Raw genomic sequence first — 72,089 nt, 5'->3', positions numbered from 1 at the left:
GTTTATGCCATGTGTTGAGGGGGAGTTTTGGATAGAAAAATTCCAAATTGAGCGCTTTCTCATTCCCTTTTTGGTGAAATTTAGATATGGAAATTCAAAACAATATTGAATTTTTCATATTACGCGAACTTGAAGACCGAAGTGACCTCGAGTATTTGAAGTTTATGAAATGATTCGATTGGAAATTCGGAAGTGATTTCGATTCATGATGGGTTTGGACTTATTGAAAATTTTTGGGGTGCGTTTTTATGCTCAACTTTCGGGTGATTATTTGGAGATTGAGAAACTTCTATATGTGTCATGTTTGAGGCTCGGTTCGTGAAGTTGCTTGAGTTTTGAAGATTTGAAGCGAGTCATCCATTCCTAACTTTGAGGGGGAGAATGTTGGGTATAAATTTATTCATGTATGACTTTGTAAATGGTTTGACTTTTGTAGACCTACTTGCATCTGCTAAAGTAGCCTTGTGACATTAGAGATAGAGAGAGATAGAGACATGAAAACACCTCTATATAAGGTGGGTTCATACCACTTATAGAGGTGTGCTTGAGAGATGTAACATTGAGAGTGTTAGTGTGTGTGTGTGTTAATTATGTAGGTTTAGATTTAGATCCTTTTTTGTAAACACCTTTCATAATCGAATGCATCTCTTAAACACTCAAATCATTGTGTTCATTGTGTGTTCTTTAATTCCGCATGCCAAATTAATGCTCATAATTCACATTAAGTAAAAAAGGGCAGTGTAATGCGTGCAATCAGCCAAGCTCAATGAAGTGTTTCCCAAGTTACCCATACTTATGTATTTTGATTGATTGATATGCGAATTGCATTCTAGATTAGGGATAAGAATACCTTCAGGAATCATATGATAGAATTTTCTGATTTGTGTGATGCCTTATAGTTCAATAGCACTTGATGTCATGCATTACTTGGAATTGATATCAAATAAGTTATTTTATATGTGTATGTTTTCAAAGTTGTATATGATTAGGATTGTATAGCCCTAGAATGATCGGTTTAGCCTCATTTCCTGTTCCTTGTTTAGTTGTGGACTTAGGGTAGAATCTTCATTCGACGATCTATGTGATACTATTTGTATACAACTTGTATACATAGGGAAACCAACAATGTTGATTAAGGTTCTTGGTACTGCTAGTGGTGAGGGTTGAGAGTTCCTAGAAGAGTCTAGCATATGTATGTTGTGCAACATATGTTTGTTTTTGGTTGTAGTGTGGTAACTTAAAAGAATCAGGATTTACCTCAAGGAAGGTACAGGTATGTGTGGAAGGTAGTATTGGGCCTGTACTACTGGAACCATAGGACTTGTACTTGAGACAAGGGTAGATCTGGGGATTCTAAGTGTACATGTGTGTTGCGAGTTTCCCTCGAGTGTTTGATGATTGTTTATATCTTTATGTTTCAGTTTAAGGATGGTGGTCACTCATTCGGGATTGGGAGGTACTGATTTTAGCTCTGGTTTGGTTTCAGGTTTTGGATTTGGCTCAGAACCAATTGATGAGAGTATATGTGAGCTTATTGCAGCCGAGGTTACTCACGACATTCTTGATGCTACCCCCGTGATTTTCGGTACCATCAAGGAGAGGATTTTGGAGCTCATGGATGAGCGCCTTAGGATCTTTCGAGCAGATATTGATGCTGGGTAGATTGGGGCATGAGCTCCCTCATTTCGGGGTTTAAGGCATGTGGAGCTCCTGAGTTCTTTAGGGCTAACAGCCCTATCGCTAGCCGTCGTTGGATCGTTGACATAGAGACTGCCAAGCAGAAGAGCTTTTTCCATGAGAGGGCAAAGGTGGGATTTTCATCCTACTTGTTGAGTGACAAAGCACAAGACTGGTAGGAAAAGGTTACCCAATATGTTGGGACAACGACGGTGGCAGTGATGACCTAGTAGGACTTTGTGTAGAGATTTGAGAGGGAGTTTGCACATGATATCGAGGTGTAGCAGCTGACGAGGGAGTTCCATGACCTTCACCAGACCACCGAGATTGTGGCGGTGATCACCGCCAAGTTCCGTGAGAGGGCTTTGTTGGTTCTGCAGTACGTTGTGGATGAGGAGGTGAAGAAGAAGACGTATCATGACATGTTAAGAGACTACATCAAGGAGTTTGCGAGTTTCGCACCCTGAATGATATGATTGAGAGGGCCTGTGAGCAAGAGAGTGAGTCGGAGCTTTGGACAAAGTGCAAGACAGAGCAGGTGCATACAATGGTGGCCCAGAGCAAGAAGCCCAAGGTTTCTGATTTGCATTCTTGGGGCATGCAGGACCGGGGCCGCTATGTCAAGTGTGGCTAGCACCATAACGGGGCATGTCAGTCAGCGGGTTCGGGATGTTAAGGTGTGGGTTGACTGATCATATAAGTAGGGATTGCCCCGGAGCACATCGATTTGTTTCCATTGCAATCAAACCAGCCATAAAAAGGTTGATTTCCCGAGATTGACAAGGGGAGTTATGGCGGCGCCAACGCCATCCACGTTAAGGATCACTGATGGCCGCCAAGGCTAGGCGGGGATCCCTGTGGCTAAGAGCAGGGCATTACAACTGACCAGCGGTGAGGCCCGTGTAACACCAGATATGGTTACAGGTATGTATCTTATCTATACCTTTTATTGCTTTATTTATTTCATGCGTATATTCTTGCTTGATTCTGTATAGGGATTTTTTTTGTCAATGGCATGTCTACCCATGTTTTGTTTGATTCGAGGGCTACCCAATCCTTTGTATCTCTTGCACTCAGAAAGAATTTTTATGATGCTCCCGAGACTTTGGATTTTCCTCTAGAGGTAGAGATTGTGGATGGCTGTACCATGAGTGCTTCGAGGGTGTTCCTTGGGTGTGTCCTAAACATGTTTAGTAAGAGGTTCTCTATTAAATTGGTTTCCTTCCCTTGAGAGGATTGAAGGTTATCATCAGGATGGATTGGTTGGGATCCAGTAGGGTCGTGATTGATTGTGAGCGGTAGATGGTGAGAGTTAGAACCCCAAGTAGGGGAGAACTGGTTATTACTGGTGAGAGAGCTTCACATGGTCCATCTCTCTGTTCAGTTGCAAGGGCCAGGAGATATCTGAAATAGGGTTGTTCTGGGTTCTTAGCCTTTGTTTTTGACACGCGAGTTAAGGATACGACGGAGTCGATTAGGGTACCCAATATGTGGGATTTTTCCTGATGTTTTCCCTGAGGATTTGCCTGGAGTGCCTCCTGAGAGTCGGGTTGAGTTCCGGATTGATTTGGTGCCAGATGTGGCTCTGATAGCCAAGGCGTCCTATCGCCTAACACCACCAGAGATGCAGGAGTTGTCTATGCAACTGCGAGAGCTGCTAGACAAGGGTTTTATTCATCCGAGCATCTCTTCGTGGGGAGCACCGATCTATAACTTGTCCTCAAGTTTAATTAGATCATAGGCAAATTGTTTGATTTTGTAAGTTGGAATTTTTTGATCTAATTGTTTTTGGTGAAATCCATAACTTGTCCTCAAGTTATGGAAAGTGAAAAGTCTCATTTTTAAATGTTATCTTAAATGGTTTTAAGTATTCCATAACTTGTCCTCAAGTTATGGAACTTGAAGAGTCTTTTACATAAATATTTTATGAACTCCATAACTTGTCCTCAAGTTATGGATTGTTAAGAGACTTTTCATAAAACCTATATTAAACTTATAAGTTATGAATTCCAAAAGTTTTTGTATAGTTCAAAACTTGCCCTCAAGTTTTGGAATTTATAAATGTAAAGTCCCACTTTGAAACATTTAGTTCCAAACCCTAAAATTTTAAAAGATTAAAATTCAACCCTTATACTATTATAATATTATAGGTTTAATATTTATATATATGTATAAAAGTAAAGTCAGTCTTACCGTTAGTAGGCCTCATTCACGAAGTCGGTCTATAAGGGGTATAAGGTTACTACCTATAAAATGGCAGTTTAATGGGTGTCAACTCTCACCCACTGCTTCCTTAACTGGTGGAGGGTCGTTAGCCGAACGGGTTTGACAAGACATTTAAATTCTCATTAAAAATATAATGAAATACTAAGTAACTAAACACTTATAAATTCTCAATCTTAGTAACTTAGGAAAATATGAATTTGGTGCTAACCCATGAAATTGCACTTTGCACCTTGTTAAGTCTTTAGTGGAGCATGTGTGGTTAACCGACACACTAATCTGGGACTGACAATGCGTGGAAAAGGGTAGCTTGATGTTAATCATAGATTAATGGAGCGTGTGTGGTTAACCGGCACATTGATTAGGTGGTTGTAGCATTGGGTGTACCAAGCTAATTTTTTCACACCTTGTTTGTGATTCTCGGCATCCCAGTCACAAGCTTGAAGGGCACAATCGAGATTTAAACATGTCATTGAAAGGTTCAATGAATCTCAAAGCAACTAGGAATTTTAATCCATTTAAAAATTAATACCCAATTTCGTTTTTCATGGTGGAAATTGGTAAATCGTCATTTACCTACCTTCAAATATTTTGCATTCGGATTACGACATCCCTATTCCGAATTGTAAAATATTGTGTTGGGTCCTAGCCTTAATATTTCATTTAGGTGTTATATTAAGGACTTAAATCAACTAAGTTGAATTTCTCTCATTATAGATGTCTAGTTCAGACAACTATGGTCTTCCCAAATCTTTTGGAACAAGCTTTCCACATGAAGATGATGTTCCAGAATATCATGCTTCACTTCCTCCACCTCCTCCAATTATTCTCCCTAACCTACAATTTCGAAGACTTGAAAAATTCAAGATCACTCAAGCCCTATTGGATAGCAAACACGAGGATGGAAAGTCTGTGTGTGCATATGTCTTGGATATGAAGTCACACATTGACAAGCTGAGAATGTTGGGTGTCGTGTTCCCAAGGAAGTTGGCTATAGACTGGGTTCTTTAGTCACTTCCCGAATCATATTGTGAGTTTTTTAAATACTACTATGTGACAGATCACGGCATGACCCTTATTGATCTTACTTTTGCTATCTGCTGATTGCTATTGAATCAACAATGATTTGGCGCAATGGTCAAGCAAATTTGACTGGAAGATTTGCCTCTCAAGCTGATATGGGCGATGACATGGATATCCCATAAATGATTTCTTCTCCTAAAGGAAAGCATTGGCCATGATCAAAAGTTTTGATCATAAGGGAAAGGCCAAATCTGAGATTGTTCCATCTGCCATTCCCAATGAGCCTGTTTGTTTCTATTGCCAAGGAAAGGGACATTGGAATCGAAGCTGCCCTGACTACCTGAGAACTTTAGTTAGATTGTATGGTTCTGCTTCAGGTAAGTCTACTATCTAACTCTATTAAGTTCCTAATTGTTGATTCTTAATACATGATGTGACAAGGTTGCATTTTGATGTTTGTAGGATCAAAGAAAGGAAATGAAGCTTAAAGGAAGAATATGTTGAATCTGGTCGCAAAGATGGATTTCAATCGCATGGTTCGATGATTGGATTTTTTGAGATGCTGCTTAAGAGTTATGATAGATTTCTTAGAAATTTGTAATAACATAGTTTTCATTTGTAATCGCATTGTAAGGAAAAGTTTTCCACATTTTATAAATAAAGAAAATTTTGTTTTTATTTTATTATGTCTCATTGCAATGACATTTGTAAAAATTGATGTTTTTATGTTAGCAATATGAATTTGATTCTTTCGTTTGTGGTAGTGTCAAAATTTACCAAATAAGGAAATATTCTCATCACCCAAGTTCCAATTGGATAGAAACTTGGAATCACACAACTTGTATTGTATGATGAATGAGAATTTTCGTCTTTTGGAAATTAAGACTAATTCCTTGTTGACATGAATATGTGAGTCAAGTGAAGTACGAGGGGATCAGATACACTGGGTGTGCACTAGTCAGGTCCATCACAAAGAACGATAAGACTATTCGTCATGATTTACTAAATTTTAGTAAATATGGTTATGCTTACAAGTTTAAGTATAATTCTGAACATTGGAAACTTTTCAATGTATGGCAGAACGAATGAGAATAATCAAATTAGGCAGAACGATAAAAGTTTCTCCAATCTGAAAAGATGGGAGAGTACTTTAGTATCGTGTTTTATGATCATCTTAATGATTATGAAAACTTTATCACAATTGATCCTCTAAGGTCATCTTAGTGCATTTCTATGGCTAAGAAGAGGAATTGTGAATTTTTAGAATGGTTAAATAAAAAGGTGAATCATACTTCGTTCCAAATCAAGTGTGAAAGTTATACTCCAAGATTGAGCCTTGAGTGACATAATCTTAAGAAGGTTTATAACACTCATAAAATGTAGAGTAATTTGAAATTGGTAAGTTGTGTGTTTTGGATAAAACAAAGACCAACTAAAGCCAATGATGTGAAGTGTTAGTCTTTATTAGAATCCACGTTAACTCTTGAATATTTGTTTGTCAATGAATGGTTTTTGACAAAGTGAATCTTATATGTCAAGAGGTCAGTGGGAGTCTTAAAATATCTTGAAAGTTTCAAGAACTAATCAAGAGTAACCTTATTGTTAAACACTAGAACACAACTTGAGGTTTGTAACCTATCGTGTTGACTTATTCTTGTTTATGTGCTCATTCCAATAAAGTTGACTATGCATGTGAGTTCTATGAGTTCTCAGTTGTTTGCATAACAACTTGGAAGCAATGGTAGGTCGTTGTGCTGCCAAGTGGAAAGAAATTAAGATTGAACAAGTTCAGTCCATATGAGTTTGGATTTGTCACTAACCTTGTCTTGTGATTATGGTTTTGATAGATTCACATGGATAGGAACACATAAAAATCTAAGTGTCATAAGGTTTCTCTCCACTTCATAAAAATGGTTATGAGGAAACGATTTCATTAAGTAAATTTTAAAGAGATAACAATTGTGATATTTTCATTCTCAAATTCGATTATGATTACGGCATCCCTCTTCATAGTTCGAATTGTGAGAAATGACAAAGGTCTAAATATTTGAGACTTATTGTTGTAAGCTCTGAAATTGTTTAGACACACATGTGAATTATCTAAGGAAGGATGTGTGATTTTGAGAAGCTTAGATAACGTCTTATCAAAACATCTCGTATCAGAAATCTGAACTTTGGTAATGAAAGTCAATAAGTATTGATTTCTAGAAGTCTAGCTGATTTCTGGGTACATGTCAAAGCTTGTGGGAGCATAAGTGTTATGCTAATAAGATAATAATTATTGTGCTAGTGGAAGCATAATTATTATGGTAAGTGTTGCAAGTTAGCAATGTTAATTATAGAAAACAAAAGGTTTCAAATCGCAAAGTTGTAGGGTTTGAAAAGCTGTTTTGCTATAATTAAGAGAGAGGAATTTATACTTTATTTCAAAATCTAAAAGCTTAGATTGAGTTTTTAATCAAATTTAGTCAAATATATATTAATGTTATGTTGGAATGGTTCAACATAAGGAAATTCTATATATGGAAATGTTAATTGTGTTCTCAAAATTTGATTATGATTACGGCATCCCTCTTCATAATTTGAATTGTAAGAACATGGAAAATAAAAACATTATAGTAGAAGACTGATCAAGTATCATGTCTTTATGTTAGACATTATGAATCATATCCCAAGTGCTTCAGGTATAGAATCGATTGCATATGCTATAATATTTTTGTGTTCTAATTTTCCAAGTGTATAGGGCATTAAGAGGGAAAAAGGAATAGAACTAGATATGACTAAAGTGCTTAAAAAACTGCTAAGGACAATCTAAGGTTCACCAATGATTGGTCTCTTAAGGACAATTGAAAGTATAGTAATGGATGGAACATATTGACATTATTATGAATATACATGATTATATTAGTAATGAGTTGTCATATGGAAAATATGGAATGTTTCCATATTGGGAGTCAGAGATTAAGAATATATGAGAAATTTAGGAACTTTTATACAGGAAGGATGTTCAAAGGAATGTACTTTAAATTTGAGACTTCGTTTCCAGGGAATTGATCTCCATTGGAATACTTTGTAATGTTTGTTGCCAAGTCTCTGTGACTTTTGTGCATACACTACTAGAAAAACAGTCTTTTACGACGCTCATTGCGCGTCGTAAAACGCTTAGACGACGCGCAAATGCGCGTCAAGGAAGGCCCTGTCATAACGAGAGACGATGCGCTTTTGCGTGTCCTCTATAGACGACGCACATTTACAACGCGCATTTATGACACGCAATGCGTATCATTAAAGCCGTTGTTAAGAAAGGCCATGTCATAAATGAAGATGACACACATTTTTGCATATCGTAATTTTAAATTTAAAAAAAAATTATTTTATAGATTTACTAGTTTTCAAATTGAATTTGCATTTAATGTCTCATAATAGAAATAAAATATTATATACAAAAAATACAATCCATTGCATAAAATTTAATGTCATACAATTCTATTTCTTACAATATATAAATTTGCATCTAATCCACTATGTACATCAAATTCCAAATAAGTAAAGTTGCATCTTGTCTTTCATAATTCTTTAAGACTAATGCTCCAAGCAACTGATTATATGGATAAGCAGTTGTACATTGGCCCATCTCATTCAATAATGACTTAGTCAAATTCAACTCCAAGTCTTTACTACATCTTGCTGATAATGTTGTAAGATTTGAATCAAGTGGCTTCATATTCCTTTCTTCCATCAACTTTACCTGATGCACAAAGTACACAGAAAAAAAAACATTGTAGAGGAAGAGGTAATTTGGGAAAATGTGAGGGGTATAATATAATAAGAATGCAAATACTTAATACCACTTTCATGCCATCATGGAAACCTGTTGTGCAAACTTTCCATTTAGGCAGAAAGGGTAGATATAGGACTCTTACCAACTTGCTCTTGTACAAAACCTAACATTAAAGAACAGAAAATTAAGATGATATAACAATTTTAAAATAACAAAAGTTAAAACACTATGAAAAGAGAGAACTTACAATTTCCTGCATCTTGTTTCTATAAAACTCGGTCTTTTGTCTAGCTTCAAGTATCTATTTTTCAAGTTCACCAACCATTTTATCCGCCTTTATTGCCTCCTGTAACTTTGAATTCAATGAACTTTGTTCCTCATTGCTAAAGGCAATGGTATGATTGTTCCTCATTGCTAACGTTTCCTATCTCTTCCTACAAGCATCAAATTGAGCAAATAAAAAAACTACATCAGCAAAAGGCATGTTTTCAAGAAACTGCATACTTTGAGTTTGACTTAGTTTGACCTGAGGCTGAGATGGATCATCATCTTGAAGAAAAGTGTTTGAAGCTTTTGGAGGTCCAGCAATTTGATCCTGATCAGCAGCAGCCAATTTCTGGAAAAAAGACTAGTGATGAGGTTCATGGTTTGCTATGTTGAAGCTCAATCGTGCTCCATCTTGTGCTCTTGTGAATATATATTAGACAGAAATTGATCCTTCACATCAATAACTATGTCATTTTCATTAGGAGGAGGAGGTTGAGCATAGACATCAGCAGTATGGTTAGTTTTTAACTGTGATATGCTTTCTGCTGCTGCTTGTTTGTCATTGATCACCTCAGTGTTGGTTTCATGGCCAGATTTAAGGATCTAATGGTGTTGGTTATCATTACTTTCCTATTTTGTTGTTGAGATGGGATCTTCAACAGATTCTGAAATGAAATCAGAACGTGGGTGGTTATTTCAGTGAAAGATGGCCTGAGCATGGGGTTTGGTGCCCAACAATGCTCCATTAGTCTTCTCCATTCCCCATCATAATCCCTTGGAATAGGGGGTCTCAACGTATTGCTCACAATGCCTCCTGCAACACACAAAACAAAACAAAACAAATGGGTAGCACGAGCAAGGGCATTTTCGGCAACATTCGTATTTTTTCTAGTTTCCATGCACAAAACATTACGTATCCAGTACTCGTGATAATTTGCACAAGCAATTAGACATCTTTCATATAGTTTGATTACTTTGTTCAAGTGATCACATCCTTCAATGATATCAAGGTAGTTATGCCAGTTTTCAAGCTGTATAACATTAAGTGGCCTAAGATGATAATATGGTCTCCTAATGGCTGTTTCAAAATCTATGATTTTAGAATTGTAATCCTTAGTTTTTTTATAAAGCTCTTCTCTAAGGGAAATATAGGCTTCCAACTCTTTAGCTTCTGTTAATCCATCATTTGGATGGATCTCACCCTTACTTTCTTGATTCTTGAATTCCCCTTTTGCCTTTGCTGCAGCTTCAAATTCTTCAGCTGTTCTCAGTTCTGATAAAGGGAGACTAGCAACTAATTCCCTAAAGCTGTCAAAAGTAAGAAAAAAAAGAATGAAAAGACGTGGCTTGACTAATTAAAGAAATATTGTATTGAAAAAACATATATCAATCCTCGCCTGTTGAAATACCGATCCAACTGCTGATTAGGAATCTCCAATATCCGTGTGTAAATCATGGAAAGATTTGACCATTTCTGTAGTAACAAGCTAGACCATACTATTTTAAATGTAAGGGTAGTTACGAAATAAAAAGTCCAAATGATTCATAATTTAAGGGTAGAAATTGTAACATAAATTAGGATAGGAATATCTAATAGACGCATACAAGAAAGTTGGAAGCCTAGTTCCTGTATCAAGCTCTCGATTAAGTTGCAATAATGGAGAATTAGATGTTAATATAAAGCACAAGTTTTTGAAATCCATAATTTGAATCAGAGTTAATCTTCTTATGAAATTAATCAAAATGCGACATAATCAAGAGCTGATTTGAATCGGAGTCAATCTTCTTATCTAATCTATTCATTCAGCTATTTAGTATTAGAATGTTTGCTATATAGTTTAAGACATGACGACATGACATGACACGCATTTTATAATATGATTGATATGTATTAGACTAGTATAGGTGTCCATATCAAAAAAACGTTGTGGGATAGGATTCTGAGTCACTCCTAATCTCCTATTTATTCAAAAGACATAAATGCCCTCGTAATCCTTATTGAACAAAAATATACTTAGAAAGCCTATCTAATCCCATCCAATCCTGTCCAACCTATTACGTTAAAGTCCTATGTAACAAAACGCAGCCTTAAGGATGTGAAATCAATTAATTCACATATGTATACAAGGGTCAAAAACTCAAACCAGCCACCAATGACAGAGACAATCCATAAGGTAAAAATGACATGCATGCCCACAAGTTGTTTTTGTAGTTAAAAGTAGCATAAAATTCATCCACATTAATGATAAGAAGCCTCAAAAGTTGGTAGATAGATACATACACTCATAAATCTCTTTAGATACTTCCCTGTAGTCATTTGCCTCAAGTATAAGCACCCCTGGTTGATCTGATCTTTCAGCAAGAGAGCAACACAATCACACAGTTCTTGTGACAGTCTAATGTTAGGGAAGTTTGGAGGAGACCTATTAAAAGAAAAAGCATTCATATATTCATGTACAAGATTTTTGTACTTGATTAAAATAGCTACTCACTTGTTAACGAAGGAAGAAAGATTAGACCACATGACCAATATCGCAAGAGCAAGTATTAGAAAGTGACAAAAAAATGGAACAAGATGATAGCCTATCCTCACAAAGAGAAGCCATATGACAATTGCAGAGACCAAAATGGCACCAAACATTTTCTTTTGTCGCCAGAGTAAAATATTAGCAACTGAAAATAGAGACTTAAGCCGATCAAGATATCTCAAATTCTGAATTGAATCCATTACATATTTTCATGATTTATATCAAGAAATTCCATTGTCATATGTAAAAGAAATTCCATTGTCATCGACAAGAGGTTAAAGATATGATTTGATCTAAAACTAAAATAAGATTAAGGAGATTTACTTTTTCCAGAACCGAGAGCAGCGTGCAGAGGTTTCCGTCAACCAAAGAGGTGGCGTTTTCCCCCTTGAAGTCCAAAAACAATAATGGTGCCCTAAGGTTCCCGATGTCAATGGCACAACTCCGATTTAGCCTCCTGTTGGTGTTGCTGTTAGTGTTGCTTTCCTTGAGATTCCTGGGATCGGTGTATCATCTTCTCAATAGATTGACTCATTTCATTGAGTAGCTCTTTCATGGCTCTCGAGAGGTCCTTCATATGTTTATCTTTAGCACAATTTTGTTATTGATATACATTTACACAACCCTAAACCTTTGATAGCTTTTTTGGTAGTTTTGTGTTGTCTATAGCTACCGTCGACTTCTTCGGACGTTGCAGATAGCACTCGTGTAGTAATACCCTAAATCACCGGCTCTCTAAGAGTAAGAAAAAGGAGTGCGATTTTGATGGAACCCTAGCTTTCTGTCGATTCTTTCAAGGTTGAAGCAATAAATGAGAAAGAGTTAATTAGGTCATGGAAAAGAGAAGGGGTTTTCAGCTGGTAGAAGATGAGAAGAAGGTGGGGGGATTTAATTTTTGGGATCTAATAGGCGGGTGAAATCCCGCCTTAAAAACGTGTGTTTCATTAAAAATTATAAAACTACATACTTAGACGACGCACATTTTATGAAAGGCGCCCTCCGCATTTCCTTTTTTTCCTTTTCTGACACTAATTTTAGGGCACGCACAAATGGGTGTCCTCTATCCTTTAAATTTTGCAAAACTGACACTATTTTTTAGGGCACACACAAATGCGCGTCCTTTATCAGCGAGTGTCATTGTTTGCGCGTCATTAAAGGGTTGTTTTCTAGTAGTGATACTCATTACAAGAGGATCATTGCATATAAGTTTAGAATCTAACAGATTACAGTAAATGGCAAAAATTTGATATTCTTACATTTACGGTAAGGATTTGGAATTGTGAAATGAGCATCATTGAAATGTTGTCAATTGATCTATTTCACAAATTAAGGATCATAAATAAACATATCGTGCATGCTTGGAGCGTGGGACAACTATTCTTTTAATTCAAGTATTAAGTTGATTATACAAAACATTATACAATGAATAATGATTAATCAATATGGTACTTAAAAGTTTTGGGGCCATATAGGATTAGTATTATTATTGTGTTTCACTTTGCATGTTTTGACTTCCCAAATAACTGGTTCATTCAAACCATCCACAATCGATCAAACTTTGGAAGTAGGTATTGAGGCAAGACTATCATGAATGAGTTTGTAGCTTGTCTAGGTGTTTTAGACATAGCTGCAATATTCGTGAGTACTCCTGGAATAAGATTCGAGTATTGGATTTAACCCACGCTCATCTGAATCACTTCATGGATTTTATCACGAGTGATTTTGAGACGATAATATCTTATATTCTTGAAACCTAGACATGTGAGTTGTAGTTTACAAGTCAGTTGCACATTGACATATATCAACGCACCAGTAAATTGGTGTTATAAAATGTATTGTTGTATGTAATTTGGTGAGCATGTACAAGCAAACATTTGGGTCAAAGTTTATCTATTCCTTTTACCCTTAAGGGGATAAAAACAATATATGTGGGCCCCTCGATGATTTAGTTATGACAACCCTAATTGCTTGGCCAAGCCTGGGCTGATTTGATTTGTTCAATTAGTTAGTCGTCATAAATCGGAAATCAGGAAACAACTGATGGACAGAGAGAATGATTATAATCCATTTCTCGGTCCATATTATATTTAGAATGGAGGAATATATGATCCCTTATCTAATGGACACGTCATTGACTAGGTCAGAGTTCGATAACGACTTGTAAGAGCTACGATTGCTAGTCGGGTTGTGGAGCCATACTTGCAATAATAGTTATTAGACTTATCCAAGTGGGAGAGTGTTGGATTAGGTGTATAAGCCCATAAAAATAATTGGTATGTAATTGACCCGAGAGTAGCATGGTCGATTTGGGTTGCATATCACTAGGACAATTTGATAGGATGGACTTTTGAGAAGAGGTTATTTATGATTTGTTAATATATTATAAGTTCTAATATATTAACATGAAATCATATTATTTAATTATTATTGATCAATAAATAATTTGGAATTAATTGTGTGATCAAAAGAGACTAATTAAATATATGGGTATTGATTTGGTAAATCATTCATTCTTATGGTGTGGGCCAATGGTCCATGATTCTTTAGGTTGCGCTAAACCAATGTTGCAACCCATGGATGATGCATGGGGGTTTAAACCCATGGAGCCTAAGGAATATGGAAGTTCATGCACATTAAGATTTACATGGTGTAACCCTAATCTTGCCACACTATATAAGAAACCCCTTAGCCTCCAAAATTGGCAACTAGATACACTAGTGATCCTTGGAGTTCCATGAGCTGATTTTGGTGCAAGAAGTACTCTCTCAAAAGTCTCATTTGTTCTAGGTGTGTTGTGATTCCATTTGAGGTGCAACATTTGGGGCACTAAGTTCTTAAAGGCCAAACTTAAGAAGTTCTACAAGCTACAACAAAGAGGTAACTCTACAACTCAATTCCATGTTGTTTATATCAACTGTATGCTAGTTGTAGGCTTAATGCTTTGGAAACAATATTGCATGTATAATTAGATAAAACATAGATCCAAAGCATTTAGGGTTGTATGTGCACCATAGGATGTTGTTGTTGGAATAGTGTCTAAGGCTGTAACTATATTCGGTTGTGCATGGTCCTTTTGGGTTGCCTTCACCATAGCAACTTGATAGGATGATTTATTAAGAGAGAATAAATATTATTAATATATTATGGGAATAATATAATGAATAATATATTTGTTATTTGATTAATATAAGTCATAGAATTAATTAGAATTAATTTGGTGACTTAAAGAGATTAATTAAATAAAGGGGTATAAACTGTCAATTGTTTGATAGTTAAGCTTTAAACTGTAAATCCATTTGGATAAGCTATGGACGAATTCTAAGAGGATTAGGATAGCTAAAATCGTCCATTAGAGTTATCTAGGAATGGATTTGGATAGCCTTAAGAGAAGATTATCTGATAGGGACTTATCTGTAATCATTAAGGAATCTACAAGTATAAATAGACCCCATGACATAGGGAATTCGACACTTCTGATTAAGCAAGAGAACTCTGGTCGAAATTCCTCCCCTCTCCTCTCTCCCAAATCATCCTCCTTGCTTTGGTGTTTGTAAGCCATTAGAGGAGTGACATTTGTGACTCTAGAAGCTCCAAGACCTCAAGATCAACAAGGAACTCAAAGGTATGATTCTAGATCTGTTTTAATGTTCTTGTTTAACCTAATTAGTAATTAGAAGTCTTGGATTCAAAGCATGTTTATTAGAAAGCCTAGATCCAAGCATTAGGGTTTTGCATGCGCACATAGGAAAGTTCTTATGGCTAAAACCCATCAGTGGTATCAGAGACTAGCTTGGTTTTTTGTAAATTGTTGCTTGATTAACTGAAACAAACCTGCAAAATTCGAATTTTTGGTTTCTGAGTCATGGACTCGGCGAGTCTCAAAGTGGACTCGGCGAGTAGGCCTGACTCGGCGAGTCCATTTGTGCACTCGGCGAGTCCAGGCGTCAGGAATGGCCAGATTCGGGATTTCTTTGTGTTTATCTTATCTTAACTTACCATAAACTAATTAGATCAACAATAATTCGTTTTTCTGATAAATATAACTATTATCTTGATCTAATTAAAGGTAATTATCAACTAATTAAATATTTAATTTCCTTATATGATAATTAATTAATTATTTTAATTATTTTGGTAATTATCTTAAAAGAAATCTTGAATAAATCAAATATAGATAATTAGGATATTAATTGTTAATTGGAATTATTTGTTATTTGATCCTCCATGTTTTAAATGTTTAAAAACCTACCCTCATGTTTTGAAATTTACTTTTGTGATTAAAAGTTTTAATTTAGACAACTTAAATTTCAAACCCTAGATTTTAAAAGTTTTAAAATACAACCCTATACTAATATGATATTACTAGAATAATATATATATGTATAACTAAATGCTAGTCTTACCGTTAGTAGGCCTCATTCACGAAGCCGATCTATAAGGTGGGTATAAGGTTGCGGCCTATAAAATGGCGCTTAATGGGTGTACACTCACACCCACCACTTGCTTGATTGGTGGAGGGTCGTTAGCCGAACGGGTAGGATAGGGCAACCTCATCCTCTCATTAAAAGTATAATAAGAAATACAAGTAACTACAAAATTTCCCAATCCTAGTTACTTTAGGAAAAGTGAATTGATGCAATCCCATGAAATTACACTTTGCACCTTGCTAAGATGTTAGTGGAGCGTGTGTGGTTTACCGGCACACTAATTGGTTCTAAGCGAAGGTGGCAAAGGGTGATTCGTTGTTTATCATAGTTCGATGGAGCGTGTGTGGTTTACCGACACATTGAATAGGTGATTGTTACAATGAAGGCGCCATGTGAATTTGCATGGTAATTCACACCCGCTTTGTGATCCTCGGCATCCCAGTCACAAACAAGAGGGGCATATCGAGATTTAAACATGCCATTGAATAGTTTCAATGAATCTCATCCCAACCTAGGAATTCTCAAAAACACTTAGGACTAATAGTTTAAGTTTCGTGATGGAGAATTAGTGAATCGTCATTCACTTACCTTCAATTTATTTGCATGTTAGATTACGGCATCCCTTTTCTAGTATGTAAATGTTATTGTTGGATCCTAGCCCTAATTTTCTTATTGGGTGATAATTAGGGATTCTCATTCTAATCTATCTTTGTCCTTTTCTAATTGTAGATGTCAAACGCAAACAACGCTGCTGCTAGTTCTTTCACGTTGATGAGCCTTTGCCAAAAGGTCACCTTCGATGGAACGAACTTTAGCGAATGGATAAGATACATTCGCACCATTGCTCGCTATGAGGATAAGGAGTATGTCCTCGATGAGAAGCTCGAGAAAATCAACCCCGAAATTGCTACTCCCGCCGAAATCACCGCCTTTGAAACTCATGAGCGAGATGCAACGAAGGTACATTGCATCATGATCGCCACCATGAACTCCGAATTCCAAAAGTCCTACGAGGACATGTACCCGTACGAGATGCATCAAGACTTATTGGAGAGGTATCACCAAAACGCGAGACAAGAGAGGTACGAGATTTTCACTAACATGATTTCCGCGAAGATGGGTCATGGAGAATCTCTTACCGTGCACTTGCAAAAGATGCAAAGGTATGTTGACCGCCTCCGCAAGTTAAATGTTGACTTCGGTGAAGACTTGGCGATCGACATGGTGCTTCACTCTTTGCCTCCAATGTACAATCAATTTAGGATGACCTACCACATGAACAAAGAAGAGGTCACCCTAAGCAAGCTCCAAGGTCTCTTGAGGGTTGCTGAGAGCAACTTTAAAGACAAGTCTGTTGCACCTACTCCCAATCCGCCCGCTGCTCCTGTCTTGGCTATTGGACAAGGGAAAGGAAAGAAGAGGAAAGCTTCATCGAAGAACTATCGCAAGGTGAAAGCCCGAGATGGTGGCTCTTCTAGTGGGACCAAAGTTGATCCCGCCAAGCCCTGCTCTAACCCGAAGGAGGCAGAGTGTCACCACTGCCACAAGATAGGACATTGGAAGAGAAGCTGCCCGGATTACCTGCAAGCAATCAAAGAAGGAAAGATCAAGCCATCTTTCGCAGGGACTAAGAAGAAGTAGGGATGTGGAGCAAGGAAGGATCAATCTAATCATGGGGAACAGAAGATCATCGCCTGTAACCAAGATTGGAGTGTATTCCTTAGTGCTTAGGAATAGTTTAGTTTTAGATTTGGACAATTGTTGCTATTCGCCAGAAATGGCAAGAAACATCATTTCATTTCATGGTTTATTTAGACAAGGATTTAGATTTTCTTTTAATAATGAGAATGGTTCTATTTTGGCTTATCTAAATGGTGTCTTTTACTTTGAAGCTATACCATGTAATGGAATATATGAAACTGTTATGATTGTTGATGACTTTGGAAATGATGTTTTGAATATTGATTCTTCCACTAGTATGGATAAAGCTTCCTTGTGGCATTGCCGTCTTGGACATGTCAACAAGAAACGCATAGCCCAACTCCAAAAGGATGGGGTGTTGGAGTCATTCGACCTTAGGGAAGATGACACATGCGAGTCTTGTTTGCTTGGAAAGATGACTAAGTCGCCCTTCACAAGTACTTGTGAAAAGGGGGAGGGTCTATTGGACCTAATACATACCGATGTATGTGGACCATTTAGATCAACCACGAAGGATGGGAACCGCTTCTATGTGACTTTTACCGATGACTATAGCAGATATGGGTATATCTACTTAATCAAGCAAAAGTCAGACACCTTTGAAAAGTTCAAAGAGTTCAAGAATGAAGTGGAGAATCAACTGGGCAGGAAAATCAAGATGCTTCGATCCGATCGAGGAGGAGAGTACCTAAGTCTTGAATTCCACGATTATCTCAAGGAGTGTGGAATAGTTTCGCAATTGACGCCTCCTAGGACACCGCAGTTGAATGGTGTGGCAGAAAGGCGTAATCGAACCTTATTGGATATGGTTCGCTTTATGATGAGTCGTGCTTCACTACCAATCTCTTTTTGGGGGTATGCCTTAGAGACTGCCGCCCATATCCTTAACCGAGTCCCTACTAAGAAGGTTGCCAAAACACCTCACGAGATGTGGACAGGGAAAGCTCCCTCGTTGGCACATATCAAGGTTTGGGGTTGCAAGGCTTTCGTAAGACGAGATACTCACGACAAGCTTGAACCTCGAAGTGGGCGATGTATTTTCATCGGCTACCCGCAGACATCCTTTGGATATCTCTTCTATAGACCGAAGGACAATGTTGTCTTCGTTGCGAGGAGAGGAGTTTTCCGAGAGCGAGAACTCATAAGCCAAGGAGACAGTGGGAGGCAAATCGAACTTGAAGAGATTCAAGAGTCGATGGATGAAGGAACCTCTACCGCTGGCACTCAACCCGAGGAGGAAACTCCGGTTGAACCAATTGACGAATCCTTACCTCTTAGACGTTCCGATAGAGTTAGAGTTCATCCCCAGTTCTATGGCTTTCATATTACTACCGAAGGGGACACATATATTAGTGATGGTACACTAGTAAATCTTGATGAACCTAATAGCTACAAGGAAGCCATGGCAGGCCCGGAGTCTGTAAAGTGGAAAGAGGCAATGGATAGCGAGATCCAATCCATGTATGATAACCAAGTTTGGAATTTGGTTGATTACGTGCCCGGACGTAAGACCGTTGGGTGCAAATGGATCTTCAAGAAGAAGACCGACATGGATGGGAACGTACACACATATAAAGCGCGATTGGTCGCGAAGGGCTTTACTCAAACTCCCGGAGTTGACTATGATGAGACCTTCTCACCAGTTGCGAAGATTAAATCTATTAGAGTGATGTTAGCAATTGCCGCATTTCATGATTATGAGATTTGGCAAATGGATGTCAAGACCGCTTTCCTTAACGGAAAGTTGGCTGAGGATGTTTACATGGCTCAGCCAGAGGGGTTTGTGGATCCGAAGCATCCGGATAGAGTGTGTAAGCTTGAGAAGTCCATTTATGGACTTAAGCAAGCATCTCGCAGATGGAATCTTTGTTTCGATGAGAAAGTCAAAGAGTTTGGATTTGTACGAAGCGAAGACGAATCTTGTGTATATGTCAAAGCCAGTGGGAATATAGTAAGCTTCCTCGTTCTATATGTCGATGACATATTACTCATAGGAAACGACATCCCGACTCTGCAGGAAGTTAAGTCCTGGCTCGGGAAGTGCTTCGCTATGAAGGACCTCGGAGAAGCCTCTTACATTTTGGGAATAAGGATAATAAGAGAAAGAAGTAAGAGACTAATTGGACTTAGTCAGAATACTTACTTAGAGAAGGTACTAAAACGTTTTAGTATGGAAAACTCAAAGAAGGGAGAACTACCGATACAAAGTAATGCCAAATTGAGTAAGACTCAAAGTCCGAGTACCGAAGCTGAGATAGCAGAAATGAGCCAAATACCATATGCTTCCGCAGTTGGCTCAATCATGTACGCTATGACTTGTACTCGCCCTGATGTAGCCTTCGCCTTGAGCATGGTTAGCAGATATCAAGGGAATCCTGGCAAAGCACATTGGATTGCGGTGAAGAATATCCTTAAGTACCTTCGGAGGACGAAGGAATGGTTCTTAGTCCTCGGAGGAAGTGATGACTTGAAGGTGCGAGGGTATAGTGACGCCAGTTTTCAGACCGACAGGGACAACTACCGTTCACAGTCGGGCTGGGTCTTTACCCTAAATGGAGGAGCAGTGACATGGAAAAGTTCCAAGCAGGAAACCGTAGCTGATTCAACGTGCGAATCAGAGTACATTGCAGCGAGCGAAGCGTCGAAGGAGGCAATATGGCTAAAGAACTTCATCGGTGATCTTGGAGTCGTACCTGCCATAAAGGAGCCAATGGAGATTTTCTGTGATAACGAAGGTGCGGTTGCCTTAACCAAGGAACCGAGGGATCATGGTAGATCAAGACATATCGACAGAAAGTATCACTTCATTAGACATCGTGTAGAAGAAGGACAACTCGTAGTGAAGAGGATATCATCAGAAGATAACCCAGCAGATCCGCTTACGAAGGGACTGAGTAGGGTTAAGCACTTGCAGCATGCTAGGAGTATTGGGCTGAAGGATGATATTAGCATAGATTAGATAGTATTAGAAACGTGTAATAGATAAATGTAATTAACATTTGATGATTAAATAAAGGAGTTTTATTTATGAGTAATGTTACTATCTTATGTTAATTGTTTAAGCTATTGTTTCACTTTGCATGTTTTGACTTCCAGAATAATTGAGGTTATTAGGAATAATCGAATTATTCAAATGGTCCACAATCGTTCATATGTTGGAAGTAGATATGAAAGAAGATTGTCGTGAATTGGTGTGTAGAATGTCTAAATGGTGTTAGACATAGCAATGGATTGCTGCAACGTTCATGAGTGCTTATGAACTAGTTTTGAGCATTGGAATAAACCCGCGCTTGCTGGAATCACCTTATGGAATAAGATATAAAAGGTGATCGCAAGACGATAATATCATATAGTCTTAAAACCTAGATATATGGTTTATTATTTGTTAATTGATTGTACATTGATAATACGAAAACGCATCAGTAACTTGGTGTTATAAAACGTATTGTTGTGTATAGTTGGTAAATGAATAAGTAAATGCATATAAGTCGAAGTTTATCTGTAACTTTTATCTAATAAGGTAAAAGCGATATCTCGGCCGCTCGATGATTTGATTTGACTTATGTGCCGGGCCCGGTCAGAACTGAATTGATGTGTTCGATTAAGTTCTATGTCAAATAAATCAGAGATCGAGAAACCTAAATGCTTGACTAACCATTCCATAGGATTGTCAGCATGATATCTAACAGAGGACTGTACGTTCCCTTATCTAAAGGACAAGATTGATTAGATCAGAGTTGACAGCGTCTTTGAGAGCTACGATTGCAAACCGAATTGTACTTGTATAGTTACTAGACTTATCCAAGTGGGAGACTGTTGGAATAGTGTCTAAGGCTGTAACTATATTCGGTTGTGCATGGTCCTTTTGGGTTGCCTTCACCATAGCAACTTGATAGGATGATTTATTAAGAGAGAATAAATATTATTAATATATTATGGGAATAATATAATGAATAATATATTTGTTATTTGATTAATATAAGTCATAGAATTAATTAGAATTAATTTGGTGACTTAAAGAGATTAATTAAATAAAGGGGTATAAACTGTCAATTGTTTGATAGTTAAGCTTTAAACTGTAAATCCATTTGGATAAGCTATGGACGAATTCTAAGAGGATTAGGATAGCTAAAATCGTCCATTAGAGTTATCTAGGAATGGATTTGGATAGCCTTAAGAGAAGATTATCTGATAGGGACTTATCTGTAATCATTAAGGAATCTACAAGTATAAATAGACCCCATGACATAGGGAATTCGACACTTCTGATTAAGCAAGAGAACTCTGGTCGAAATTCCTCCCCTCTCCTCTCTCCCAAATCATCCTCCTTGCTTTGGTGTTTGTAAGCCATTAGAGGAGTGACATTTGTGACTCTAGAAGCTCCAAGACCTCAAGATCAACAAGGAACTCAAAGGTATGATTCTAGATCTGTTTTAATGTTCTTGTTTAACCTAATTAGTAATTAGAAGTCTTGGATTCAAAGCATGTTTATTAGAAAGCCTAGATCCAAGCATTAGGGTTTTGCATGCGCACATAGGAAAGTTCTTATGGCTAAAACCCATCAGTTGTAGTATACTAAAACCCTACAAGTTTGAGGGAAGAACTTGATGAACACAAGGGAAAAATGAAAAAGAAGGTTGCATTCATAGGTCATATGGTCAACGAAAGTCAACAAGTCAACCCACTTAAAGATATGGTCAATGATGGTAAAAAATCGTCAACAATGGTCTAGGGGGCACGCGGGTCGCGCAGAAGGGGGGTGCGGCCGTGTAGACCTATCAGTTAAATTTGTTGATTTTTGTGAGCATCTCCATTCGATCAGGTCCACCCGTGTAGACTACCCGCACAGTAGCACGTGCTCGTGCAACATACATGCGTTGACCACCTGTGCAACAGCACGCGCCCACGCAACCTATATTTCCTGGTCATCTTTTTTGCTTCATTTTTTCTATTTCTTCGCATTTTCTTGGATTGGAAGGCCACGAACATATGAAAACACTTAATTCCTTCAAATATAGCTCCTTGAGGATCCCAAAAACATCTTCAAACTTCTTTATTCGAATTTAAAAACATGAAAGCACAATGCTTTCCAAAAATGCCCTTCTTTAACGTCTATGACAAGATGCCTCCAAACTTCACTTTAACACTGTGGGGCATCCAAATGTACAACATTTTGGACATTTGAATCAAAACCTTCATAGAATGGCTTCAGTCGATGCCCATTAACCTTGTAAATTTGCCCTATGTCGACATTTTTTAATTTCCACACCTCCATTGGAACTTTTTTTTTTGTATTTGACTTTCTTTTTATGAGAGAACCATACCAGACTTAGACCTTTGATAATAGTAATCATCCAACCACATTCTTTTTTGTACTTGTTCAGTATCATGACGAAAATCTTCCCTCTTTGACATGGTGGTTGAGTAGATGACCGGTTGGGTATCTTCTCTCTAGGGATACATAATCTTTGAAGGGTCCGACAGATTTATCGTTTCCGGATCATGTGGTTGTTCTACCACTAGAGTTAGTTTCTCAATGGTAGTGGGTGGCTCAACTTCTCTTTCGTTAACCCCTATTACTTCATCTATAGTTTCATTGACAACTTTCTCAATTTATTCATCCTCTATGACAGCCTCTTCCAGTTCTACTTCTGTTTCCGCTTCTTCATATAACACTCTTGGGCCATCAAAAAAATTCTTATCTTTCAAAGGAATGGAACATGAGCTATGTGATGGGCTCTCCTCAGATGGTAGTTTGTCTTGAGCTTCCATTATACTCATTGATTGAGTAAGTTGTGTTATTTGTTGCTCTAAGGTTTTGAGGCTAGCTTAGGTTGTTTCCTGGAAAATCTGGGTAGAAGTGGAAATGCTTTTCACAATGTCCTCTAAAGATATGCTTAGAGTTTCAGTTTGTTGAGGAGGGTAAGGATATGGTTGTTGTAACTGTAGAGTTACTTGGTATTGGTTATTTCCCCAAGCTTGGTATGGGTTTTGGTATTGGTTATTTCCCCAATCTTGGTTGTTTTCCCACCATTGATCATGTTGAGGATGATCATAACTCCATTGGTTTGACCAGTAGTAGCTTCCCTTCTCTTGCACTTCTTCCCATCTTCCTTGTAAATATGGACACATGTCGGAATGATGTCCATTTTGGGCGCAAAAATCGCAAAGAAGAGACATTAGCTGCACACTTTGGTCACTTTCAATCATCATAAATAACTGAGCTAGCTCAGAAATTTGATCTTCAATGCAAGGAGTGTTCATTCCCAAGCCATACTTTTTTTTTTTCAAATTCGGGATTGTAGATTAGAATACCTATACAATGAGATATAGGCATAGAGAAACAAATTGATTAAAAATAAACCAATCCCTGGCAACAACGCCAAAATTTGGTGGTTGTCGAGGCCAACAAAATTAATAAGCCTAAATCTTTTACACTAAAATAGTGTATAGTGGTAAAATGGTCGAATCCATGGAGATTGGTTCAATTTTATAACTCCACGAAAATCTATTTGTAAAAATACTTGTAAAATAAAAATAAAAATAAAAATGGGGGTTTTGGTCTTTTAAAATACTTGAAACAAAACTAGAATTAAAATAATATGTAAGTGGACAATTCAACAAAAATAAAAGTTTGATGTAAAATCAATAAGAGAAAGATGGTTGACTTAAGGTTTCCTTACTTTGACTTTTGATGAACATATCATTAGAATCCAATGGTGCAGTACTTGTTTTAAATCCTTAATTTGGCTATAATAATCCAAGAAGCTTGAGATTACCTAGACTTTTCTTAGTTGTTAAAATGGTTATAGAAGCTCATAACAATTTCCTTAGTCAAAATCACAATTTCCACTAAGCATGTAATTAGTGAAAGTCAACTAACATTAAGAACCAAAAAGTCACCAAATCCAAGAGGAGTCAAATGCTTTCACTTTCATGTTGGAGAGAATGTTTTTATGATTGTGTGAAGTAAATAAAACTAACACAAAAATCACTTGTTGCTTGCTAATTTGAGGATCCTTTACTTAATCAAGAAATTAGGTAGCTAATCACCACAAAGCACATTTAAACTCATGAATAAAAACAAGGGAGAATTTCGTGTATGCCCTTATTAAACATTAAAATATCATATTTGCCCGGTCTAAAATCTAAATATCATATTTGCCCTTCTTAATGTTTTAAAATATCATATTTACCCAAAATCTATTTTTTATTGATTTTTATTAATTTATAATTCTTTTTTATAATCTTAAATCATTATAAATAAAAAATTATATCAAAAGGACTATAAGGCCCTTACTTCTAATTCTAAATTAAAGGATATATCACAATTTACAATAGTAGGTTCCCTCTGCCCCACTGTCGCATCACAGCTATTAAAATTGCAGTCATCTTCTTTCTTCATCTGTTGTCGTGCTTTCCTTCTTATAACTATATGCATCAGGTAAGCTTGTATATTTTGATGTGTGTGGTCTGATTGCTTTATATTCCTTAGGATATTGGTTATTTGTTCTCAATAAATGGATCCTGTTATAAAAGAGTGGGAAAAGTTATAGAAAACTGGTGTCTTGGTGTTGGAGAAATAAGAATGCAAAACCGCAAAGGCAAAAAGGGAAACATGAACAACGGTATCCATCACCATCTTCATCTGTAGTAATGGAGAAAGTAAATTAATAATACATGCATAGAGCTATGTAATACAAGCTTGTCATAAGGTTTAGAGTTAAACCCATTTTGTAGAAGGACGTGAGTTAAAACTAGCCTCAAAGCTTCTGCAAAGATTGCAAAGATTTCTGTTACTTTGTAAAGTGTCAATTATTTGCGATGTGATCTTGAGGAAGAGGGAAGCCTGCAATTGTAAATCCTCATGTGTGAATTATGATATATCCTAGCATTTAGAGGTAAGGGCATTATTGTCCATTTAGTGTGTTTTGTCAATTATAATGATCTAAGATTAAAAAAAGAATTTTAAATTAATAAAAATCATTAAAAAAATAGATTTGGGTAAATTTGATATTTTAAAACATTAAGAAAGGCAAATACGATATTTAGATTTTAGACTGGGCAAATATGATATTTTAACGTTTAATAAGGGCATATACGAAATTCTCCCTGAAAAGAAACAGGTCGTAATAAGATGTTAAAACACAAAATATTCTCATAAAGATTCAAGAACAAGTTCATGGAGTCTTCAACATTCATCAAACATTCAAAGGATTTCACCAAAGTCAACCAAGTTTAGTTTAGCCTAGCACGGCTAAACTCAAGAAAACAAAGTAAGAAAAGATTGTACCAAAAATTTAACAAGATTTAGAGATGAAAAGATGATGTTCTTCAAGTGTTCTTGGCCTTTAAAATCTTCAACATCTCCAGAGAAAGTGCTCCAAAATCGGATGTGCAAGAGTGTGGAAAAGTGACACACCAACCTTCCCCATATAGACTTCCAAATTAAATTCTAAAATTAACCATGTAGTATCTTGTGCGGGTGGGTTGTGCAGGTTGTCCCTGATTGTGGGCTTCTTTGAGTTTTGGGCCTCCACAGCTTAGTCCACTAGCCCAGTTTGAGTCCAGTCAGCTCCTAACCCATTTTTCTTCAAGTTTTTTTATATTAATCCCAAGATGGCTTCTCCAAATGATCCATAGCTCATGTAATCACTCGATCATTAATCTTCGCAAGCTTAAACATTCTTCCATTTCTTGCAAATGTAAAGTTTATTTCTTCTAAGCCTTCAAATAATCGACAAGCCCACTTCATGCATCGTCTCCAATAGATATTAAGCCCAAAATATTTATTGTTCACCAAGTCCGATCACCTCCCAAAGATCCCGCTCTGCTAGTCTCCTTAAAATTTTCAATTACGCTCTTGAAACTAGAATGTACCCGAAATAGTCACGAAAATAACAAAAAGGAAAATATACATGGAAATTTAATAAAATACGAATGAAATGCACTAAAATATACTATAAAAAGAAGTAAATAAAATAAAACTATCACCCTACTTGAATCAAACTTTGTCGTCGAAGTCCGCCGCATCAAACAATTCGGGGTAATGTTCCCTCATCTCAGCTTCCATGTAACATCTCAAATTTTCAAATAAATTTTTCATTAAAAATAAAACATCATTATTCGACAAAAGGGTTTATTCCAAGTTTATTTCGAAATTTATAAATAGTAAATCTCCAGGATCTTCAACAGTGGCAGTGTGTACGCGTCACGCCGGCGCCTTCCCACGGTCATCACTAGTACCTGAAAGACATAAACACAACTAGTAAGCATAAAAGCTTAGTGAGTTCCCCAGTATACGACTTACCCACATACGCCTTCCGGCCCGGACCTTCCGGTCCTCATAACATTGCCTTCCGGCCCGTAATATAGTCGCCTTCCGGCCCATAACATATCGCCTTCCGGCCCGTATAGATTGCCTTCCGGCCCATAGTATTTCGCCTTCCGGCCCATAATAGTATAAAGCAAAACACATATAGCATAACACACATAACACATAAGTCATACATCATACCGTTCTTTCTGTCACATAAAGTCTCGCCTTCCGGCCCGTATAAGCATACATCACATATAAGCATACATCACATATAAAGCATCTACCTCTCTGGACATAGCATAATATAACACATACGACCTTCCGGTCTCACAGTCAAACCCTTCCGGGTGAAGTATAGTGAGAAGACTCACCTCGTAGTATGCAAGCTATAAACCCTTCGAGCTACTCGCACTCGATCCGCTAATCCGCAGGTTCCCTATAATACCACATACCTCTATTAATGATCTTATCAAACAAGACAACTGACCCTACTAAGTTACATACAGGTCAACGGTCAATCTTGACCAGACTCGTCGAGTGCAAAGGGTGACTCGACGAGTATAGACACCCTGACACCACTCGCCGAGTCTGAAGAACGACTCGACGAGTTCTGGTAGATCTTCAAGCTACTCGCCGAGTCTGAAGAACAACTCGGCGAGTCCTAGTGAACCTTCAAGATACTCGCCGAGTCTGAAGAACAACTCGGCGAGTTCTAGTACATCTTCAAGCTACTCGCCGAGTCTGATCATTGGACTCGGCGAGTCCTCGCCATGCAGTCAATCCACTGCCTCCTGTACTTCACATGATTACGCGGCATATAGATATGGGACTTCCTGGGCTTCCATATATACTATTACAGGGTTTTTAAAACACTTACACAACAACATAATATATCTAACCCTTAAATGGGTTTCCTAACCCTAATCACGCATTCAACGTAAAAACTACAGATTTTCGATCCGAATAATACCTGGAACGTGTTCCCTGTGTCCCCAAGCCTCCAACACTCAATTCCTTTGATCACTAACTTGCTTCTCCTTGTCTAGCAACTTCTTCAAGCCTCCTCAAGTCTTCTCTCTTGCCTCAAACGCTCACACGCTCCCAAGATGTCTTCGACCGGCCAAAAGACGTGACATGACGGCCATAAGATCGTTATATACGATCAGAAATGAAACGGCTAGGGTTCAGCTGAAACAGCGTCGACTCGCCGAGTCCTTATTTGGACTCGTCGAGTCCAGTCGCGTATCTGCGACTGCGACCAAGACTATGGCCCTACTCGGCGAGTCATGCACCTACTCGCCGAGTCCCCCTTTAAATATACCCAAAAATAATTTAAATAAATACCTGAAATTCCGGGCTGTTACAACTCTCCCCCACTAGAACTAGACTTCGCCCTCGAAGTCTCTCATTCTGCGAATAACTCCGGATGTTGCTCCCGCATTTCTCTTTCCGGCTCCCAAGTCATCTCCGATCCTTTCCGATGTTGCCACTGAACCAACACCAGAGGTATCTCCTTGTTCCGTAGAACCTTGACTTTCCGATCCCTGATAGCTACTGGTCTCTCGGCGTAATTCAGGCTCGCATCCACCTGAATATCTTCTAACGGAACCACTGCTGCCTCATCGGCTATACACTTCCTCAACTGCGACACGTGGAAGGTATTGTGAATCTGACTCAGCTCCACTGGCAACTCCAACCGATAAGCTACCCGACCTACCCTTGCAATTACCCGGAATGGACCTATGAACCGGGGCCCCAATTTGCCCCTCTTCCTGAACCGGATCACCCCTTTCCAAGGAGAAACCTTTAGGAGAACGAAATCGCCGACCTGGAATTCGAGCTCGGACCGGCGTCTGTCCGCGTAACTCTTCTGTCGGCTCTGGGCGGTCAATAACCTCTGCCTCACCCGTTGGATCTGCTCAGTCGTTTGAAGTACAATCTCTGTGCTGCCCAACACTCTCTGTCCCACTTCTCCCCAGCAAATGGGAGTCCGACACCTCCTACCATACAACAACTCAAAAGGTGGCATACCAATGCTCGAATGATGGCTGTTGTTGTAGGAAAACTCAGCCAACGGCAGATGCGCATCCCAGCTACCCCCAAAGTCTAACACACATGCTCTAAGCATGTCTTCCAATGTCTGAATCGTCCGCTCGCTCTGACCGTCGGTCTGGGGATGGTATGCGGTACTAAAATGCAGCTTAGTACCCAACTCCTCATGAAATTTCTTCCAGAACCTGGAAGTGAAACGTACATCGCGATCCGAAACAATCGAGGTCGGCACTCCATGCCGAGATACTATCTCTCTCACGTACAACTCTGCCAACTTCTCTGCTGATGAACTTTCACTAATGGCAAGGAAGTGTGCACTCTTTGTTAGCCTATCCACAATCACCCAAATCGCATCGACTCCCCTGGCCGTTTTCGGCAATTTGGTGATGAAATCCATCGTGATCTGATCCCACTTCCACTCAGGGATCTCCAAAGGTTGCAACTTACCATGCGGTCTCTGGTGCTCGGCCTTAACTTTTCGGCAGGTCAAACACCTCTCAACGAACCAGGCAACGTCTCTCTTCATGCAAGGCCACCAGTACTCTTTTTTCAAATCCAAATACATTTTCGTGGCACCGGGATGGATCGAGAATTTCGACCTATGTGCCTCCTCCATTAAAGTAACACGCGTGCCTCCCACAAAGGGCACCCAGATCCGACGCCGAAATGTCAGAAGTTCCCGCCCATCCGTAACAAACTCTGAAATCAACCCGACGACCCGCTCCTGTTTCTGCATCCCAGACTTCACAACCTCGGCCTGTGCCCTACGAATAGCATCTAACACCGGAGTCATTACCGTCAATCTCAAACATACGTCCCGCAATGGAGTACCCTCCGCCCTACGACTCAATGCATCGGCTACCACATTAGCCTTGCCTGGGTGGTATAGGATCTCACAGTCATAATCCTTAACCACATCTAACCATCTCCTCTGACGCATGTTTAGGTTGGGTTGACCCATCAAATACTTCAAACTCTTATGGTCCGTATATATGGTACAACGAACCCCGTACAGGTAGTGACGCCAAATTTTGAGGGCGAACACTACTGCCCCCAACTCTAAGTCATGCGTGGGGTATCTTGCTTCGTGAGGCTTCAGCTGCCTCGATGCATAGGCTATCACATGGCCCCTCTGCATCAACACCGCACCCAGTCCCGAAATCGATGCGTCGCAATATACGACAAAGTCCTCCATCCCTTCCGGAAGAGCCAGAACTGGTGCTTCGCACAGTCTCTGACGAAGTGTCTCGAAGGAAGTCTGCTGCTCGGGTCCCCATGAAAACGTAACACCCTTTCGGGTCAATTTGGTAAGTGGCACCGCGATCTTGGAGAAGTCCCTAATGAACCTTCGATAGTACCCTGCCAATCCAAGGAAACTCCTGATCTCCGCAGGTGACTTCGGTGCCTCCCATCTCATTACCGCTTCCACCTTGGCCGGATCGACCAATACCCCTGCCTGATTTACAACGTGCCCCAGAAATTGAACCTCCCGTAACCAGAAGTCACATTTGGAGAATTTTGCATATAGCTTCTCCGACCTCAGTACCTCAAGGACCTCTCTCAAATGTCCCTCATGCTGCTCCCTAGATCGCGAATACACCAGAATATCGTCGATGAATACAATCACAGACCGATCCAGCATCGGCCTGCACACCCTGTTCATGAGATCCATGAACACTGCTGGGGCATTGGTGAGCCCAAAAGGCATCACCACGAACTCGTAGTGCCCATACCGCGTCCTAAAGGCTGTCTTCTGGACGTCCTCATCCCGCACTCTCACCTGATGGTACCCTGATCTCAAATCAATCTTGGAGAACCAAGATGCCCCTTGCAACTGATCAAATAGATCATCGATCCTCGGTAACGGATAGCGGTTCTTAACGGTCACCTTGTTCAGCTCCCGGTAATCGATACACATTCGGTGTGAACCATCCTTCTTTTTGACGAACAGAATCGGTGCTCCCCACGGCGAGCTACTCGGCCGAATAAATCCCTTCCCCAACAACTCTTGGAGTTGCGAGGACAATTCCTGCATCTCAGGAGGTGCAAGACGATAAGGCACCTTCGCAATAGGCGCAGCCCCTGGAACTAGATCGATACCGAACTCCACTTGTCTCGCAGGAGGTATTCCCGGCAAATCATCGGGAAAAACATCTGGAAACTCGCGCACCACTGGAACCTCCTGCAATGTCTTCGGTCTCTCAGAACTCTCCCGCGTATCCATCACATACGCCACGAAACCGTTACATCCCCGCTGTAGGCATTGCCTCGCCCTAGCAGCCGAACAAAAAGCTGGTCTCGAACGGGTACCCTCGCCGTACACCGTAAGAACTCCCCCACTAGGATCTCGTATAGTCACCAACTGACGCTCGCAGTCGATGACAGCGCTGAATCGGCTCAACCAGTCCATGCCTACAATGACACAGACATCCCCCATCGCAATAGGAATGAGGTCAATCGGAAATGCGACCCCAAAGATCTCTAGCACACATCCCCGTAAAACCTCCGTAGCACAAACCACCCTCTCAGCCGCAATGGAAACGCTCAAAGGCCGACTTAACGGCTCACGACTAATGCCGATGTGCTGACTAAAAGTTAACGATACAAACGATCTACTCGCACCCGAATCAAATAATACTAGAGCAGGCATAGAGTTCACAAGGAAAGTACCTACACATACATTAACATAAGCATAACATTTCGACCTTTAATTAAATACATGAAAGATAACATACCTGCCACAACATCGGGCGCAGCGCGGACCTCCTCCGCAGTCAGCTGAAAGGCTCTCCCGCGAGCCCTCGGAGCCTCGACCTTCACCGGTCGGGTCTCAGTAGTCCGGGTAGTAGATGTAGCTCCCTGACGAAGTTGCGGGCACTCGGCCTTCCGATGGCCTGTCTGGTTGCAGTGAAAGCAAACCATAAACCCCTTAGGGCAATCCCTGGCAATATGTCCCTCTTTGCCACACTTGTAGCATCCACCAGCTCGACACGCCCCCTCGTGACTCTTGCCGCACTTCGCGCAAGTGCGACCCTTCGAACCTCCTCTCCTCGAATCAGCGAACCTAGTCCGCTTGGCTACCGGCTGAGACTGGGCCGGCCGTCGATCCACCTGCCGAGACTCAGCCTCCTCCCTCACTTGAGTCTCTAACTCGATCTCACGCTTCCTGGCGTTCGCCTGAAGCTCAGTGAAAGTACGATAGGTGGAGTTTGACACAAACTCCCGGATCTCCCTCTTCAAAACACCCAAATAGCGGCTCATCCGCGACTGCTCCGTAGATACCAGCTCGGGGCAGAACATTGCCCTCTCATGAAACTTCCGTGTGATTACTGCCACGGAATCAGTACCCTGCTTAAGGGTCAAGAACTCCTGAATCAATCGCTCCCTCTCTACCGGGGGAACGTACTCCTCCCTGAACATCTCCGTAAACCTCTCCCATGTCACCGCCGAAATCTCTGCCTGAGTGAAGTTCGCTGTCACGAACTTCCACCAATCCTTCGCTCCCAGACGGAGCTGGTTCAAGGCGAACCGTACCCTCAAGTGCTCCGGGCATGAGCAAGTATAGAAACACCCCTCGATGTCGGCGACCCACCTCATAGCTGCAATCGGATCCTGCGTACCATCAAATTCAGGGGGTTTCGTATTGCTGAATTCCCTGAATAGTAATGAATCACCCCCTTGCGGCCTGGCAGCAGCCACCGCTGCAGTAGCGGCAGCAACTGCAGCTTCAGTAATTGCGGCGCACCGCTCCTCAAACTCCTCCATCAACGTGGTCTTAATAGACCCAAACATCTCCGGGATCTCGGCCCGGACCGCCGCAGCTACCTCTTCCTGAATAATCTGACGAATCTCCTCGTCACTCGCACCGCTCGAACTCGCCCCGTTGCGTGTGATAACCATGATGTCTCTGAAATACAACATAAAATCATCAGAGACTCCACCAAGTACAATTGTACTCGATACGCGCCCTACCCAGTCTCCGATTTCCAGGGATTCTTATTTGAGTCTTCCACTGATCCGGTGCCTTCGATAGTACGGGCCCAATACTACCGACCACACCGTATCAGTATTCGTCCCAAATCTTCCTCCCCAAATCCCGAATAATGAGTACTCTACCTCTAGTATGCACTATCTACTTGCATGCTACCAAATATCTTATATAAGCAATCTCCCTAGACTACGGCATCACAAAACAGGCAATTCTAGTCCTATCATGTATACCTAGTCCCCTAGCATGCATAACAATTCATAATTCGGTGCATAACATAAACATTGTAAGGTATTCTGGGGATCTTTACCGTTCGGACGCTGGCTGCTCGTACACACTGTTCCACCCTTGTTTTTACCGCCTTGTCCTTATCATTTTCAGAAAAAGTTTTTTTTTCTTCAAATCCTCGGTCTGAGTTCAGTTGCACCCAAAAGTACACCCGAATCCCTCAAACCAAGGCTCTGATACCAATTGTAACATCTCAAATTTTCAAATAAATTTTTCATTAAAAATAAAACATCATTATTCGACAAAAGGGTTTATTCCAAGTTTATTTCGAAATTTATAAATAGTAAATCTCCAGGATCTTCAACAGTGGCAGTGTGTACGCGTCACGCCGGCGCCTTCCCACGGTCATCACTAGTACCTGAAAGACATAAACACAACTAGTAAGCATAAAAGCTTAGTGAGTTCCCCAGTATACGACTTACCCACATACGCCTTCCGGCCCGGACCTTCCGGTCCTCATAACATTGCCTTCCGGCCCGTAATATAGTCGCCTTCCGGCCCATAACATATCGCCTTCCGGCCCGTATAGATTGCCTTCCGGCCCATAGTATTTCGCCTTCCGGCCCATAATAGTATAAAGCAAAACACATATAGCATAACACACATAACACATAAGTCATACATCATACCGTTCTTTCTGTCACATAAAGTCTCGCCTTCCGGCCCGTATAAGCATACATCACATATAAGCATACATCACATATAAAGCATCTACCTCTCTGGACATAGCATAATATAACACATACGACCTTCCGGTCTCACAGTCAAACCCTTCCGGGTGAAGTATAGTGAGAAGACTCACCTCGTAGTATGCAAGCTATAAACCCTTCGAGCTACTCGCACTCGATCCGCTAATCCGCAGGTTCCCTATAATACCACATACCTCTATTAATGATCTTATCAAACAAGACAACTGACCCTACTAAGTTACATACAGGTCAACGGTCAATCTTGACCAGACTCGTCGAGTGCAAAGGGTGACTCGACGAGTATAGACACCCTGACACCACTCGCCGAGTCTGAAGAACGACTCGACGAGTTCTGGTAGATCTTCAAGCTACTCGCCGAGTCTGAAGAACAACTCGGCGAGTCCTAGTGAACCTTCAAGATACTCGCCGAGTCTGAAGAACAACTCGGCGAGTTCTAGTACATCTTCAAGCTACTCGCCGAGTCTGATCATTGGACTCGGCGAGTCCTCGCCATGCAGTCAATCCACTGCCTCCTGTACTTCACATGATTACGCGGCATATAGATATGGGACTTCCTGGGCTTCCATATATACTATTACAGGGTTTTTAAAACACTTACACAACAACATAATATATCTAACCCTTAAATGGGTTTCCTAACCCTAATCACGCATTCAACGTAAAAACTACAGATTTTCGATCCGAATAATACCTGGAACGTGTTCCCTGTGTCCCCAAGCCTCCAACACTCAATTCCTTTGATCACTAACTTGCTTCTCCTTGTCTAGCAACTTCTTCAAGCCTCCTCAAGTCTTCTCTCTTGCCTCAAACGCTCACACGCTCCCAAGATGTCTTCGACCGGCCAAAAGACGTGACATGACGGCCATAAGATCGTTATATACGATCAGAAATGAAACGGCTAGGGTTCAGCTGAAACAGCGTCGACTCGCCGAGTCCTTATTTGGACTCGTCGAGTCCAGTCGCGTATCTGCGACTGCGACCAAGACTATGGCCCTACTCGGCGAGTCATGCACCTACTCGCCGAGTCCCCCTTTAAATATACCCAAAAATAATTTAAATAAATACCTGAAATTCCGGGCTGTTACATTCCAGCTCCCGCATCCATTCTGAACCCTTGTGGTGCTACCACTACACCTTCACCAACTCAATAACCTTGTTCCTCAAGGCTTTCATCTTCCGATCAAGAATCGTAACGGTCTCACAATATAATTTAGGCGATCATCCACCTGAATATCCTCCAATGGAACCACTATGGAATCATCAACCAAACATTTCCTCAGCTGAGAGACATGAAACATGTTGCAGATTTGATTAAGCTCCTCGGGTAGATCCAAGCGATAAGCAACCCGACCCACCTAGGCCAAAACCCTTAAAGGACCGATGTACCTGGGACCCAACTTGCTCTTCTTCCTGAATCGGATGATACATTTCCAAGGCGACACCTTCAAGAGAACCATATCCCCAACCTGGAACTCCAGATCTGACTGACGCTTGTCGGCATAGCTCTTTTGCCGACTATGAGTTATCTGAAGTCTACCTCGAACCTGATGAATCAACTCGATAGTATTGAGTACTACTTCAGTACTCCCCATGACCCGCTGACCGACCTCATCCTAACATATCAGAGTCTTGCACTTCCTTCCATAGAGCATCTCGAAAGGAAATCGATCAATATTGGCATGATAACTGTTGTTATACGAAAACTCCGCCAAAGGGAGATATGTATCCCAACTCCCACTGTAATCCAATACACATGGCCGAAGCATATCTTCCAAGGTCTGTATAGTCCACTCACTCTGTCTGTCAGTCTGCGAGTGGAAGTCGTGCTAAAATGCAGACGAGTACCCAACCCCTCGTGAAACCTCTTCAAAAACCTAGAAGTAAACCGGACATCCCTGTCTGAAACCATTGAAACTGGTACTCTGTGTCGCGCCACAACCTCTCTGATGTAGATGTCGACCAACTTATCTGTAAAGATGCTCTCCTAAATTGGGATGAAATGTGCGCTCTTGGTCAATCGATCCACGATGACCCATATCAAATCCATTATGTGTGTTGTCCGTGTCCATTTCATGATCAAAACCATGATCTCTTCCCATTTCCAAACGGGAATGTCTAACGGCTGCAACTTGTCGTGAGATCGCTAATTTTCGGCCTTGACTTTCCTGTAAGTCAAGCACCTCTCCACATACCTGGCCACATCCCGCTTCATATATGGCCACCAATAATCAATTCGGAGATCCCTATACATCTTAGTTACTCTGGGATGGATAAAGAACCTCGACTTGTGCACCTCCTCCATCAAAACCTAACACACACACCACCCAGTAAGGAACCCACACCCTCTGATGGAGAGTCAATGATCCCCGACTATCAAAGTCAAAGGAAGCCACCTAACCCACTATGCGCTCACTCTTTTGGTGCTCTTCCTTCATAGCCTCAACCTGGGCCTCTTGAATCTATTTTACGAATAGAGTAATCACTTTCATCCTCAAACATATAACCGTAATCGAAGTCGTGACCGCCTTGCGGCTTAGAGCATTAACCAACACATTGGCCTTCCTCGCATGGTAAATGATCTCAAAATCATAATCCATCACCACATCCAACCACCTACGCTGCATCTTGTTCAAATTCGGCTGATCCATCAAATACCTTAGGCTCTTGTGATTCGTGTAAATGGTACAACGGACCTCATAAAGGTAATGTCGCCAAATCTTGAGGGCAAACACCATAACCCCCAGCTTCAAATCATGCAATGGATAACTTGAGTATGTTGCACGTACCCACATTTACGTCCAACGTACGAGATGAAATGTGAAACTCAACTAAATGGGACCAATTGTGCAAAATCAAATAGGTTAAGGGCTAAAATGGAGATACCTGATAATCGGATGCTATAGTGACCCCTCCAAAACTTATAAATTAAGGAATTAAACAGCTTAAGGACCTAGATGTTACACTTGTCATGTAGGGAAGTCGATTCAAATCTAACATCCTCGGTAGGTGAGCTCATTTGGAACTCAAGCTTTTGTACCAATTATCATAAGTATTTAATCATGACGTCATATCAATTGGTCATGATATATTGCCTCTTATTTTTTATATTATACAAATCATAGACTGATAAACATTGGTTGTTCGCCTATACACTTAGAATGTTGATAATTTTAAGCTTCACAAGACCTTCCACATTTGACCATATGATGAACATGGAGAACAATACGAACAATCCCTGTTCTAAAATTTATCAAAATTCTCTTAGACTTTAAATAATACTAACAAACTTAGTTATTTTAATGTTAAACAAACTTTTTCATAAGAACTCCAAGCCCTAGGAATTTAATAGACACAATAGAATTTTTATCTAAAATTTTGTGGCTTTCGTTAACATAAAGTGTTTTTATGTTATTAGTTCATGCATAAAAGGAAACAAAACATACAATAATGACTTCCAAATCTGCTAAACCAACATGACAAGGTACTATGCATGACCGTTGGGAGGGTTTGATCTATCCACCGGTGGCCAATGATAGTTCAATGAAAGATTGATTTTGTCTATCTGTGGTCAATGATGTGTCTATTGGTGAGGTCTGCCAATCTACCACTATTGAGACGTGAGATGTCGACGTATTGTTTTGCATTGCAGCTTAGGTTTCCAACATCATGATCTTTATATTATTTGGGTTTTTTTAAAACCTTAAAGCTGCTTAGCGTAACTTGACTTGTGTGGTACATGTTACAAGTCATAGAAGAATGCCCTAGTATTATAGAAAGCAAGAGCAAGGTCCACAAGTAGGGTTTTCAAGCACAAAGACTTAATAGGTTATATATTGGTACAACTTTGAACATTGTATACTTTCATTTTATATATAGTTGGTTTATTTTATTTTGTTGGCTTGGACGGTAAACATATTGTAAACTCTATATTTTTTTAGTCTATTTAGGTTTGTGTTGTTGCTTATAATTTGGCTATTGTATAATGCTTAGGCTATCTTGATTCTTTGTTATTACGATGATAACAGATATTTATATATGAAAATTTTACGGTTATTATTTTATTGATTCACAGTACTATATAAACAAAAAAAATTTATATTACTATTTCCGAAGAATGAATTGTTCACATTAGTCCACCATCCTGAAATCTTTATAGCACCCTTTTGAATTCTTTATAGCGTTCACACCCTATAACAAAAGTGATTTGATTATATATAATATATTTTTTTATATAATAATTTATATTTTATAGAGTTTTAAAATATAACATTTTTAAACATATGATTGCTGTCTTACCTGTGTATATGAATGAGACAACAAGCTTCCAAACTAGTAACTATAAATATATAGATTGTCTTAATTAATTAGTAAAAAAAATACAATGTACAGTTTTTCTAAACCTTCTACTTAAGAAAAAAAAATTGACACCATCTGATACGGTTGAAAATTTAATTTAGCATTATCTATTCCCATTAACGATCTCGTACACATTCAATACAAGGTAAGATAAAACACGATATTTATTAAAAAACTGTAATTTTATAATCGTTAATTTTACATCATAAGATGTGGAATACCTATTAAAAAATCGAAAATAATCAATTATGAAAAGTCAAAATTGGAAAATCTTGACTCGCCAAATGCATTTGTCCTCATGCTTGCAACAGTTCGCTACTCCCCTGTTTCCGCCATTGACGAGGAACCTCAAGCTTTCAACATCATTCCTAACTTCACAACTAAAATCAACATAGAATTTTATAAAATCAAATCAAAATTTATTTCGATTATTAATTTTCATAATCTGCCATCGTTTGTTCGTCTAGAATCTCCAATAAATGAACTTATTGGTTTTATATTAATTCATGTGTTTTCCATTCTTTAGGCTTTTCAAATAAATTTTCATGTTAATTATTTTATTCATTTTATCCAATTGAAAAAAACAGTAACCACAATAATACGTAAATATTCACTCAGTGTCCCCCACATAAATTTGATAGTTTTTGATCTTTCATGGAACCTCATAAATGGCTTGCTTTCTTTGACCATTCTTTCTCCCATCTTTCAAGATTTATATATATACATATACATATACGTATATATATCTCCATCTTCAAATCCATACACAGATAAAGAGCCAAAAGAGGCAAACTTTCTACAATATCTAAAGTGCATTCCAAATTCTAAAGCGTTGAATCATCAAAAACGTGCACCTAGGTTTGAATTTTGATTCACATAACTCAGAATCAAATCAAACTACTTATAAAAAAATTCTTTGGTCAATCTTTTGCACAATTTAAAAAATTCAAAGACGTGTATTATATAATTTCCACAAGGGGTTTCGTATAAATAGGCAAGGGTGAGAGGTTGTCATTCTCATCATCAATTCATCAGTCATACAAGCAGGAAACAAGACCTTCAACTCTATTTTCTTTATTCAAGAACAAAAGAAACATAACCAGTGTTTACAAAAGGTGAGTATTTTTAGTTTTAATTTCTGGGTTTGATTCATTTTCGCTAATAGTTTAGTGGTTGTTCTTCGTTTTTTAATTGGCTCCCATGATTTGCTGAAAAAGTTGTATCTTTTTGAAAGGAGATGTGTGTTTGCTTGTGTTTGTTTTTTGTTCTTTATTCTTATGCCACTTGGGGCTGTGTTATCGTCTTCAGCGAATTTGGGTTGATTTGTTCAATTATTACATGTATAGACGAAAAAAAGTTTGTCTCTTTGTTCAATTATTTGACATCTTTCTGTTCTTGACATCAATTTAAAAACTAATTAATTATGTTAAAATCTTGCAGGTGATCTTTAACTGTTATGGGTTTATCCTTGTCACTGTTATCATCAGCCTGGGAAGTAATCTTGAGACATGGTTTCTTAGATCTACCTTACGATCTTGATAACCTCGAAAACCGATTACGAACCAATAGTTTCAAAAAACCCGAATCAGAATCCGAATCCGAACGAATCTCAAAAACCTCTACTGATTCACAAGATTCAAGTCCTAGAAGTAAAAGAAGGAACTCAATCAGTTTAAAGAGCTGTGAACCATTAAAGATCATGCTTGAAACCACCCTTTCATTCAAGAACTTGGTTCATGACATTAGAAAACCCGAACCCGAGAACCCGAATCATGAAACGGGCACAAACCTCCTCCCTGAACCTGCTGTGTTCTTTTCGCCAAGGCCAGTTAGTGAGCTCAACGATGCAGCTACTAGAGTTCAGAAAGTATACAAGAGTTATCGAACTCGAAGAAACCTAGCCGATGGTGCTGTTGTCGCTGAGGAACTATGGTTAGTTTTCTAGACTTCAACTTGTCCAAAATGTAGATACAGTTTGACTTTTGAAATTGCGAAGGTCAAACTATTCGTGTTTAGTTAGTTTTTTTTTTTGAAACATATGATGATGATGTGTTGCAATTGCAGGTGGAAAGCTTTGGATTTTGCTGCTTTAGATCGAAGCTCGGTGTCTTTTTTCAACGTCGAGAAACACGAAACCGCAGTTTCACGGTGGGCCCGGGCTCGCACTAGGGCTGCTAAAGTCGGAAAGGGTCTGTCAAAGAACGAAAAGGCTCAAAAACTCGCCTTGCAACATTGGCTCGAAGCTGTAAGCATCCAAACACCCAGTCAACTTTTCCTTTGTTGGATTTTTATCAAAACTTTTAAAGATTTGCTCATAATCAATCGATCTTCTTCGACTTGCAGATTGACCCACGCCATCGTTATGGCCACAACCTGCACATTTACTACGATCTCTGGTTCGAAAGTGAAAGCTGCCAACCTTTCTTCTACTGGTTGGACGTCGGAGATGGTAAAGAAGTAAACCTCGAGAAGTGTCCGAGGGCTCATCTACAGCGTCAATGCATCAAATACTTGGGACCTGTAAGTGATCTCATTCCAATTTCCACGATCAATTTGTGTCCAAAACATGTAAATTTTCCATTTGTTAATTAACAATCTTTTTTTCAACAGAACGAAAGGGAAGCATATGAAGTTATTGTTGAAGGCGGGAAGCTTGTTTTCCGGCAAACTGGTTTACTTTTGGAAACCATCGAGGGTTCCAAATGGATCTTTGTCCTAAGCACCTCAAGAAACTTGTACGTTGGTCAGAAGAAGAAGGGCCTTTTCCAGCATTCCAGTTTTCTAGCAGGTGGTGCCACCACAGCCGCCGGACGATTAGTCGCACATGGCGGTGTTCTCGAGGTACAACTCGTTAATGCGTGTTTTCACTCAAAGATTCGGGATTTATGATTTATGTTTGTAAAACTCACTTTTTCCGGTTGATTTTTCAGGCTATTTGGCCATACAGTGGTCACTATCTCCCGACGGAAGAAAATTTCAGGGAATTCATTAGCTTCTTAGAGGAAAATCATGTTGATCTCACGGATGTAAAGGTATATTTACATATCCAATTTGTATGCATTAAATACTTGTATATTTTGTGCAGCATTTGGATTCTGATTACAACTTTTAATGCAGAGATGTTCGGTTGACGATGATAATGTCAGCATCGGCTTTTCATTTAAGGTAGACGAACCTAAAACCGAACCTGAACCCGAATCAAAACCTAAACCACTTGTTATTCCGCATCAAGAACCCATTGACATTCTTCGTACACCTACCAATGTTGAGCGTACAAGTGCACCAAGCATGGGTGTCAAAGCGAGCCCGATGCATTATAATTTGGCTAATCGTCTATCATGCAAGTGGTCATCCGGAATCGGGCCCCGTATCGGTTGCCTTCGGGATTATCCAGCTGAGCTACAATCTCGAGCCCTAGAACAAGTCAACTTATCTCCTCGGGTTGTTCCTGGGAACTTTGCAAATTATGGCCCGATCCCATCTCCAAGGCCAAGCCCAAAGGTTCGGCTCTCACCACGGCTTTCATACATGGGACTACCGAGTCCTAGGACTCCCATAGCTGCCACTAGCTAAGCTAACAGAGTTAAGAATTTATAACTTGAAAAAATAAATAAAAGTGTGGGTTCTATATAAATAGAGATAGGACCTACAACCATAACCTTGACTATCGATTTTTTTTTCTTTACTCTAGTTGACCTCCACTATTGTTGCATACGGTTTTTGGTAGTTGGGTTTTTGTTAGTCATATTATTTCATCTCTTTGTAAAGAAATCTGATAAATTTCTAATGAATAAAAGAATATTGTTGGTTTATTTTTTGTTCAAGTCACTGTACCACAGTGGACCTAACATAATAATAGAGTATGATCTTGAGATACAATAGTGGACCTAACATAATAGAGTATGATCTTGAGATATCTAATTAGGGTGAACACCGTATAAAAATCTTTTGAAACATAAAAAAGACATCTTTTTATAGTAGATATATTTTGAATATAAAAGACAACATAGCAATGTGGATCCCTTTTTAGAAGTAACTAATGAATTAAGGTTATTGACCAAAAAACTATTAATGGTATCCACAATCCATTGAAATTATTAATGGTATTCACAATGCATTGAACTTCATAGATAGAGTTGAATAAATTGTCACATCATTTTTCAACATTCACTTCAACTCAATCAATATTTTTTTATAATGCATTGAACTCTACAAAGTTCCATAAAAAGTTACAAAACCTAATTTATAGTAAGTGTTTTAAGATGAGAAAACTTTCATTTTTCTTATTGAACTCTAAATTCACTGAATGTCAAAGGTCACATCTCATTATGATAGAATTTCATTCATTGAATGACAACTAGACTTGTCACCTCATTCAACCCTCTCATTGAACTTACAATTATGGATGCTCTAAGTTTCATCTTATTTGGTAATAGATATCCTTTTGTACAATTTATGTCTTGAAGGAAAAAGAATATTTTCGGTTACAAGGATGACATAGCATGTCATATGACACTTTGATCTGTATATTCTTAGACATGACGTCAATGTGACTTTTCCTATCAAGACATTCAAGTTTTTATCGACCTTTGGGACTTTAAAAACAACTACCATCTACCACCATCAATTTTTAAGTTTTTTATATTAATGAAATATTGAAGTTTAATACTAGTAGTTTCACATATTTATCTATGTGTATCTGTGTTTGTTAAAATAAAAAAGGAGGTATTTAGTACAATAAGAAAAACGGTAAATATAAATAAATATACAAAGCCAAACTAAAAAAAATGAAAATTGAATAGGGGGAATGAGACCGAATCAGAAAACTGAAACCCAACCGAAAAAACAAACTCTAAAGTTTGAACTAAAGAAAACAGACAAATAGATCGCAAGTCCGAACTGATTTAGACCGGACAAAAACTAAAAAAAGGTTGTCAATGACCGGACCAAGATTTCCAAAAACTGTTTTAGCAAAGACTCAAAAAATATCGTACCAGTTCGGTACCCATTTTATATTTACTTTTATAATAAAGATAATGAATTTAAGTATTTTAGTAAGACTTAGGCCCCGTTTGATAGTTGCTGATCGAGAAAGTGCTGACTGAGAAAGGTCTGTCTCAGTAAGGAATTCTGACTGAGTAAGAAATCATGCTATTTGATTGAAAATCTGACTGAATGTGCTGACTGGTGCAAAATGACCATTTTACCCCGATGCTCTATACGTTTCTATGCAATATGAAGATAATAATAATAATAATAATAATAATAATAATAATAATAATAATAATAATAATAATAACGACGACGACAACAACAACAACAACAACAACAACAACAACAACAATAACAACAACAACAATAATAATAATAATAATAATAATAATAATAATAATAATAGACATTGATAATAATAATAATAATAATAATAATAATAATAATAATAACAATAATAATAATAATAATGTATAAAAAACTTCCAGCATAATAGACATTAAATATATTATTTTAGAAATAAAACACAAAAACCCATTCAGCTTGCTGGTAAACACCATCCCTTTTACAAGGGAGACCTAAGTTCTAATCTTGTAACCTTCATTAGCTATGAATTTTTATCCAAGCCAAGGGTACTATTGGAAACCCTCACTTTCTTTCTGGGTCAGCCATCTCCCAACTTCTTTCTCGGTCAGACCTTGCTTTCCAAGTCAGACGTCAAGAATTTATCTATCAAACACCTTTCGTCTGACCGAGTCAGCCAAAAATATCTGATTAAAAAGAATTAATTTTTTTAGGAGAGGCCTAATGGGTGGACAAATCCCAAGTAACAACTAAGTTGAGTCCGGGTCTCTCTAGTACTCTAGTCAAGAGTGTAGTCCACATAAATGAGGTAAAATGATCTACAACTTCCATCCTGGGTTTGAAAGATTGTTTTTGTAAGACTACAGGAGATGATGTCATTTTTGTCATATTTTTTTTACCGTCATGTAGGCTTTACGTTATATCGTTATCTACTTATATTTGTCACGCCTACATAAAACTTTTGGCTTTTTAGTAGAGGTGGTTTGTAAAGTTTGAAAATTAAAAAAAAAAAATCATAAAAAGTAACACATGATTGGTTGGTGGGTGAACTTGGCATATATAATGGGTGGACAAATCCCAAGTAACAACTAAGTTGAGTCCGGGTCTCTCTAGTACTCTAGTCAAGAGTGTAGTCCACATAAATGAGGTAAAATGATCTACAACTTCCATCCTGGGTTTGAAAGATTGTTTTTGTAAGACTACAGGAGATGATGTCATTTTTGTCATATTTTTTTTACCGTCATGTAGGCTTTACGTTATATCGTTATCTACTTATATTTGTCACGCCTACATAAAACTTTTGGCTTTTTAGTAGAGGTGGTTTGTAAAGTTTAAAAATTAAAAAAAAAAAATCATAAAAAGTAACACATGATTGGTTGGTGGGTGAACTTGGCACATATATGCCAAGTAAGATTGCCAAGTAGCCTCGGTTGAGGTCACCGCATGCCAAAGCCACATCAGTACAATTCCCTTCTGCACCATTTCCTCTAGCTTAAAAGATCTCTAACTTTAATAATATACGATAATTTAATTTTGATATATCTTATATTAGTTAGTATAATATTTCTCCACATGTTCGAGCTCAATATGTTTGTCTGTCTAAAACGTTGGTCATCATTATAAATCGCTAATAACAATATAACATATATAACTTGTATAAATAATCTCAATATAATATTGTTAAAACATGTTTAACAGTAATATTAATAATGAAATATTTAAATCAACTTATGTTAGTTTGGAGTTGGACGGTGAGCACGAAGAGGACATAAAGGTTTTATAATTCTTTTATTTGTTGTTTAGTGTCAACTATGTGTTTAAAAATAAAAAAATGACTATATCCTAATACATAATAGCATATGATTGTTAAGAAATATTTAACTGCGAATCTAACGTTAGTATTAGCTATGCGTCCTATCAAATATCGAGTCTATTTTAAGATTAGAATAAGGTAAACTGAAATTGTTTTTTGAAGAATATCAAATAGCATATAAGGTTTGTTTTCCGCGTTTCACAATTCCACTTTATAAACGAGTTTGTGTATTCTATTGAATTTCATAAAAAACTAACTAACTGAATATGAATGTAGATAATATAAATCTATTATTAAAATTAAAAATAATATAAATGAAGGTCGCCAGAGCATACAAAAAGTCTTGATAAAACTACCAAACCTTATAGACTTCAAAGAAAGTAACCCAATCTTTTTAATTTTTATGGCACCGATTATACCAAATTTCGGATAAAATAATTAGATTTGTTTAATTTTGGGGGCAAACACAAAAAAGTCACTGTATACAAAATCGATTGATAGATTAATTTAATAATATTTTAACTATGTATATTAATTTTATACGTTAGTAGTAATTTACTAATTTATAATTTAAATACTCCATGTAAACTGTATCGTTTGAGAGTTGACTGATGACACCGGCCTTTAAATACAAACCTATCCAGGATGACCACTTTCGGCTCGTTCAATTGTAACGCGTGTGAGACCGTTTCAATATATAGACAACATATATATAACTTTTAGAGAGAGAAACTTGAGAGAGAAAGCATCACTCTCTCCCTACCCTCTCTCCTCACCTTCTTCCTTTTCTTCAACCTAATTCACTCCTAATACGATACCTCCTAATTCATTTTTATTTTCAATCTTCAAAACCCTAGATCTTGATGGAGCCTCGTGTCGGTAATAAATTTCGTCTAGGTCGAAAGATTGGCAGTGGATCCTTCGGAGAGATCTATTTAGGTATGTTAATCGTTACTTTCTCAATTTCGTACGAAATGTTTTAAAGGCCCAATATATTTGGCGTCATTGATTTAGTCGGTTTAATCTCTGTTTTGGTTGATTTTCAATTCTTCAGATGAAATTTTGATTTTCTTGGTTTTCGTTTACAGGTACCAACGTTCAGACGAATGAAGAAGTTGCAATTAAGCTTGTGAGTATTGTTATCGTCGTTATAATCTTAGGTTTTTGTACACGGAAGGCTATTACTTGTTAATTTGTTTGTTGGAACTAGAATTTAGAATGTTGTTATTTCTAGGGTTATTACAATGAATGAGCTAATTGTTATGTTAGGAATTCGGATGTTTAAGTTTTTTCAGCTTAAAACAGTGATGAATGTGTTTCTTACAGTGTAAATTGTTCGTAATTGAAATTATCCTCAGATTATGTTTGATGTTTCGAAATGTCATCCAATTGTTAGGTGAGAATTCAGTGGTTCTAGTAGTGTGTTGCCAGAAATGTTAGTTCTAAAGTATTGCAGAATAGGAATCCCAAGCCAGTTTATAGTCATAATGTAGGATTGTATGTCTTTTTAGATACTAACACGTAGGACGTATGTCTAAGTTTACAGATGAGGGGATGATTTCATAATTCATACAAATGTCATTCAATGCTTATTAAACAGGATAAAGTTTCTCTATTTCAGGGCAACGAGGCATCCAACATTTAATGCATGCATTACTCATTAGATGCTGATTTACATCACTTTCTTTTAGTTTTAAGAAAAATGAAATCTGTTTCCATAGTTTTGAAGGTTTACTTGTAATGATTCTCAGGAAAATGTCAAGACAAAGCATCCTCAGCTGCTGTATGAGTCCAAGCTATACAGAATTCTACAGGGAGGAAGTAAGGACATGCTTTAATATGTTTTACATATATAACTTTTTGTTAACCTTTTTTAACTTTTTCGTTACACTATTGCAGCTGGTGTTCCAAATGTGAGATGGTTTGGTGTTGAGGGAGACTACAATGTTCTTGTAATGGATTTGCTAGGACCCAGTCTTGAGGATTTATTCAATTTCTGTAGTAGGAAACTTTCCCTAAAAACAGTCCTCATGCTTGCAGATCAAATGGTATATTCATTTACTTATCATTTTACCTTTTTTAAAATTTTTAATAGCTAATCATGATATACTCATTTCAGATCAACCGTATTGAGTTTGTTCATTCTAAATCATTTCTACATCGAGATATCAAGCCAGACAACTTTCTTATGGGGTTGGGGCGTCGTGCAAATCAGGTACAATATATTTTTGTCATTCATTTTTTTTCCTTGAAAATTTGGAGTATTTGTTAGGGTTAACCTCGGAATTTTCTTTTTATTATTAGGTCTACATCATTGACTTTGGTCTTGTCAAGAAATACAGAGACACCACAACTCATCAACACATTCCATACAGGTGAAATTCTTAACCACTAAGTTATTTTATTTTTTTATATATGCAAGTGATTTTAATGCATGCGTTATACTTTTAACTTATCTTATTTTGTAGAGAGAACAAAAACTTAACTGGGACTGCTAGATATGCAAGCATGAATACACATCTTGGGATTGGTATGTTTTGCTATATCTTTATAAAAAGATAAAACTATCATTCAATGAATATTGATTTGTGTTTATTTTTGTTTATAGAACAAAGTAGAAGGGATGATTTGGAATCTCTCGGTTACGTTCTCATGTATTTCTTAAGAGGAAGGTAAATAAATATATATATTTTTTTACTTTCTTTCTCATTCTCAAATCACTTATTCTTCATTGGTCAAATAATGTTTGTTATATTAAATAGCCTTCCATGGCAAGGGCTAAAAGCAGGAAACAAGAAACAGAAGTATGAAAAAATCAGCGAAAAGAAAGTTTCTACATCAATCGAGGTTTTGTTTTGTTTTATTTTATTTTATTTTTTAAATAAAATAAAATCTCGCCCTTTTACATGTAGTAAAGTTTTTTCCATTTCTGTCAGGCCTTATGCCGTGGCTACCCGACAGAATTTGCATCATACTTCCATTACTGTCGTTCTCTACGTTTTGAAGATAAACCTGATTATGCTTATCTCAAAAGAATATTCCGTGACCTCTTTATTCGTGAAGGTTTGTATTGTACATTTTTACACCTATACCCCTCTATCCACTAAGTCATTGAACTTGCATGATAAGTATGATTTTGTTACTTCATGTCTTTATAGGGTTTCAGTTTGATTATGTTTTTGATTGGACGATTTTGAAGTATCAACAATCACAAATTGCAGCTCCTCCTACCCGTGGTCTTGTAAGTAGCTTTTTACATGTATATCTTTTATTCACTTGGTGTTAGAATTACTTATAAAATTAAAACCTGATTGTTGTCTTTGTTAGGGTTTGGGTGCTGGACCAAGCTCTGGGACACCCCCTGTTATTCCAAATGGTAAACTTCTCCGATTTGTTCTGTATTTTGTTATTGAGTAAGTTACAAAAATGGTCCCTGAGTTTAGCTGATTTTGCAGTTTTTGTCCCATAAAGTTTTTTGTTGTACTTTTGGTTTTTACTTGTTTTTTATAACGTTTTGGTCCCTGTTCACAAGTAAAATGATAGGGGGCTTGATTCTAATAATGTTAAAAGTATAAAATAAAAATGTTTGGATAAAGTGTACTTCGAACATTGAATATGGACCAAAAGCGATAAAATACTTCAAAATAAGGACCTGTGTCGTCTGTGTACTTCAAACTAAGGACCAAAACTGCAGGAGAACTGTTTGGGACCAAAATCTTTAAAGAACAGCTAAACTCGGGGACCGTTTTTTGTAACCTACTTAGTAAATTACATTTTTGGTCCCTGATGTTTTTCAATTTTGGTTTTGTAATGTTTTTGGACCAAAATAGCTAAAATCAGATATTTGGGGGCTAAACTTTAATTTAAAAAAAATAAATAAATAAACAAATAAGCTATACTCCGGGACCAAAAACGTAATTTAGTCTAAAATTTAAAATAAATGTTTTGTAGGTGAGGAAAGTTCTCGCCGTAGAAATCCTGCACAAGTGACAAACTCCGGGAACCTACCGAAGGAGAAGAGTCCAATTGCTAATGATGCGGCCATCAGCACGGATGCCATGGTGAGTATTTATTGTTTCATTATTTAGAGTTAATACAAATATGGTCTCTATGGTATGTTTGCCTTTTCAGTTTTGGTAAGTTACATTTTAAATAACTAGAGACCAAAATTGCAAGAGAAAACCCTTTGCAACTAAAAATGTAATTAGTAACATGATATTGTTTTTATGTTTATCATCTAAACTAAACGAAAACCTAATATGAGAGTTGTTGTAACTGTTAAGATGTCAAGCGCGGGATTTGGTGGGCGGGGAGTGGCGAGTGGGTCAATGAGGCGGGGTAACGATGTGGACCCCACGGCCATGGGTGGTCGTTCAAGACAGCAGCGGGGGTCACCACCAGGTGGTTCCTCAACGACAGGCGGGAAGAAGTATGAAACAACTCTCAAGGGAATGGAGAGTTTACATTTTGATGATGAGGAAAGGGTAAAATGATGAATGACAAGTGGAAGGAATTGGGTTTGTTGTAAATTGTAAACTTAATATGATATGTCATATCTTTCCATAAAAGAAAGGTGGAACAAACTCATGATCGTTTTTGGTGAGTGCCTTTCCTGCCCTTATCTTCTCTTCTCTTATAGAAGAAGTATTTGTTATAGTTGTTGCTGATATATATGGTAATTCGACTGAACTGTAAATCTCTAGTTTTTTTTTTTTTTTTTTTTTTTTTTAATATAACTCATCTGTTTTGACTTTTTTCATTTCATATGTAGAAAGTTTTACTTTTACATCATGAGTTGCTTTTTTTCATTTCATTTCATATGTAGAAAAATTAAACTCTCCTCTTCTCCTTCAAATTTTAGTTGAGCTCAGTTGTGATGAAAAACTGTTCTACTGTTGTATCCTGGAAAACAAACGTCCGTCCAATAGTTTCAAGAACTTTTGTTGAGGATAATGTGTATGACACAGTCAACTTACTTTTATTTTCTTGTGCTCTTTTTGTATGCATGTACACTATATTTTCCTACATAATGCATAGAAAAGATTGTGAATACTAGACATACTATATGCATATATAGTAATATAGTATAGAGCTAGGCTCAAATGTGGATTGACATTTATTGTGTGGATGTAGGTTCAAATGTGGATTGACGTATGGATAATGCTATTCTGTGAGAATTACAAAGAAAATATGTTTGATAATATGAATATGTTCAATCTTATATAATTATTTTAATTATTAAGCATTTTTACTAATTAAATCGTCTATAAGGTTATTATGCATTTTTTTAATTATTCTCATTCTGTCAGGATGTTTATTGACTCGTATTTTGTAAGAATTAAATTAAGTAAAAAACGATGAATGAGAATAAAAATGAATTAAAATTGGTGAGAATCCATTAAAATAACAATAATTCTATGAGATTGAACGTATTCACATTGCTAAACAATATATCCTCTTAGTAATTTTTATAAAATAGTATTATCCACACGTCTACACAATAATTGTCTATCCATATTATAACCTAGAATATGCTTTATGTAGGCACATTGCATCAAAAATATCGTAAATCTCATCTAAAAGGTGGAATTTTTTTTGAAAAATATCTAGCCGATATGATGGAAGTCTACATGAAATTGCACTTAGATAGCATAACTTATGACTATTTACCCATTTCAAACCACCATGAAGATTACGATTGTACTTTTAATAGAAATTTGTGTATTTTAATTGTCGCACTATTTACCCATTTCAAACCACCATTCGATTGTTCATGTTCTTTTCCCCAATACAAATCATGGTTAATATTTATGTTACAAGAAATTAAGATAAAGTAACAATGGATCTTCTCATGAGATTGTAGGAAAATTCAAAAACTTTAAGAAAAATGTGTTGCCCATGGCTGATCCTAGAAAAACTAAACGAAGGGTACGTAACCCATACACATGAAACTAGTTTCTTAAATTTGAATTGTAATATGTTATTGTTAGTGGGCAGTTATGGCTCGTTGCTAAGGCCTTGTGGAATATTCCACTCATAATGTAGCATTTTGTTGTTTTGTGGTGTATGTGGCAACGACCATGAACCACGAACACCACTCCGCTGCGTTGTGATCGGTCGTGGTCGGGTGATTTGTTGTAACATCCTGTATTCAAGACGTTTTCATTTCAAAATGGTGAACAAGGTTTGGGAATTAGCAGGGTTAGAATCCTTGACGAAGTCAGTTATTGGGCTCATTTAGAGGTGGAGGCTATATTGGATGTTTTGGGTATTTAGTTGTGACTTGGAGCAAAAAGAGTATTTCGATAATTTATCAATCGAGCTTTCTGGGGAATGGATTTCAGATTTGGGATATCCGATGGCAAGTATGAATTGATAATAGTGTTGAGTGTCTCGATACCTTTCTATGGATATGTGGATGGTCGAGATCGGAGGTGTATCGAGTGAGTTATGGCATTCGGAAGAGTTAGGGTTTGGGAGAAAACCCTAGTACGCGAGGCGTACCAAGTGATACGCAGGGCATATCGAGGAGAAAAGATCTACACGAGGCGTAGCTGGGAAGAACGCGCAGCGTAGGTGCGAGGATTGAGTCGGGGTGCGCGGCCTCGTACGCGGAGCGTACAAGAAGGTACGGGGGGGTCTACGAATGTCAGAATGAAAAAACCCTAATTTTAGGTATGGACACTATATAAAGAACATAATGCCTCAAAGATCAGCCTCCCTCTCACCCTTGGACAACTTTCACGAAACCCTAATCCTTCTTGTGTGTTCTTGGAGCTTAGAAGACCATTAAAAGAGTGTTTTGGTGATTTTGAAGAAGGTGCTCACTCTTGAAGATTCATTGAAGAAGCTAGAGCTTTTAGATCCAAGACCTCATCATCCTTTGGCTCTCATTTGAGGTATAAAGTCTCAAACTTGGTGGTTATTTTCTTAGATCTCTTTTGGGTTGAGTTTATGGACTATTTTGGTCCCATTGATGAAGTCCCTTGAGTCCATGTCGTTTTTGGAACTTAGAGTTGCCCCTCTTAGTGTTATCTGGGACCTAGAATCATAAAGTTGCTATCTTGGAAATCTTAATGGGTTCATGCAATAGCTAAGACCATTTTCATGGAAGTAGAATGCCATTTTTGGAGTTTAGGCTTATGTGGGGCATGCAAAGTCACCAAGCCAGTGACTTTATAGGTTTAAACGTGATTTGGGACTCAGATCTATAGTTTGGACTTATGGCTTAAAGCATTAAGTGTTGAATGGAAAAGTGGGTTTAAGAGGGACGTACGTTGGGCATACAAGCCAATACGCGCAACGTACAAGCCATTAAGCGAGTACGCGCATAGTACTACTGAGTACACCCTGCGTACTCTGTCTAAGTGGGTTTGCATATTTGGGCTTCGGTTTGGGATGTCTTCTTGGGCCCGATTGCTTGTGACTGATTGGGCCATATGAGAAAGGGTGTTTTGGATTAGAGTTAAGTCGTGGGCTTTAGGGTAAGGACCAAGCAAGAGTTTGGGACCAATTTGGAAAATTGGGCCATTAGTGGACCTTTGTGGACCTTTCTGGTCTTGGGCCTTGGTGAGCCCAATGAGTTGTGTCAGTAGTGGGCCTGGTTAGTTGGGCCATCTATGGGGCATAGTGTTGGATGTAGCCTTGTATAGTCTTTGATTATAGTATTGGGTTGTTTTGGCCCAGTTCAGGAGTCAGTGCGCAGCAGCAACGACAGTGTAAGGTCTCTCGTGTAGCAGTTGAGGTGAGTCTTCTCACTATACTTACCTGAGTGGTAATAGTGTGCGACCGGAGGCTCTTATATGCTTATATTGAGTATGTCATATCATGCATTTGTCTCTGTGATTTATGTTGTATATTATCTTGTGCTTTATTGGTTAGGACCGGAGGGTGCAACCCGATTTGTGAGATCGGAGGGTCTTCACTGAGACACATGATCGGAGGGTCTTTATCGAGATATAGCCATGAGAGGCTAATTATTGTGTGTGGTATTTTGGGGAACTCACTAAGCTTTGTGATTATCGTGTTGTGTGATATGTGTTTAAGGTATTTATCAGGATCGCAAGAAGACGTCTACTTGATTGTACACACCAGTTAGAGATCATAAATTTTGAGGATTCTGGGATCTTATCAAACATTGTTGACCTATGTTTTGACAATTTATACATTTTGTGGTTTCTGGGAAATGTGATATTGAGTTTATGTGATTTTAAAAATGAAAAATTTATTTGAAAATTTACAGTGTTTTATTTGTGGTGTAGAGCTCGAGCCACAACAACCAATGGGAGATGAAGGCTGTTTATCTCCTTGACTAGTTGTTGAACAACTAAAATTCAATTATTATTTTAAAAAAATTAATACACTTTCACATATAAATACAACATATACAACCTTAATTTTCACACCATTCTTCTCTTCCTCTATTTACATACACACATTTACCATGGATCAAAATCAAAATATCCAACCAATTAACTGAAACAATAATCCCGATAATCCTTTTGAATTAGATACAACTCCACGTCAATACTTGAATATGTAATCACCTCAAGGTGGTTCCCCTATCCACAAACTCAACTTTTTCAACAATCATACCAAACTTTCCCGCCCTATCAACAACCTCATCCAAAAAGTTTTCAATCGGCTTTCGTATATCAACAATCTTTTCAAACACAACCACATTTTTCACAAGCAGATTCTCCGAATTTCATAGCCGAAACACAATTAGAACAACCCGACCAAGAAAGAAGAAAAGAAAAAAAAAACTGCTAAAACCACTCAACACAAAAGGGTGGCGTGGACAAAGGAGGAAGAAGTGAATTTAGCACAAGCGTAGGTTTTGACTTCTTAACTGGAGATGCTCAAACGTCGAACTATTTTTTAGAAAAGGTTTGAATAATTTCTATGATTTAATAGGAAATGAAAGTCGAAATCCCGAGCAAATTACTTCGAAGTAGCACGATTTGAGGTTGAAGTGTACCAAATTCGACGAAACTTTCAATAATCTCACCAACTTACGCAAGCAGGTCAAGTGATTTGATATGTTTAGTGCAGATATGGAACAATATGAAAAAACAACAGCAACCCACAAAGTTTTTCCATATATCCAACATTGACTAAAGTTGAATGATGCTTCAAAATGGAAACGTATGCAAGAAGTGGCTTCTTCTGGCTCGAAGTGTTTGAGAATTGTCGGTGAAAGTACACGTTCACAACAATCAGACGGTCGGACACACATCGACATTAATGATGAGGCGATGGATGTTGAAGATGAACAAACTCTACGTCTACGATATGAAGAAATAAAGTAAAGAAAGCGGCTTCCAGTCCGAGTTCAAAAAATCCGGGTTCTAGCGTTGGAGAAAAATTCATATATATGTCCAACTACAAGAAACCGTGGTTGTGTGATGGATCGTGTAACAAAAAATTGTAGACACGCAAACGTTATTACAACGGAATGCCGATTTGGAGGTTTTGAAAATGAAATCTGACGATTATGCAAACGAAGATTTAGAGATATTTCTTGCGGTGAAGATCCAAGATATAAGAATAGGGATTATTTTTTTTCAATGTTTGGATTTTTTTAAGACAAAACTGCAAAAATGGTCCCTGTGGTATGCATTTTTTTGGGGTTTTAATCTAAACCATGACTTTTTTGGATTGGTGGTCCTTTTGAGATAGTTTGTATGTGGAAAAGGTCCCTCCCCAAATTGAAAAGACTAAAATACCCTTAAATAATTTATTTTTCATTTTTCTTTCTTTTTTTATCTATTTATAATTAGTAAATAAATACAAAAAATAACTCTCTCTCTCTCTCTCTCTCTCTCTCTCTCTCTCTCCCTCCCTCCCTCCCTCCCTCCCTCCCTCCCTCCCTCTCTCTCTCTCTCTCTCTCTCTCTCTCTCTCTCGACTAGTGTTCTAGTTTGTCTCTCATTTGGAACGACCACCATCAACTGGAACCGTCTCTCGTTCTTTATCCTAATCTAACAAACATACACACACTATAGACTAGAAGCCTCATTCTTTCTGATAGATTTGATGATGATTTAGAGGCTTGATTTTGAAGGGTACAAATCCAAGTTCATCCCCCTACCAGATCGGAATCACTATCTCCATCGAGACCAAGCATCCACCTTTAATGGAGCCTCCATCAGTGGTTGGTATGATGGTGCATAGAGTCGGAGATGTAGCCATGTGGAACAAATCAATTCTCCATCAGTGAGATGCGATTCCATCGATAATTAATCTGTTAATGGCACTAGGAAGAAGAATTAATCAAAGCATGTTGCAGATTCTTGATTTTTTGTGTGCTCATCGATGATGGAGGGCTGGGCCATCGCTTCTTCTTCCCTGGTGAAGGGAGAATACCATATCAGAATCCACAAAAATCAAACACATTTCAACCAATTTCAAACCCAAACTCACCTCTGTTCCTATTCTCCAGTTGCAAATCCAGACCTGTGTAAGGGCTTCTGTCAATGTTGTTCATCATCGGTAATACACACAATTAGGGCTCCATCTTCACTCAAGAAGAAAGGGGAGAAGAACAACATAAATCGAAGCAGATCTCCATACACAATCGATGTTTTGAGATCTAAGTTCAATACACACACGAAACTGAAAAAACTCACACTTGAAGGAGACAAAAATGTTGTAAACCCAATTGAAGAAATATGAACTTTTGTGTGTTTTATCTCTGATTTGCAGGTCTAGTTTAATATTGTGGTGGTAGACGATGGGAATGATGATGTGAATGGGGTATTGGTTTTCGATGAACTGTAACAAATATGAGTTTGTAGGTGGTGTGTTGATGGTGAAAAGATGACGGACCTGTGGGAAGAAGATGAAGGAGCAACTGGGTTTTTTTGGAGAGAGAGAGAGAGAGAGAGAGAAAGAAAGAGGTGGGTCCCATATATTTTTATTAATAAAACTTTAATTTAAATTTAAAAAAAAAACATAAAAATTTATCAGATGGGTATTTTAGTCTTTTCAGTTTACCGAAGGACCAAAATCACAAGCAAACTACCTTAAAAGGACCATCAATCCAAAAAAGTCATGGTTTTGACTAAAACCCCAAAAAAAATGCATACCACAGGGACCATTTTTGCAATTTTGTCGAACTTTATCTTAAATTCAAAAAAAACATAAAAATTTATCAGAAGGGTATTGTAGTCTTTTCAGTTTACCGAAGGACCAAAATCACAAGCAAACTACCTTAAAAGGACCACCAATCCAAAAAAGTCATGGTTTGGACTAAAACCCCAAAAAAATGCAAACCACAGGGACCATTTTTGCAATTTTGTCTATCAAGTATAATACAAAATTTAAAAGAGAATGACTAAAAAAAGACTAAATTGCACAAATGGTCCCTGTGGTTTGTTCAAAACTGTCATTTTGGTACAAAAAAGTTTGGACTAGCACCACAAGTCCAAAAATTTCATTTTGTTGTTTTAGTCCAAATCATTTTAAAAAGTCAGCAAATGACGGATTTACCCCTATTTCTTTCTTTTTTCCTTTTCTTTACTATTAGTTAATTACAATAAAAGAAAAAACGAAATATAAAATATAAACTTACTACCTAATAACCCACCCAATCCCCACCCCACTAACTCTCTCTCTCTCTCTCTCTCTCTCTCATCTATTGTCGGAATCCAGTTCCCTGACAGAAACTGCCATCCCCGGAAACCGCCACCCACTGCTAGGGTTCCTCCACCTTTTCATCGAAACATCCAAACCACCACTGACGATGAAGATGAAGATCGGAACATCCAACGCCGGATCTGCAACGTCACTGGCATCCAGATCTGTCTCTATGTCGTTTGGATTTCTGGCGCCACCGTGACCATCTCAGTGTTAGGGTCGACAAATCCTTGACTGTCGACTTGTTGACGAAGACGGTGTGTAGTCTATGTCACCGCCTCTCATTCCCCAACGATCCTAGTGCCGTCGATCATGTATCCCAGGGTTTAAAGCCACCACCACCGTATGGAAACCCAAAACTAGCATCGTCGATCTTGTAACCCATTGTTTTTCTGGCGAAAACATCGGATTTGAAAATAGACCTAGGAAATCTAGGATCTGAAAAGTTTTGCGATGAAAACAAACCCCTAGCTCTTCAGATTTTAATTTAACTTCTCCGATAGTGGAAACCGATTAGGGAATCCAAGGGTGTTTCTATAAGCATTTCCTAATCGAAGATGATGGGGGTTGAAGACGAAAAACCTAAACAGAGCCTTTGCCGAAAAATCTATGGTGTCGGTGGTGTTGAACTGTGGTGGTGGTGGTTTTGTCATGTGGTGCCATTCATAGCTCAACAGATTTGAGAAGTTGGCACTGGAAAACGAGGGTTTTCAAATAAGAGGTATTCCAGGAGGTGGTGTTGACCTATGGTGGTGGTGGTGTTTATAGTTTCCGACAGTGATGTTTATATTTTCCGACGGTGGTGGTCGTTATATTTTTCAGGCGGTGGTAGTGTTTTTAATTTGAGTATTTAAGTGTGGTTAATGTAGAGACACAAATTTTCATTTTTCTTTTTCTTTTTAGTTATTAAAATAAAGAAAAATAGAAAATGAAAAAAAAAATGAAGGGCAAACTCGTCATTTAAAAAAAAATTCAAAACAAATCGGACAAAACTCGCAACAAAATGAAAACTTTGGACCTGTGGTGCTAGTCCAAACTTTTTTGGACCAAAGTGACAATTTTGAACAAACCACAAGGATCATTTGTTCAGTTTTGTCTTAAAAAAATATAAAACATAAGCGGAATAATTAGGAAGATAGTAATGTTAATGTTATGAAAACGGTTTTGCGTTCTTCTATGGAAACTTTCGACTCAAAATGAAAGCTCTCATTCCCAAATTGGCTAGAAGAAACTTTCGACTCAAAATGAAAGCTCTCATTCCCAAATTGGCTTCAACCGCTTCTTCATTTATATGATATAGAGTTAGGAAGACTCAATTTTAACTAAAGTTATTTTTTCTTTGCACTTATCTCACATTAACGAAATACGTAATAGATATTAACAAATTAAATACATTTGGTACCCTCATGCTACATGTTAAGATACTCTATTAAAATTGTACTTTCAATCTTTTTCTTATTAAGGCGTTGTACATTGAGAATGTACCCAATTATAACATTATTCTTTCAATTTTTTTTATTAAGACCTTATATTTCTAAAAAGTCTATCCCATTATAGTAGTGAAAATCACTTTGTGTTTGCATGCCATTGCTATTTGTTATAATTGTGTAGAATTTTCAAAATACAATTTTGTGAGTCGAATAAAATGAAATAGGATGCTATTATAAACAAGTCAATGAAATTGTCTCATTCCTTCTTGCACTTAACCCTAAACAATATACTTAGTCAAATCGGGCAAATTCTATCAAAAAAGTTTAGCTATTTGTCAAATAAGGAAGTCAAAATCCATAATTAAGATCTTAGGTTTAGGTCTAAGGAGGTTGTTTCTTCGACTTGATGAAATTAATGGGTTAAAAACTTAGTCTTAACAAAATGACTTAATGGATTAAGCCAAAAAAACATGGCTCAATGTATTACGACACTACTATTTTACCTATTTGCCCTTCATAGAATGTATATAATCTTTCTTTTTTAAATTGATATAATGGTTTATCATGATGTCAACCAGGGTGAAATCACTACCACTTATAAATCATTCAAAGTATTTTCCGTGGCTTTCTTCCCACTCCAGAGAATGATCTGTTCATCTTTATACAATATAGGCACACAAGGGACCATATCCTGTGTTAAGAGAATTTCATTAAAAAAAAAAAGACATAATAAAGATGGAAACTTTCTATCACAAATAAGAAAACACAAAATACATACCCTTAGCTTCACAGCGATCCTTTTGGAGTCACTCATACCCACATGTGCACAACAGAGCTTCACTACTTGTTCAACTTCAAAAGCCTCTCTCACTTTTTCAACCACATTAGCATACACACCATTTCTTGCTGCACGAATTTCAAACCCCTATTAGTTGAAAACTTCCCTAATTTTGTCATTTTTGAAGGGTATATAAGACATTTGGCTAATGAGTAATGGTCATGTACTTAGTTTCATTAGTGGAGGAGAGTTAAGTCCTCGGTTTCTCAATTCTTTTGTTTCTTCAAATGTCAATCCATCAGCAACATTCTTTATGAGCTTTGGATAAATCGGTGGATGTGGCTTCCATAGCATTAAAGGAACAACAGGTCTATTTTTGGGATCATAATTTCGTCCACGATACAGCAGCAAGATGTTAATCTGTCTGTATATGATCTTCCCACCCGATTTTTCCTGCAATTATTGTATGTAAGCTAATAGCTTTGTTAGAGGATCCAAATTAGCAAAACAAGTGTGATTTCAAACTTCAAACCTCGAGGTGGAAGCAGACATTGTCCATATCAAGAGTCGGGACTCCTAAGCATTTGATCCTCACAGCTTCGGCTTTCTTCCAATGGTTTTGGATGTCATCAATCATGTTGTGTGTAACCCCACCCTTTCCTACCACAACAATTTTAATAAGATTTGTCTGATTCTATTATGGAAACAATTTTGCAAAGATTCAATGTTTACCCAAATTGATTTGGCGAGAGCAATCATTGTGTCGATATCTTTCAACGAGTTCAGATACTTCTTCCTCTGATAACGGATTCCCAAGAATCGCATTCCTCTCTTCTTCAACCTTGGCCATGTCGGGTGCCTGCTGCAATGGAGCCACTGTTCCAGTCCATTTCCGGTCAAGTCGACCCGGCCCAAAAGGAGAGAATTTGGGGGTTTCTCGATACCCAATGGGTTCGAGGCTAGGGTTGGTCTCAGAGTACGAGTACCTGAAATCAAAGGGTAGATTTGATTTTATAGGGAATTTGTTTTGGGGTTTCTTATTTGATGCGTCTTCTTTGAGTTTCTTGTTCTTCTGATTTTGGGGTTTTAGGATTGGGCAAAAAGGTGGGTCGTCTTCAAAATGAGATTGTGTTAGGTGACGGAGGATTTGTGGTCGGTTGTGGCTATGGAAGTCGTGGCGCCACCGTGAAAAAAGCTTTAGCATTTGCAATTTAAAAGAATATTTACGTAAGCCCGAGCAAGATTCCGATTCCAACAGTAACAAGATATTCCAACATGAACCCTATATTTAAACAAGGAAACACACTTATGAGATCAGACTTTATTTCACGATGTATTCGTCTATTCGATTAATCACTGGATCTTCTCTTCACTGAACTTCACACCCCTCTCCTTCGTCGCCCAAAAACTCTCCAAAACACGCCCCTGAAGGTCACGTGCATTGATTTTCTTCCAACCGAAATATAGGTCACGTGCAACTGCAACCTCGCCTGGACTCGTCATCCCTTCGACACAATATGGCCCACACAGAATGCAGGCCCCAAGCCCCAAACAACTATATAAATCCTTTCTTATAAACCTCCCTCGTTTGCGAATTTTACAAAGTTTGGGTGATTGGTACTACTTTTTAGGAATTCGAGGGTGGTAAGTGAAAATATAAAGTTGATTTTTGTGTTTCTCATGAGAAGTTGAGAACAGTCTAGACCCGAAGCTGGCGACAAGAGGAATTCAAACTACTGAATTACATTTAAACCCTTCGTTAGTTCGTTTCATACATCGATTCTCCAATCATCACATTTTCAATTGTTTCAGATCTATCTTGAACTGAAATCAGGTACGAATTTTTTTTGGAAGTGTTTTCTGTTCGTTTAATTGCTGTTTTATGAGATTGTTTCATCAGAAAAATAGAATAATTGATGAATTTCTGTTAAATTGTTGTATTATTTAGGTGGATACACAATAACATCTTTGATACACATGGTTCATCTGAGGATTTGCTACATTCAAATGCAAACAGTTCCAAGGGGCTAGTTATTGAAGAGATAGATTCTGATGATGAAGGAGAAGGAGAAGAAGGGCAAAACGGTAATTCTGGGGTTGTTACGGATGACAAACCCCACAGAGTTGCCACATCTAGCAAAGATCCCCTTATAGAACATCCTGATGATGAAGGTATCAATGTATTATCACTCAAACTTTCATTCTAATTTTTAAGCAACGACTCATTCCATTACCATGTTCATTCTATTCCATTCCATCCAACCAATTACATTATGACAGAAAAAGTGAAGAAGGAGACGCGCATCAACAAGAATCACAACAGGACCAAGACCCAAAGCATTAGTTTAAAAAAGTTACATATGGTGGTATAAATGGAGCATACTACACTGCAACAACAACCAGAAAATCAAACAATGATGGAGTAAGTAATATCCCACACTGTTTCGAATCTGATTTCCTGATTTTTTTATATTAATCAATATATTATTATATTTGGCAATCAGGTGGTACTTGAAGACACCAAAGAAGCTGATAAAACAACAGGTCAAGCAACACATAGAATTTCTAAAGGAATACATGACAAGGTAATCAAAAAATTTAAATACAACCCCGTGTATTTCTCGGGTTTTGCAAATGAGCCCCTTTGATTTGTTATTTGAGTATGTGGAAACTAAAGTTGGTTACGTGGTTTCTCACTAGGGTCACTCTGTCACTAGGAAACTTGGTACAGATGGGGAAGTGCAGACCTTACATAACCTTAACCAAGGTTAGAGTTAGTTTGTAAACTATGGTTAATATACAGGAACATTTGCTCTTGTTAACAAAGGCAATTGGTTTACTTATTGCTTAGATGAGTTGGCTAGTTTTGAAGAAGAATGGGAAGGTAATGCTGACATGCACATCCCTGATTGGAACGAAGAATTCAACTCTTTTGGGAAGCCAAGTAAGCATCAGTAATAAGTAATTATTAAACAGTTAACAGTAAACATCTTTTTTGTTTAATGATGGTTTTATAGGGTTTGGTAGCATGGGACCATTTGGGTTGGCGCTTGAGGCAGCGGGTGGCTCCCAGAGAAGTGGGAGGTTGAGGAGTGAAAATCAAGAGCAGACAAGTTCTTCTAGAAGCCAACCTAAAAAGGTTGTTAGAATCAACATAGATTGAGTTGAACTCATTATAGTTTGGCCAATATGGGTTATAGTTATACATGTATTTTTTGGTAAATGTTGTTATACTTCATTGAATACGTCGTATGATTTGAGTTTGTGTGTTGTGGCAATAGTGGTCGAAAATAAAGGTATTGTATTTGGTCTCTGTTACTAAGAAAATCTCTATTTTTTTTTGTTAGTTTTTTGAACTTGTTCCATTGGTGGATGTTATGTAGAAAGAAACTAGGGGTGTTATCTATGCTGGAAGGAGAGCAAACAGTGGAAGAAAAAGCAAGGAACTCTATACTCTGTGTATTATTGAATTGGTAATCGAAGATTTGTTAGGGAAAGAGAAACATTGTAGTTATGTGACTCATACATATCCCAAGTAAAGAGAATTTGATTAATTTCATGATGAGATTTACAATCATATAATATAAGATATTTGAAAGATTGTAGAACATTTATTATCAAATTTAATAGAATGATCTACTTTACATATATAAATCTCACTAAAATATGGATTTTAAATTTAAAAAAAAAAAAAATGAAAAATACAAGAAAATGACAAGTGGAAAAAACATAATTTAAAAACTTTTAGAAAATGACATGTGGCAAAATCAATAAGAACATGACATTTGGCAAAATTGATTTTCATTTATTAGGTTAGATTGGTAATCGAAGATTTGTTAGGTTTTCGACTTACTCAGGCAATATAAGAAAAATAACACGATAGGAAAAGAGAAATATTGTAGTTATGCGACTCATACATATCCCAAGTAAGGAGAATTTGATTAATTTCATGATGAGATTTACAATCATATTGACATAATGACATTTATATATAGGAACATCGTTTTTGATTTCTCATCAAGGTTCGAGTTACATTGAGGTTTTGGGAAAAAAAAAACATATTGAGTTGTGGAGTCTAATACATTTTTTATGAACCTCGAATGATACATATGAGGAATTATTTAAAGGATATAGGGTTACAACCATAGGTGGAGCTTTATTAGGACTAGGGGGGGCTGTGGCCCCCCCCTGAATTTTTGGTTATAAATAGTCTTTTTAGTTTCATTTTATTCATTTTAGGCCCAAAACTATAAAATTTTGGCTGTGGCCCCCTGCTTACCAATTTTTATACATATTATATTTTCGGCCCCCCCTTATCCTTTCTTTTTCTTTAAAAAGGGTGGAATAAAGAGTTTTTGATAAGTAAAAGATAAATGAAATATGAAAAATGAACTTAGAGATTCTCAATAGCTATAATCTGTTTTTAAAAAAAACCTTATCCTTTCTTTTTTTTTCTTTTATTTATTTTTTTTGACAGTATGAAACCAATAATAAATCAAACATTTATTTTTTAAGCTTGCCAAAAACCCTCCTTTTAGGAAAACTTTAAACTCGAAACTATAAATGGGGTTTACGAAATTTACCTTAAAGAGAAGGAAACACGTCAAGCATATCTACAGCTAATATCTTAGTTGAAGACAATGATAGTTCTCTAGATTTTAGGTAAAAAGTTGGGTATTTTTCGAATTGCTTTGGTTAATTAAAACATCAAATCGAACCTTGGAATTGAATTGAAGAGATGAAAGGTGGTGTTTAATGATATTTCGATTAAGCTGCGTTCCTTGAGGATATAGATTGTTCTGATTTTTGGAAGGAATCGGAATCATGAAAGTTGAAACTCATTGAAATATGAATGAATGAATTTAAATATGTTAAAAAGTTTGGCTGTAAAAACGGAATGGATTTAATTCTTTTGTTAAAATTTATTTGATTTTGTAAATCTGTTAAAAGTTTAAAAAATACAAATTACGATGTTTTTTTTTACAAAATTATATTTGAAATTGACATGATTTTACTAATTTTTCTTATTTACAAAGTTGCTTTGCTTGTGTTTGTCCAAAATAAAAGAAATGGTATTAGGGATGTTTTTTTTTTACAAAATTATATTTGAAATTGACATAATCATGATTTTACTAATTTTTCTTATTTACAAAGTTGCTTTGCTTGTGTTTGTCCAGAATAAAAGAAATGGTATTAGGGATGAGTTCATAAAAAACTAGTACTTTATGAACTTTTTTTTTTAAGATATATATATATATATATATATATATATATATATATATATATATATATATATATATATATATATATATATATATATATATATATATATATATATCTTAAAAAAAAGTTAATAAAGTACTAGTTTTTTAAAACAATATATGTTTTTTGTTATTAAAACTATTTTTTATATTTTTTATTTTATAGAATATATTTTTTTATAATCTTAAAAACAATAAAATTAATTATAAGATTAGTCTTTAATAAAAGATAAAATATTGATTTCATAACAAAAAATCTAAAATAAATAGGCTTTTATATGGATGTCAGAAAATGATAATACTTAGTCACTACCGGGTGTACAGAAACGATAGAGAAATTAAATTGTCTCCTAGGAGGCAATTTAATTTCTCAAAACGATTTTGTATCGGTTTCGAAACGATATAATGTTTTTAGACCAGTTTCGAAAGGTCTCGATCGGATTTTTTTTATTCAGCTCATATATATAACCCTTGATCAAGAACACACACACACACACACACACACACATATATATATATATATATATATATATATATATATATATATATATATGTGTGTGTGTGTGTGTGTGTGTGTGTGTCTCCAGTCATAGGCTTGATTCCACACCAACATTTGACTCCGGCATAATAACTTTCTCCACATTACCATCCTTAGGAATATCAATCATTTTCGCTCGACGCTCTACATCACGAGAACTACTACCAGCCAACTTTTGCGGACACAACCGACGAACAAGAGCTAGATTCCCTGCACCCACTCCCCCCAACACTCTTGTAACGTCCCATTTTTATCAACCAATGTTTTTTCATTTTTATTAGGTTAAAACCTCCAAATTTATAAATCGATTATTAAGAAAACCATTTATTCCAAATTAAATTTATTAAAAATCAGAGTATTATAGGAAATGCTAAATCTTCAATGTTGTTAATGAGTGTGTACAGTCCCGCCTTCGTCTTCTCATAGCTACCGGTGATACCTGAAACAATAAACGACTGCGTAAGCATAAAACTTAGTAAGTTTCCCCCCAAAATACCCCATACGAATAATTATACAAGAGTGCATAACGGCCACTCTTCGGGCCTTCGACCTAACTTGACCGTCTCGCAGGCCTTCAGTGTACCCAGGCCAGAATACCAGGGTTTATTGGTCTACCGTCTCTACCCAACCGCTCCTCCCGAGCCTCTGTGCCTATGGCTTATAGCCGGCCCGCACCGGGTATCTTGGCCTACAACACAAAGCAGGACCGCCTCAACCTAAACCAAACACACATGTCGACATATAAACAATCAGGATCAAGTAGGTATATAATCAGTGTTGTAAAACTCGACGAAATGGTCGATTACTCCTCTGAGTACTCGCTACTCGCCCCCTTACCGAGGTGAGTTACAGAATCCCGAGTACTCCCCAATCGACCCCTTATTGAACTGATCGGTGTTGTAAAACTCGGTCAACTCGGTGATTACTATGTATAATATACTTAATGATTTATTATTTAACACGCATACATGTGATTATTACTACATATATACCTTAAATTTTCCGTAATTATTCACGAAGTGAGACCGTTTGTTTTATTTTTTGTGTTTTCACATGTATCCAGTTTTATTATATATTTCAATCAACTTATGATTTTATCTTATGATTTTTACATATATAATTTCTGTAAAAATATTTCTACATGAATTACCAAATCCGAGTACCCCCTGGGTACTCTCGACTCCTGAGTACTCCTGAGTACTCGCTACTCGGTAGTGATATGTGCATAATTAGTTCATTTTAAGCATACATTATTATTCATTTATTATCTAAATTATTGCATATTGTGGATAAAAGGTACTTAAAAATGTTTGAATTATGTTTATCAGTCCAAAGATGAAGCTCGGAAGCGAAAGGAAGCGGTAGAAGCAGTTAGAAGACCGAGGATGAAATAAAGAAGAAAAACACTAAAAATGGCTTTGACTCGGCGAGTAGGGGCCTTGAACTCGCCGAGTGCATTCGAGCAGACTCGGTGAGTCCGACTCTATTTCAGCTTTATTTTATTATTTCGTTTTTATTCTTTTTATGCGCTTTGTTTCTTTTGTTTTTCTTTATAGTTGTTTCATGACCCGAGGATCTGATACACCTCTAGTCCCTTCTTTGGAAGACCCTGAATCCGCACTAAGAAGGAGCAAAGGAAAAGTCGTTGGAGAAACCGCAACTTCAAAGAACTGACCACTCAAAAACTTAAAGTCCGTTTTCAGCAAGAAGAGGAGCAGCAAATCAGGAGCATCCGGTGCCTCGTTAACAATTGAAGAACCAATTCAAGAAGATATCGAGTACGAGACCGAGGAAGAAGAAGAGCATACTTACGAGCACAAAACCGATTCCGAAGAAGAGTTAGCTATCACGATGGCTAACATTGATGAAGTCCCCATGGGGGAGTGGAAGAAAAGGATGCGTGATGACACCGGGCCGGGGCTTGTGCAACCCGCAATTCCCGCGACCGCTACTTTCGAACTAAAAGGCCGTATTCTCGCCCAACTCAAGGAGATTCCTTTCTACGGGAAGGATCATGAAGACGCTTACAAGCACTTGGACGAAGTGAATGATGTGGCCGACTACTTCAACGTGCCTAATGTTCCACGGGAGACCCAGCTTCTTCGCATGCTTCCTGTCACATTTAAAGGGGCTGCAAAAGATTGGTTAAAGTCACTTCCTCCCGGATCGGTCACCACATGGGCCAAAATGAAAGAAGAGTTCATAGACCATTTCTGCCCGCCCTCCAAGATAGCCAAGCTTAAGAAAGCCATTGCCAACTTCGAGCAACAACCCGAAGAATCTCTTTATGAAGCTTGGGAAAGATACAAGAGCCTACTTAGAAATTACCCACATCATGACCTCAATAGCCAACAAGAGGTCTCCATCTTCTATGATGGAGTTAATGTCACCACAAGGCAATTGCTTGATTCTCAAGGCCCGCTCACAAAGAAGGCACCCTTGGTAATTAAAGAATTAATTGAAGAATTCTCTAAGCACTCTAGAGAATACCACAATCCGAGAAACGAAGTAAGTCGGGGGGTAGTGAACGCAGCAAATGATAGCATGGCGGCGGTCATAGCTAAGCTTGATAGTCTAGATCGAAGAATGACTAAAATGGATCAAACAATCCATGCTATTAGGGTATGATGCGAAAATTGTAGAGGGCCCATCTCACAAAGGATTGTGATTTGGATGAGAATGGAAATAAGAAAGCTCAAGTCTTCTATTCAAGTGGCGATCGATATGATGAAAATTGGCGGAAACCTAAGAAGGAGTGGCTACCATACGAAGAGTATAAAAAGGCTAAGGAGGAGAAATACAAGCAAAAGGAGAGGGGACTATACCAAAAGGAAGAACCGGTAGAAAAGAAAGCCGATTTAGAAGAGTTATTCACTAGATTCATAGCCGCGTCCGAAAAAAGACACAGTGATCATGATGCTGCCATACACGAGACCAGAAACATGTTAAGAAATCAGCAAGCATCAATTCTCAACATTGAGAAACAGCTGGGACAGCTTGCGCATCAAGTGAATGATAGAAGGCCGGGACAACTTCCGAGTAACACCGAACCCAATCCAAGAATGGAGAATGTAAGTGTAATAACCACCAGCAGTGAAGAAACATTTACAAATGCACTGAGAATCTCCAAAAAGAAGGCAGAAAAGTTAGAAAAATCAGACCCAGCAAAACCCGATCCGACTCGCCGAGTCACTCTCTTGGACTCGACGAGTCCATGCGGGAATGATAAAACTGCCAGTTCTTTAAAGCCCTATAATCCTCCTCTGCCATATCCAATCAAAGCCATGCCTGCAGAAAAAGTAGAAGCATACAAAACCTTCATGGAGCATGTTAAAGCTTTACAAGTCAATATTCCATTTGTGGAAACAATGCTCCAAACACCTAAATACTTCAACTTGCTTAAAGGCCTTTTTGCTGCTAGGAAGGATTTGGCTGAAGTCGCGGAAATATTGATGAGTGAGCTGCCTGAAAAGAAGGGTGATCCTGGAAATATGGTGATTCCGTGCCAATTTGATAATGAAGTTTTTACCCGAGCGTTAGCTGATTCAGGTGCAAGCATCAATTTGATGCCCTATTCATTCTTTAAGAAGCTGAATTTACCAGCACCAAGGCCGGTAAATATGAGGATCCATTTGGCAGACAAAACGATAATTCATCCACAAGGCGTTTGTGAGGATCTCCTTATAAAAGTGGACAAGTTTATTTTTCCAGTAGACTTCGTGGTAGTGGATATGGAAGAAGACCCCGAAATTCCAATTATTTTGGGAAGATCATTCTTGAACACCGCATGTGCTTTAATTGATATATGTGAGTCTGCATTGACATTGAGAGTGGGTGATGAGTCTGTGATGTTTAAAGCTATTCCAGAAGCCAAGCAAGAAGAAGAAAAGAGAAAAGAAATCTCATTTATCCAATTGGATGATGAGATATTACAAAAAGAGCTTGCAATTTTGCTAAAAGAAGATCCAAGCAAGTTTTTGCTACACTCTGAAGAAGGTGGAGATGTTAACCAAGACTTGGAGGAGTTAGAAAAGCTACTGGAAGGAGCCAACTCAGAAAACACCCCAGAAGTGGTAGAACCCGATAAGACTCGCCGAGTCACTTTGATGGACGATGGACTCGACGAGTCCAGTCAAATTTGATAAAGACTTGGCCAATTTTGATCTGTCTATTGATAGTTCTTCACATACCCTGGATTTAGTTACTATTTATGATTCTTTAGAAGAACAAACAGCAGAAGAAGGAAAAGGAATGGAAGTCCAATACGCCGATGTGGCATGCCTTGATACGATTCCGTTTGAAGATGGGTTGAGCACAGAAAAGGATGAAGACACAAAGGAAAGAAGGGTGGAAGCTGATCGACCATTCACTACTAAACCTAAAGCACGAACCATCACAAAATATGAAGTGATTACATTTAAAGAGAAGGAGGTGCAGGAGAAGGTAAAGAAGAATAGGGTAAAAAAGAAAAAGAGGAAAAGGGGAGCCCAAGCAGCTGAGGATGATGTTGTGAAAAAGAAAAGAGCTGAATTGAAAAGGGCTTACAAGAAAAAGATCTACGCTTACAAGATCAAGTATAAACCACAAAAAGTGAGGCGTGCGTTCCCGATGCTTGAAGATGACGAAACGTAGATGGGAAGGAGTCTAGCTAATGACTCCTTAAAAAGAAGCGCTTAGCGGGAGGCAACCCGTTGTTTAGAGTTTGCTTTCTTTTACTTTTTAGTTTTTTTTTTTTTTTAGTTTTGTTTGATTTTGTTTCCGAATCATCGAACATGTCTGCTTGAGAATATGCATGGACTAAGTGCGGGGTGAAATGAAGATTCTTTTCTACACAAATGATAAAATTTCTTGAACATTTTATTGTGGTTTGCAAGAGACTCGCCGAGTCTGACCATGACTCGACGAGTTCGTTTAGAATTCAGAAGAAATTGTCATCGCGACCAGACTCGCCGAGTCTGACCCTGACTCGACGAGTTGGCCTTATTTATAGAAAAAAATATATATTACTTTTACAATCGGTAATTAGGGTTTTCACCCTAAAAATTTAGTTTTTCTTTCACCCATACACTCGTCGTGCGCCTCTCTCTCAACCTTCTCTCAAGCATTCAAGTTTCTTCCATTTTTCTTCAAATCTTTCAAGTACCATCTAAAAAGGTAATGAATTTCTTATTGTTTTCTATAAAGAGCATGATTATAAGGCCATCTATGATAGAAATTGCATGAAAAAACCCGTTTTTGAAAAGTAGTAAATTTCTAGGGTTTTGATTTTTCATGATTTTTGTTGTTTTGAATGCTTATTCTGGCCTTAATACCTTAATAATATGTGCCTAGACAAAACCCTTGAAGAAATTTCCAGGTTTCATGGTCCAATTTTGACCGACCCGCCGACTGACTCGTGCAGTTCTTGCGACTCGACGAGTCGAGTCGGGTGACCATATGCTTGATTCGTTTTAATCTGTGTTTTCTGGGTTTTTGTATCTTTGTTTTGCAGAAATCATGTTCAGAAGAGGGCAAAGCTCAAGTGGCCACCAAGGAGACTTTCCTTGGTTGAATTTTCCACAAATTGAGTCCGCTTCGACATTGCGGAAGTGGAGGAAGAAGTTGGTTGACATCAAGAAAAAGGAGATATACGTGCCCAACCGGATAGATTGGGAATGGTTGCAAAGTGTACACTACGAGGAAGAATTAACTCCTTATCTTTTGAAGGAGTTTCATTATGAAGGTGAAACAATGATCTGCGACGGGTGGAGCCGGGTCTTCCGTATTCAAGAACCGGTTTATTTGGAGCTATGTTTAGAGTTCTTTTCCACGGTGTCTTTCACCGGGGGAGTGGATGTCTATCACCCAACAAGCTTTAGTTTCTGCCTTGGGGGAGAATTTCATCAATGCTCGGTGGTGGATCTTGCATGTCGATTAGGGGTGTATGACCAGCCCTTGGTCTCAACACCCATCTTTCGGGCCTTTTTGGCACAGACCCATATGGTGTTTCCCGAAGGAGTTACAAGTGCGGGCTGGTGGAATACAATTAGTAATAAAGTTTATATTCCAAAGTCGGCGCAAGAGGGGAGCATTCGATCCCCAACACACCACCTCATTCATCGTTTAATTTCATCCACCATCAACCAACGAAAGGATGATGACAAGGTTTCCAACCTTGATGTCTTTTTCTTATGGAGCATCATTACACCCGACGTTTTTTGCAACATTCCTTGGTGTCTTGCTTCATATCTTTCGGAGGGTGCGGTTAAAGATCGCAAAACTTCAAGAATAAATGGTGGGATGTTTGTCACCCGGTTAGCCAACTCATTTGGGTTGATAAACCGCGGTGCATGGAATTTCATGACGATGATCCCTACACCTCCGTTCAATCTAATTCTTTTCCGGAGAGCGAGAATCATTGAAGACTATGGTGGTGGCCATTATGCCATTCCGAATGAGGATCCGGTGGTTGGTCCCGAGGCACCGGGAAGACGGGTTAGATCGAGGAGAGAGCGGGATGTGGAGGAAGAGCCGCCGGTGATTCCGGTTGACAATGAAGAAGTACCAATGGATTGGTACAATGTGGAGATGAGGCGGCTACAAGATCAAATGGCGCGGGGCTTGAATTTTAGCAACCAATCGCATATCCGACTCTTCGACCACTTCAATATTCCGCACATTGATGGTGGTAACTTTCTATATATTCCATCATGGGAAGAAGTGATAAGTGCACGAAGGAGTGGTGCTGGAGGGAGTGGATCAGGGCTAGATGATGATAATGATGATGAGGATTAGTTTTATTGCATTTTATTTGAACAATCTTTTTATTTTTGTGTTGATTTTTATTTGGTTTGTTGAATGTTTGTTTTTAAAACTTGCTTTTTGATGTTGATTTGATGTTTGATGCTTTGATAATTTTTCAAAATTGAATTAGGAATGCTAGCTTCAAAAGGGTTTAGATCAAGGAGGTTAGAAGTGAGAAAGAGAGTCAAGGAAGAGGAGCGTTAGAGTTAAAGTATTGAGTCCGGTCCTTAGAGACGATGGCAAGGGAGTCTAGAAGTGAGTAGAAAGTATAGAGAGTTTATTGGAAGCTGGATAAGATGCAGAATGTTAATGTTTTCATTCAGTGACCTACTCGTCGAGTGCATTAAGCTGACTCGATGAGTCGCCCTTATTCTCAAACATTCGAAGATTTCCCGAAGTAACTCGCCGAGTCTGGGATATACTCGACGAGT

At 37.9% G+C, this 72,089-nt stretch overlaps 4 protein-coding genes and 1 non-coding gene across 5 annotated transcripts; 3 read left to right on the top strand and 2 right to left on the bottom strand.

Moving 5' to 3' along the window:
- Window positions 1-39,051: 39,051 nt before the first annotated feature.
- LOC111919927 (IQ domain-containing protein IQM1) lies at window positions 39,052-42,152 on the top strand. Its single transcript, XM_023915477.3, has 7 exons — window positions 39,052-39,455; window positions 39,781-40,272; window positions 40,405-40,585; window positions 40,684-40,860; window positions 40,951-41,181; window positions 41,271-41,372; window positions 41,458-42,152. The coding sequence occupies exons 2-7, from the start codon at window positions 39,797-39,799 to the stop codon at window positions 41,911-41,913; spliced, it is 1,623 nt and encodes a 540-aa protein (XP_023771245.1). The 5' UTR covers window positions 39,052-39,455; window positions 39,781-39,796; the 3' UTR covers window positions 41,914-42,152.
- A 3,751-nt stretch (window positions 42,153-45,903) lies between these two features.
- Window positions 45,904-49,918, top strand: LOC111919928 (casein kinase 1-like protein 2). Its single transcript, XM_023915478.3, has 14 exons — window positions 45,904-46,168; window positions 46,318-46,358; window positions 46,981-47,050; window positions 47,129-47,277; window positions 47,349-47,444; window positions 47,534-47,604; window positions 47,698-47,759; window positions 47,838-47,901; window positions 47,992-48,076; window positions 48,166-48,292; window positions 48,388-48,470; window positions 48,557-48,605; window positions 49,181-49,290; window positions 49,513-49,918. The coding sequence occupies exons 1-14, from the start codon at window positions 46,093-46,095 to the stop codon at window positions 49,720-49,722; spliced, it is 1,293 nt and encodes a 430-aa protein (XP_023771246.1). The 5' UTR covers window positions 45,904-46,092; the 3' UTR covers window positions 49,723-49,918.
- An 8,754-nt stretch (window positions 49,919-58,672) lies between these two features.
- LOC128127520 (CRS2-associated factor 2, mitochondrial-like) lies at window positions 58,673-61,928 on the bottom strand. The gene is made up of 5 exons (XM_052765986.1): window positions 59,809-61,928; window positions 59,609-59,736; window positions 59,304-59,529; window positions 59,077-59,204; window positions 58,673-58,989 (listed from the first exon to the last, which is right to left on the bottom strand). The coding sequence occupies exons 1-5, from the start codon at window positions 60,278-60,280 to the stop codon at window positions 58,894-58,896; spliced, it is 1,050 nt and encodes a 349-aa protein (XP_052621946.1). The 5' UTR covers window positions 60,281-61,928; the 3' UTR covers window positions 58,673-58,893.
- LOC111919933 (uncharacterized) lies at window positions 60,608-62,387 on the top strand. The gene is made up of 7 exons (XM_052766546.1): window positions 60,608-60,720; window positions 61,025-61,248; window positions 61,431-61,498; window positions 61,581-61,661; window positions 61,777-61,843; window positions 61,928-62,020; window positions 62,094-62,387. The coding sequence occupies exons 1-7, from the start codon at window positions 60,608-60,610 to the stop codon at window positions 62,237-62,239; spliced, it is 792 nt and encodes a 263-aa protein (XP_052622506.1). The 3' UTR covers window positions 62,240-62,387.
- A 4,723-nt stretch (window positions 62,388-67,110) lies between these two features.
- LOC111919953 (small nucleolar RNA R71) lies at window positions 67,111-67,217 on the bottom strand. Its single transcript, XR_002859651.2, has one exon. It is a non-coding gene; the product is annotated as a small nucleolar RNA R71 (small nucleolar RNA).
- Between the last annotated feature and the right edge of the window lie 4,872 nt (window positions 67,218-72,089).

This window comes from Lactuca sativa, chromosome 8, assembly GCF_002870075.4.
Source record: "Lactuca sativa cultivar Salinas chromosome 8, Lsat_Salinas_v11, whole genome shotgun sequence".
Lineage (NCBI taxonomy): Eukaryota > Viridiplantae > Streptophyta > Magnoliopsida > Asterales > Asteraceae > Lactuca > Lactuca sativa.
Note: the sequence above shows the minus strand (reverse complement) of the source record. Positions and strands in the feature narration are given on the sequence as shown.

Excerpts from the sequence above, each read along its gene's own strand:
- LOC111919927 (XM_023915477.3), top strand. The coding sequence starts at position 39,797 with ATGGGTTTATCCTTGTCACTGTTATCATCAGCCTGGGAAGTAATCTTG. Across the intron at positions 40,586-40,683 it reads TGCAACATTGGCTCGAAGCT|ATTGACCCACGCCATCGTTA; the intron begins GTAAGCATCCAA and ends TTCGACTTGCAG. Across the intron at positions 41,182-41,270 it reads CACATGGCGGTGTTCTCGAG|GCTATTTGGCCATACAGTGG; the intron begins GTACAACTCGTT and ends TTGATTTTTCAG.
- LOC111919928 (XM_023915478.3), top strand. The coding sequence starts at position 46,093 with ATGGAGCCTCGTGTCGGTAATAAATTTCGTCTAGGTCGAAAGATTGGC. Across the intron at positions 48,077-48,165 it reads AAGTTTCTACATCAATCGAG|GCCTTATGCCGTGGCTACCC; the intron begins GTTTTGTTTTGT and ends CATTTCTGTCAG. Across the intron at positions 49,291-49,512 it reads CCATCAGCACGGATGCCATG|ATGTCAAGCGCGGGATTTGG; the intron begins GTGAGTATTTAT and ends GTAACTGTTAAG.
- LOC128127520 (XM_052765986.1), bottom strand. The coding sequence starts at position 60,280 with ATGCTAAAGCTTTTTTCACGGTGGCGCCACGACTTCCATAGCCACAAC. Across the intron at positions 59,737-59,808 it reads CTCTCGCCAAATCAATTTGG|GAAAGGGTGGGGTTACACAC; the intron begins GTAAACATTGAA and ends TTGTTGTGGTAG. Across the intron at positions 58,990-59,076 it reads GGATCGCTGTGAAGCTAAGG|GATATGGTCCCTTGTGTGCC; the intron begins GTATGTATTTTG and ends CTCTTAACACAG.
- LOC111919933 (XM_052766546.1), top strand. The coding sequence starts at position 60,608 with ATGCAGGCCCCAAGCCCCAAACAACTATATAAATCCTTTCTTATAAAC. Across the intron at positions 61,662-61,776 it reads CTAAAGGAATACATGACAAG|GGTCACTCTGTCACTAGGAA; the intron begins GTAATCAAAAAA and ends GTTTCTCACTAG. Across the intron at positions 62,021-62,093 it reads CAACTCTTTTGGGAAGCCAA|GGTTTGGTAGCATGGGACCA; the intron begins GTAAGCATCAGT and ends ATGGTTTTATAG.